This window comes from Euphorbia lathyris, chromosome 6 (genome assembly GCF_963576675.1).
Source record: "Euphorbia lathyris chromosome 6, ddEupLath1.1, whole genome shotgun sequence".
NCBI lineage: Eukaryota > Viridiplantae > Streptophyta > Magnoliopsida > Malpighiales > Euphorbiaceae > Euphorbia > Euphorbia lathyris.
The window spans coordinates 36,966,020-37,038,108 of NC_088915.1; the positions used below are offsets into that span (position 1 = coordinate 36,966,020).

Consider the following 72,089-nt stretch of genomic DNA (forward strand, 5'->3'; position numbering starts at 1 on the left):
TTCTTTGACTCAGTTTGAACCTCCGTGACAAACTTATGCAAGATTTGCATGTTGGTATGTAAATCTGAGTTGTCCTGGAGGAGATATCGGAGGTCACTCAGCTTGACCTCTTCAATCTCGTCACATCGCCTGTTGAGTGATTTTATTTTGTTATTGCATTTTTTAGTTAGCTTATATAAATCACTCAGGGCATTTACCATCTCATTTCTAAACAAAAGTAAGGGTGTTACCTCATTAGTGTGTACTTCCTGGTCAGTTTCATCAGAGAGGTCATTATGCTCAGATTGAGAATGGTCAGCATCGTCAGCCATGAAGCATATGTTGGCTGTTTCATTTACATCAGCTTCAGATGAGGTTGACTCATCACTATCGCTCCATGTTGCTACCATAGCCTTTTTGCTTCCCTTCTTCTCCTTCTTAAGGTTAGGACAGCTTGACTTGATGTGCCCAGTTTGATGGCACTCAAAACATGTGACAGACTTGGAGCTATCCTTCTTGTATTTGTCACTCAACTCGGCTTTGTATTTGTCACTTCTTCTGAATGACCTTTTGCCATTTCTGTCATTTCTTCTGAACAGCTTCTTCATTTTTCTAGTAAACATGGCCATTTCTTCATTATCAGTTGACTCAACTTCAGCGGAGTCAGCTTTCATCACTAATGATTTCTGCTTCTTATCTTCGGTTTTCTCCTTAGCTTCAAAATTTTTCATGGAGATTTCATGGGTCAGCAAGGAACCGATCAGCTCATCATATTTGTATGTGGTCAGGTCCTGAGCTTCCTCTACAGCTGTCTTCTTAGCTTGCCAGCTTTTGGGAAGACTTCGTAAGATCTTCTTCACTTGTTCTTCTTCAGTGAAATTCTTACCGAGTCTTTTAAGCTCATTTATTATGTTGGTGAACCTGGCATTCATTGCTGAGATGTCCTCATTGTCAGTCATCTCGAACAGCTCATACAATCGCATGTGTTGGTTCACTTTGGATTCCTTGACCTTGTTGGTGCCTTCATAAGTCACTTCCAGCTTTTTCCAGATCTCCTATGCTGACTCACAACCTGAAATCTTATTGTATTCTGCAGCATCTAGAGCACAGTGAAGCATATTGATAGCCGAAGCATTATTTTGTAATTTTCTGAGGTCATCCTCTGTCCACTCAGGTTCACTTTTAACAATTTTCTCATTGTTAACAGTTTTGTATGGCACATGTGGACCTTGAACAATTGCAAGCCATGCACTCATGTTAGTGGCTTGAATAAAGTTCTTCATCCTATTCTTCCAGAATGTATAATTGGATCCAAAGAATAGGGGAGGCCTAGTTATTGATAGTCCCTCAGGGAGTATCTGTGTTGTTTGGTTCCCGGGAAGGAAACGAGTGCTATTCTCACCCATTTTCGGGATCAGCTCAAGATTGTTAGATCTTTGAGTAGTGAGCTTAGGCTTTGATACCACTTGTTGGTCCCTAGTAATTAGTTCCAAGGGGGGGATAGGAACTAATGTAACTTTTTCGCTTTTAATTATGCTGACTTAATGTTATTTTAAGAGTTTGTTAACTCAGCGTGTTGGTCAGCACGGCCGATTGATTAGTCAGACAGTTTTAGTACTATGCTGACTAAGACTGCTTGACTTGAGAGTTGGGAATTGACGCTTGGGAGGTCAGCTTCCAACTTAGCACTCAGATTTGCTCAATTTCAGTTTTAACAATTTATAAGCTGAGTAAATATCACAAGCAACACATGCACATATATATATATATATATATTGAGAGAAAGAGTTTAGAGGTTACTCAGCACGACTTATCCTGGTTCGGCCTCTCTGCCTACGTCCAGTCCCCAGTTCCTCCTGGGATTTTCAATCCAATACTGAGCTCTTTCAAGGTAGAGCACAAACCCTTTACAAGGCAGTGAGTATGCAAGAGTACGTCCTCTATTCGTCTACTCAGCTCCTACTAAGTACTACAACCCAGCACTTAGATTTTTCTACCACTGAATGCTTACAACCAAGCACTCAGCATACACTCTCAATATAACAATTGATAAAACACTTGTTCTCTTTTCAGTAAAGAACACTTTAGAAGATTACACAAAATCACTCTAGCATTTACACAGAGAATAGAAGATTTGGTGTAAGATCTTTGTATTTGAGTGCTTTGAAGATTTCTCTCTTGGATTTTTCTTTTTGTGATTCGGTAATGATCCAAGGTTCTTGATTGTCCTTTTATAGATGGAAATCTTCATATGGATCATTTGAATTGTTTTAGCCGTTAACACCAAAACGACTCTTTTAGGGAACATCTTCTGGTCAACTTCAGTTTTGCAGGCCAATCCTGTCATCTATTTTCTTCAGGTGTCAGCCTTGTCTTCTTCCTACAGACTTGTCTTTTTGTGGCAGTTGTCTTTTACCAATAATCCATTGACCCATGTTTCTTGGAATTAGTCTTCTGTGTATTTTCGAGACTTCAATTATTGGTGCAGAAGATTGGCAGACTTTGTCCTTTAGTGAACGGATCCTGCATGCTGTCCTAACTGTCACTCAGCTTCATTCGTTATCTTCGAATGTTCAACTTTCATGTTGAGTTCCTTCTTAGTCAGCTCCGCTCTGTCTATATAATTCTGAAGGAGTCTTCTAATTTAGTCAGCTTCGTTCTGGCAAATTTGTAGAAGACTTCTGATACTCCACTCAGCTTCTATTCTTTTATGCTGAGTTCCGTTCCACTCAGGTTGGCTTATGCTGACTTTTGTCCTGTCTAACTTTATATATATATTTTTGCACTCAATATTGAACAAACACATTAGTACAATTAAATCAAAGCATTTAAATTTAATTGCCTCTTAATCATGGATGATTTTGTCAAATCAAAATCTTGTGGAAAGGTGTTTCAACAGTCAATCCTTTCCTTGGGTTTTGTTAGAGTTTGTCAGACTCAGGGGCGGATTCTCTACTCAATCTTCTCGTTGAATCTTCGGAATAGAGACTGGTCTATCTACTACCAAAATGTAAACTAATATGAACAAATCTAAATGCTACTGTGTTTGTTATTATTGAATAAACAATGTGTGTACATCATATTGCTTTTTACAGAAATGAAATCTAAATTCTGAATCACTTGACTTGGAATTTCTGCATAAATTCTATACTAATCTCTTTCTTCTATATCTTTCCAACTCTCCATCAACTCTTTATTTATAGATGTTGAAGAGTCGTGGTTGAAGTGTCGTGTTCGTTGTGAAGGATCGTATCCGTTGTGAAGGGACGTCTTTATCCACCCGAACGAACGCGTTTTTTTGAATTAAACATGTGTTCATTGTACTTGGAGGAATTTCTGCACTTACCGAGAATGGCAATTCTCGGACGAGAATGGGGGAGCATTTATTTGGTCTTCGAACAAAGGGAAGGAGCTGTTGAAAAACGCGTGTCGCGACCGAGAATTTGAGATTCTCGGTCGCGGCATTTGTAAATTCTCTACCGAGAATCTTGTTTCCTCAACCGAGAATGTGACATTTTCTTCTGTTTCTGACTTCGTCTTTATCCTCGTTTAGGTGTAATTGATCTTCGTTGTTTTTACCTCCTTTTGTAAGGTTTTTATTCTGTTTTTAAGCTCTTTTCGTTCCTATTTGGATTTTACCAAATATTTACGTACCTTGTAAGAAAGAAACATATTCGAGAGTAAAAGCATTCTAAACAGGTATAAATAGCACAAATTCGTAGCAATATTGATGTAATTATTGATGATATATTAGGTATATTTAGGGCTTAACACTTGCCTTTCAACTTTTCTTTCTGCAATGCTTTTTCCACCCAGCCTCGGTAATGTGTACCTTCATACAAACTCAGTTCATTCTGATAAAATGCACTCAGACCATCTTTGAACCTTTCACATTTAACTTCCTCAGTGGGAAACCACTGACTTGCATAACGGTATAAATCATCGAACTTATCCACATACTCCCTCACAGTCATAGTTCCCTGTTTCAAATTAAAGAACTCATTCCTCTTCGCTTTCTGAAATGATTCAGTCAGATATTCTTTCATGAATTCGCATTTGAAAACATCCCAGTTTAAACCTTCAGGATACAAACCCCTAACTCTAGTTAACCATGTATCTGCTGGCCCATGTAATAAACCAAACACGGTCTTTACTTTATCTTCAGTACTTAACTGCATAGTACTAAAGGCTTTTTCTGTAGCTTTTAGCCAATTATCAGCTTCCTCGGGTTCAATTGTACCCCTGAAATCAAATGCCCCACAGTTTTTGGCATCTTCAATTAACTCACTAGGCCTTCGACGTGCCTCACGTGTTTCCATCATAGTTACTAAAGCTTCAACTAATGTTCAGGGTTCAAGCTGCAGGATTTGTGCAACTTATGGCATTGCAGCTTGTGGAGTCAGAGGTGGTACACGATGTTCAGGTTCGGGTGGTATTGGTGGAGGATTAACAGGTTGATTTTCTGGTGGTTGTCTTTGAGGTTGGGAAACAGATGGAACTCTAGCATCAGAGGCTACACTATTCTCTGTGCTCACGGGACCCCGTCCCAATTCTCTTCTTTGTACATTTCTACCTCTACGCCTATTTAGAGGTGGTCGGCCACGTTGTCGTCTTGGATGCATCTATATGATGAACAAACTATTACAATTTATATATGTGATATACATGAATAATATTTATTCAACTTCTCAATACACTTTAGTAAGTTATATACTTGACACGGATATACCTATATATATATACTTATGGACCAACCTATTGCTCTGATACCAAAATGTCAAACCCGATCCAAAATAGAATGGGATATGACAGTGAGACGTTACCACAGACGTCAACGAGTCGGAAGTAACATCTCACAATCAAATGTTAAGAATTACAAATCATGTTTGAACTTAAAAACATTTTCTACATATACTTTTATATTTGTAAAAGGTCGAAATCATTTATAATTTCCAATTACGAATCCTTTTCTCGTGTGTTTTACCAAAACGAGTTCGAAACATAGAAAATTACTCCAATTCTAACTTGTTAACTTTTAATTTACCTAATCTCACAAATTAACACCATACTTGGACATTCAAACCAAAATCCGGCATACCACAACTTTATATTCAATTCAAAATGGGCGACGTAAGTTCCTACATATTCACAAGCACAAAAAAAACGCCTATATATACATGTACAAAATGGTATGCAATACCCTATAAGACGACTTGGACAATCGTGGTTGTATCCAATCCTCGTCCTAGTGTCGAACACTTCCCTCAGTACCTCGTACTTCTTCGCCTAAAAACATTAAAACATTTGAAAATATGAGACAAAAATCTTAGTAAGCAACTATCAACTATAAAAACTAGTTTTTACGTAAAATAGCTATATGTATACATTTGTGAAAACATTTAACCAAACCAAATCTTAAACTTATTAACTTGTAAACAACATCAAATTAAAATAGAATGTTAATCAATAACCTCAAATCAAACTTAATCAAAACACAACGATTCTTATATAAACATTTACTAAAAACCGAAGTTCGAATCAAATTCAATATCGTATCCATCACCGAGTATCCCCTCGTAAATCGATCCACAACACGTAAACATAATCGAGACGTCTCTTTAACCATGCCTAATCCCGTATTGGTCTTACCCAACACTTCGCTGCCAATACCCGACTAGGTCTTTAGACTGTATACACAGGCCATGTTCCTCACTGAACATAGTCTTCAAATATCAAACCACCCGTCCGGACTACTCCTGATGGATACAAACTTTACCCAAAATCCAACCAAACTTCAATTTCATCAAATAGATCCAACTTTACTACAATCATCAATAACTCGAAATCCAACATTTACTGAACCAAAATATCAATTGAACCCTGAAGAAATCCAAAATATCATTAAAACCCTTAAAGAAATCCAATTGAACACTAATTGAACCAAAATAACATTAAAACCCTTAAAGAAATCCAATTGAACACTAATTAAACCAAATTCCAATTTGAACACTAATTGAACCAAAATAACATTAAAACTCTTAAAGAAATTCAAATCAACATCAATTGAACCCAAATAGCACTTAAACCCTTAAGAAACCCAATTCAACATCAATTGAACTAAATATCCCTTAATAAAACCAATTCAATATAAATTGAATTAAATAATAATCAAACTCTTAGGAAGAACCAATTCAACATCAAGGTAAAACCAATTCAACATCAAAATAGTTCAAAATTACCATTGTGAACTCATTTCCTTCAAACTTGAACACAATCTCAAATCAACAACCAATACTCAAATAATGTCTAAGAAAACCCTTAGGAGACAAATTCATGGAGATTTATAGCTTAATATACATATATTTATACATGCAAACCAAAAACTAGTTGATAGTTACTTACCTTAGCCTAAATTTGAGATTAACACCACAAAACCCTAAATCTGTCCCAAACTCTGCCTAGCCCGTATTCTCTTCTCACACCTCCAAATCAAAATCCCTCCGGTCAGAAGTTGCTTCTATGTGTCTAGAGTCTCCATTTAAAATTTCAGGTCATTTGGACGGTTAGATCTCCGGAAACACCCAAAACGGTGGAGCTGCCCTGTTTTTGGTGGTGGTGGAAGGTGGAGGAGAATGGAGAGAGAGAGAGAGTGGAGGAGGAAGAACAATGTAAAAGGATGAATTGATCCAAATGATTTTCAATTCTCAATAAGGCTATATATAGGCCTTAAATTAAGTGGTTAATTAGTCTTTTTGGTCCTCCAAAAATCTAATTTCTTTTAAAACTTACCCTAAACTTATAATTGTTATAAAAATGTGCAATTACCCTCAAAACTATACCCGTAACACCCAATTAATCGACCAATCCTATAACGAATTTAATATAACTTAGGGTTTGGGGTATAATAAATAAAATTTAAGGGCACGGACGTGACACAATATTTCTTAGAATCGTCCATGTATCGTTATTTTACCTCGTAAAATACATCATTTCACTGTAGCCTTAGTTTGCGAAGTACGTCGTCATGTTGAAATTCTATTGTATTTGTTTCAAAAACCATGAGAAACTTGTTTATTTTTTTTATTTTGCAAATAAAATTAAAATGTTTTACTAACATAGTATTTGAGTTGAATTTCATTTAATCCTGGTTTAGCTTATTTTGTGTCAATTTTAGTTAATTTCTTTCATTGTCAGTGACTTTCATTAACCTTCAAGAAATATTACTCTCTCTCATTTATTGCATTTATTTTAGAGCATCTCCAATCGATTATACTACTAACCATTCAATATTCATGACACATCATCAATGTGGGACCAATTTCGTTCTACTAAACTATACCCTCTAATGGATTATACTACAATACAACCACTCAATAATGTAGGACCTACTGTGGTGAAACTCTTAGCCTAGTAGTTGAAAGCTTACCTATACCTTGGGAGGTCATGGGTTCGAATCATATCCGGATCTGGTGGAGATTTTTCTTTCTTATTTAATGTAAGCGCATTGTGCGCAATTTTTTTTTAAAAAATAATAATAATGTAGGACCTACTAATTAATTTAATAATATATTATATAAGTTTTTAATAAAAAAAATAATAATATTAAACTCAAAGGCTGCCAAGGCTGTCTTTGAGACCTTCATACCGTTTGGTACATAACAAACAGTATGAAGGTTGATGAGAGTTATTATATCTCCTCAATGCTATCATTCTCTAAATGGGGGTTATTGAGCCTTTCATTTGTTTACTTTCAATGATTTTTAGCCACTTTAATTCAATTTCTATCAATTTCATTGATTTTCATTCTTTTTTAGTCAATTTAGTCATTTCATGCAATTTCAATATCTTTTAATAACATTATATTGTGTTAAAATTTATGAAATCAATCTTAACGTATAGGTTAGTTATTTAAATGTCTTTACACATAATATGTTTTATTTAAACATTTATTTATTTATTGAGAATAGTTTGTTTTAGTAATACATGACTTTCGTGAAGTTTCAACCAATTTCAATCAGTTTGACATTATTTGAAATTCCACGTAAATCATGTTTAATTACATTTATATTTGTGTTAGATGATTATTTATAAGGATGTGAAGCTTTTTAAATTTTTTTACTGTTTATTTATGCTTTCAATAAGTTGGATATTTGTTTTGGTGTATTTTATTGAAATTTAATCAATTAATTTTCTCCACTTTTAATGGATTTTAGAATAGATGAATTTGTGTGCGATTATGATTTTAATTTTTTGAAATTTCTTTAGAATTGTATTGCACATTGGTTTCCATGTTTCACTAACTGTTTCTTTGCTTTGAAAGTGAATTATAGCACAATTTCATCGACTTCCAGTGAATTTATGAAATTTTCAATGAAAGTGAATGAAATTGATGTTTTAGTTGTTTTAATTTATTTAATTATTGAAGTTATTTAATTATTAATTATTATAAAATATTTTGACTTGGTTTTTAGATAATTGTTATTTATTTTTTAGCTGAAATAAATGTTTATTATTTTTTTTATTAATGATCTTTGTTTTGTTTATCGATTTGCACAATTATATTTGATTGTGTTTAAGAATATTTTGAATTTACACAGTTCCTTTGAATGAGAATTCTGATGATGTTATAGTAGATGTGCAGTTTGTTACATTGTTTCTTTCTGTTTAGGAGCTTTTTGAACTAGATTTTTTTGTTTGAAATTGTGTTGGAGTTCTATATTCGAAATCGAAACATGTTGAAGAAATTGTTATAGAGATCGGGTTTGGAATGGAAGATCAGGTTTCAATTGCTTCTTTTTCACTTTTCTATCGAGAGTTTATATAGAAATAAAATTCTGTTATGGAAGAAAAATGAGATTGAATACCTTTATAGCATTTACAGAGTGTTTTGTATTTTAGAAATGTTAGAAAAATAACATTTTAAGAATATTAATTTTGATTTTTTCGTTATTTAAGAAATTAATGTTAAGTTATATATTGATAATTATTTATAACTATCCAATATTCTAAAAAAATTTCTTAAAATATCAAATATACAAAAATTAAAAATGGTTTGATCATTTCTTAAAAAGAAAAAAAAAAACTTTTTTAACCCAATAAAATAACTGTATATTTAATAAAAGTAGAAAAGAAAAAGAGTTATATAAATGTAAAATAAAAATAATTATTAATCGAGTAGGCGGTGAATGGGGTTTGAAAGGCCATGTTATGGATCATAAACAGCTCCATTTCCGTGGCAAGAAGCAAGGCAGTTATTCCGCGCCGCGCGCATAATACTCAGAATTCAAAAGAAAAACAAAAAAATTCATTTCATTTGATGTTTCTCGCAGACTCTTCCCAAATAAACAAATGAGCTTGAGTAATGGATTCCTTTGCCCATTTGACTTTCACAGCCTCGAAATCTGTAACCCTTCTCTATATATTTATGCTACTTGGACGTTGGACGGCATCTCTCCTTCTACTCTGTAATTTACTCAACTCTATCATGCTCTTTATTTCTTTTGATTCCCTAGACTTTGCGTCTTCTTTAAAAAGATCTCACTAACTTCACGTCTTTTTCTTTTCACATTCAGCTTCTTTTCCTTTCATGGATTTATTGTGTTACTTATTCAGGATTTTTCTGTGATTTTATTTTCAGACCAATAACAATAAAATTCCATCCTCAGAAACCAACTTCTTGGTATGATATTCAAAATTCAGCACTTTCCTGTTTTAGGGTTTTATCTACTTGCTTTCAGTGTTCATTCTATACGTATATTTCCTGTACAGGATGTGAAAAAATGCCTCAATTTAAGTTAGAAGTGGTAATTCCCAATGATAGTGAGGAGCCAGAATCTATTTCTGCAAATGAAAAACCGAATTCAAGTGAAAAGGTCAATGGGGTAGACCTGATTATGAATGGTACAAATAAGCAAGGGAAGAGATCAAATGGAAATTTTGCAACAAATGCAGCTCGGAGAGCTATAAGTGACAGGTACCATAAGTTACTCTTTTCTTTTTCCCATTGATTATTCCTTCAATTTTACATTACTAAATGTCAAAGTCTAGTTACATCTATTTGCAAGATTCAAGTAGCTCTAGAGTTCAATTCCCAGTGCGAGAGTGCACTGCTCAAAGTCTTTATCCTATTACATCAAGTCATTACAGCAATTTGAAGAATTGAAGTAGAATATTACTAGGTCTCGAGTGCCGTGGCGCAATGGTAAACGTTGATGTCGTGTGACGGGTTTGAGTCCTGGGAGCGGCCTCTTGCCAAAAAAAATTGGCAGGGGAAGGCTTGCCCCAAGTACACCCTTATGGTGGGACCCCTCCTCGGACCCTCGCTTAAGCGGGGACGCGTAGTGCACCGGGCCGCCCTTTTTTTATTACTAGGTCTCGAGTTTAAGTGCTAGTGTATGCATCAGAATATAACTGGTAGATTTGTAGAGGGATTATCTAAAGGGTGTCTAATCAATCTCAAATCGATTAGTTGGATCGGACCTTAATGGGGGATCTATAGGGGTACTTGATCAACCTCAAACTGATTAATCAAATCCACCTATAAAAAAACTGAATATTTATTTTGCAGTTTTACTTCTTGCACAGATTCTTTAGAGGGAATCAGGAAAAGCATAGTGAGAGTGATCAATTCGATTTCGACGGAAAGCACAAAGATGGATCAGGAAGGATATCTGGACCGCTTTTGTCTGGAATAGCCTATTGCATTTCATCTTGCAGCATGATTTTGTTGAACAAAGTTGTTTTGTCAACTTACAATTTCAATGCAGGGATATCACTCATGTTTTATCAAGTATATTAACTGTTAAATACCTATTTCCTTTTACTTATTCGAATTTTAAGACGATATTTACTCTGACACATAAAATTTCTTTGCCTCATTTTGCTGCAGAATTCAATCTGCTGCCTGATAATTGCTGTATTAAGTTTATGTGGAGTTGTTTCAGTAGAAAAGCTTAATTGGAAACTAATAAGGGTCTGGATCCCTGTCAATATAATTTTCGTTGGCATGCTCGTATCCGGCATGTTTAGGTATGTGAACAAATGCACCTTAATATGTTTTAGACCCATAATAGGAGAAAAGGTTACTAATGTGAATGAAATATATTGGTGAAAAGAAAAACGATAGGAATTTGATTCTGCTGCATTTTTCTTTTCAGTTTGAAATACATAAACATTGCAATGATGACAATTCTGAAGAATGTAACAAATATTTTGACAGCAATTGGGGAGTTATATATTTTCCGGAAACGTCAGAATCAGAAAGTGTGGGCTGCCATGTTTTTGATGGTATACAATACAACATTTTTTTTTTCTTTCTGCAATTTTTGAACTTTACTTTTGTATGTTGGCAAAATGCAAAATTTAGTCCCTTCAGTTTGATAACTGTTAATCATGTAGTCACTCTGTTTATTAGCAATGCTATCTGAACATTAAATATTCTTTTACCAGTCATCAGCAACTATGATATGACTTTGATTAAGTTAAAGTTCAAGGATCAAATGTACCTATTGATCACAGGGACCAATTTTTGCATTTCTCCAGATTGCTGTTTAAGTGTTTTCTTATTCTATTTGATGAATTTTTTATATTCAAGTTCGTTGAGATGGGTATTATTTTGTGTGCAGATAATCTCTGCAATTATAAGTGGTATTACTGATCTCTCATTTGATGCAAGTGGTTATACATGGCAAATCATGAATTGTGTATTAACAGCAAGTTATTCGGTATGCATTTTCGTTTCAATCCTTGCCGTCTTCTGTAGAATTCAGCATTCTTAATTGGTTACCAATTTGAAACTGATAGCAACAATCTCTGCTCGTCACAGCTCACGCTGCGAAGAGTAATGGACAAAGCGAAGCAGGAAACAAGAAACGGATCTCTTAATGAAATTTCAATGGTGTTGCTAAATAATTTGTTGTCTCTACCATTTGCTATCTTCTTGATTCTGCTGTTTGGTGAATGGGAATACGTGATTAACGTGTAAGAAAAGGCTACAGGAACAAATGAAATTATTTGTTGTCTTTATGCCAGAATGAGTTTTGAATCCTACTAATATACTTTGCAGAGATGTGATAAGATTACCAATGTTCTGGGTTGCTGCAACACTAAGTGGAGTACTTGGACTTGCTATAAGCTTCACATCTATGTGGTTCTTACATCAAACTGGCCCTACAACTTACAGGTAATTAACTGTGAACAAGGATCAATACTTATATATTTATGTCACTTTGACATTGTTTTCTTATTCTGCAGTTTGGTGGGTTCATTGAATAAGATTCCCATTTCTGTTGCTGGTCTAGTGCTGTTCAAGGTTCCCCTCAGCTTATCCAACTTGTTCAGTATACTATTCGGTAATTAAAGTCGATAAGCCCGAGGAGGATAATGGTTCTTTTTTCACTTTTTTTTTTATGGGAGCAAATTTAATAGTTTATTTCTTCTATCAGGTCTGTTTGCTGGGATATTCTTTGCCATGGCCAAAATGTCCTGATCCCAAAGGTTTACAGGAAAAGAAACACTAAGTTGTCAATGGCTTCAATTCTCTGAGGGCTGGAAGATAGAAATGTAACATTCTGTAAAATACAATTTTAAAATAAAGCTTTTATATTAATGTTACAGTTTTGCATTTGAAAATAATCTTTCAAAATTTAATTTGTGTTCTTCCCAAAAGGGAGTTTTGTTCAAGAAAATAATAACTTGCTGGTAATGGAAATAAGCAAGCAGTTTTTCATACTTTGTTCAAACTCTGCTGTTTTACATTAATTACTCCATTAAGTTCTTACTAGAGTTTGATAATAATAATGTTGCATATACATAACCAACAACCAATCTAAGAAAAAAATCACTTTTTTAGTTTCAATCCAAATCCAAAGAGAATTTAATGATGCTCAACAAACTCATTTGCTTAGATAAAGGTTTTGAAAGTATCTAACCTTGCTTTCGAGTAGAAGGTTATTAAGAGGGATTTCACAGCTGAATTGGATGTTGAAAAACCTCCAAATTAAAAAAAAAAAAAATCATTTTAAATTCGCTTACACTTGCATAAAATGTTCAGTTAGCTTTATGAACTTGCATAAAATGTAATCAATTAATCACTTTTGCAAAAAAAAAAAAAAAAAAAAGTTAAATGTAGAAGATGTATTCCACGTGTTTTAGAATGTTATTACATAATTCAAAAATAGATTAAAAATAAAGTTATTACTTGCTCAACTATAAACCTTGTATTCTCTAATGTTACAACCGCATACCCTGATTTTGATTGTTTTACTTTTTTTTAAGACGTATGCAATATATTTTCCGCATTTAATTGATTACATTTATGCAAGTTCAGGAGGACCAATCGAGCTTTTTGGACAAATTCAGATGACAAATGATGTATTAAGCCTTTTAAATTCAACCAAATCATGAGATATAACATTTTCAAACTGACCAAATCTTAGAGGAGAAGACTTCAGTCTTCTTATATTAGCTAAACCGTGGCATATACAAATATAGTATAAGAATGACATGTCGTGAGGTATAACCAATTACACGTTATGTAGAACTCCTTATCGCTCCTCCTCAACCTAAACCTAAATAGGTCACCAATAAATTGTTAGCTCGTCTCTTAGCACCCAAAACTGAGATCGTATCAATGTCAATGGCTTTGTAAACACATTTGTTGTTCAGTCAACGATTGTACCATGAGTGCCTTTGACCGAACCTTTTCTTGGACATTGTAAAAATCAATTTCCATGATTATAAAAGAACAGATTGACACAAAAATATATGACACACGGATTACCACACCATAGAATCCATAATGATTCTGAGGAAAAACTGATCTCCTTCATTAACATTTGTACCAACTAATCTCCAATTGAGCATGGATAATTGCACGAATATTCAATTCACTAGATGAGCACGAAACCATTTGTTGTTTCCAAGAGGACAGCAACAACTGAAAATTCCCTAAGACTCGTTTGGTATATTGTAATAATAGGCGTTGTAATGGAATGATTTTTATAATGGAGACTTATTACCATGTTTGGTTAGTTATATTGTATTTGTCGTAATGGAATCACAAATACATCACATAAATTTTCTTTGTAAATTTATGTAATGGCCATTACGAACAAAAAAAATCATGAATCCCAATTACGATTAACCCTTATTTTTATTATTAATGGCAATATACGAAAAAAAACATGCAAACATAAAAACTGAAAAATGTGTGAAAAAGAGAAAATTGTGAAGAAATAAAAAACGAGAAAATCGGAAAACAGGGAAAAGGAGAAAAAATATGAAAACCACGAAAAAAGAAAAAATGAGGAAAAACGGAAAAGAGAAAAAACGAGGAAAACAACAGAGTGAAAAACAGGAAAAAACATGAAAACACGAAAAAGAGGAACATGGAAAAATATGAAAAACACAAAAAAAAACGTGAAAATTGCATTTAACTAAATAAACATACATATTGTAATAATAATCGCGTTTTATTAAAATTTGTCAACCAAACATGGTAATTGAATTATTATTTCATTCCACTCCATTACACGTTTGATACATTACACTGCATTGCAACGTACCAAACGAATGTCTGTTTTGATATGTTGTAATGCAATGTAATGTAATCACAAGTGTTTGAAGCATGGTATGGTTTTAAACCCTCTCTGAAAATCTCAAAGTGTTTGAATGCTAGTGTAAACAAAAGCAGAAGCTGGAATATTTGTGGGTGGTTATAACACTAATTGAGGGACATTCTGACAGAGATTAAGGTGGTTCACCTAATGACATGAAAAGCACTTCTGGTCATTGTTATAATCTTGATTCAGATGTATTTATATGGTAATCTAAGAAGAGATTGTTGCACAATCAACTGCTGAAGCAGATTTTATTGCAGCAACAACATCTGCAAATCAAGCTTTATGGCTTCGAAAAGTGTTGTTTGATCTAATTTTAAGCAATTAGAGTGCACAAAGTGTTTGTGGATAATCAAGCAGCAATTACTATTTCAAACAATCATGCATTTCATAGAAAAACTAAGCATTTCAGCATAAAATAAAATTGTTAACTTGAAGTACTGCAACACAAATCTGTACTTGCCAAATATATTTACTAAAGCTTTGCCAATAATTTTGAGTTTCTCAAGAGAAACATGGAATTTGCAACAACTACAGAAGAGTGTTAAAGTCATTCCTTAGCTGTTGCTCGATTTCTGTCGTGGACGTGCCGTGATCAATATCCAAGCTGGATTTTCTCACATTTTCCATATTTTTACTCATTTTAGCTCCTTTCACAGTTTCTGATGTAACGTTGTTAGTTACTGGTTTTAAGGATTCTTGTTAGTCATGGAAACATGTTCCATATAGTTGCTTAATTTTTTGGATTAAAACGTCATCCTTTCTCGTATTTAAGCACCTTCTCTTTTCAATAGATGAGCAAAAATTTCTCAAGAAATTTTATGTTTAAGTTTTTGATTCATTTTTTCTTTGTTCTTTCCTAAATCTTTTCTAGGACTTCGAATTTTTCCAAAATCCATGCTAGTGACTCTCTCAAAAGAATATGATGAAAAACAAACTGAGGTAACCTTACACATTTAGACAGAGAGTTCCACAACTTCGGATAATTGTTTGAAAAAACAAAAAATCAGCTTTGTCGACATAAAATCATAAATTGCCCATTTTTAGCTTTACACCTACAAAAGGATAAATCCCTGATTCTATATAAGCTCGCAATGACCTAGTTCTTTTGATCAGCTTTCTCTATATCTTTTACAGGTTTATTTACCAACTAGTATCTCCTGCATAAAACATCAAAAACTACTTATAAAAGAGAGCCAAGAATACCGTGTATTCACTTTCAAGGTGCATAAAGAAGGCCAGAAACAGAAAGAAAACCTTTTTTTCTAACCTGATTAGGCTTGTGAGTCATCAGAATCAAATATTTCTTCATCTTTCATGTATTTCTCTTGCACTGCTGCAACTGTGAACTGCTTCGTTAAGAAACATAACTCGTTATAGGTTAGGATAGAGCTGTAAGAGTTGTGATATGCTATGACAAAAGTAGATGAGTTTTTCAAGTCATATATGCATTCAGGAAAACTAAGAGATGAAATGCTAAAAAATAAAAATAAAGGATATCTGTAATAATCCCAATCAGAAGGACGGACAGCAATCTTGCTGAATTCAACTGCACTAACATCTACGCCAGTGAATATGTATCCGTTGCTCTTGTCTATCAATTTCACAAGATTTGCAACACTCTCCTTGTCCTGAAGCAAAACATATAACTCAGAAATCAAGAACTTGATGAAAACTTCTGACTGATAGAATCTAGCAAACCTGGATATCTAAAGTTGTGAAATCAACAATACTGTAATCTTCTATCACCCCACAAAGCTCCTTGGTAAGTTTTCTGCAACAATTGTTGTGAATAGCTTCCATATAAATTTCAAATGAATTGGTAATAGTTTATGCAAACACAAGAAAATTCAAGGTACAATCAGTTTGATTATTTTATGAAAAAGCCAGACAATAGTATTTTCTTGGTAAGATTCACACTTATGCATTCATGAAGGCACAATATTTGAACGCTTCAAAAACTTTCAAGCCGTAATATATAATGATGATCACACAGTTGAGGTACGAAGTCTAAGATTGGAGAACAAGATTTGTATCTCCTATGACTTTGTACTCTGTTCAAGACATGACCACATGTTGATTCATAATTTAGAAACGGATGCATCCATCTAGAGGGGATTCCAAAGGAAACTCCAGGGCTGTGGGTATGAACCTGGTACCTCTCATCCAATTGTATTAAAAATAAAGGATTAAGATAACGTTTGAATTTAACATTATTAACAAAATTACACTGTACAGTATATGCCAAAGTACTATATAGTCCTTGCGGCTTCTCAAGGTTAAACACAAGTATTCATTACATTCTATTCCACTCCATTATAACGTACCAAGCATGTCCCAAACAAATGTAGTTTTCCAGGATGAGTTCTTTCCTCTGAAATTTTTAGCTTCACAATGAAGTATAATTAGCTCAAAACATTAAAATTCAAAGAAAAATTAATAATGAAAACCACCAGCAATTATCCTCTTAATAAATTTACTGTCCTTCCCAACCCATGGGAACCAACAACAAAGCCTTAGTACCGAAATGATTCGGGGTCGGCTAACATGAACCATCGTATAAAACCGTGCAATCAAGTCGTGTCAGCGACACAAATTTTCCCCCTCCACTCTGTCCTATCCACTACCATATTCTCCTCAATCCCTAATAAACTCATATCACTCTCGATCACCCTCCTCCAAGTTTGCTTAGGTCTTAACCATAAAGCAAAATATCTAAAGAACATATGGAACATCTGAATGCACAAGCCTGGTGGAAGAAGAAAAGCCATGCCATACTCTTAGTATCTACTCACACTGGAATTGGCATGGTACAGCACTAAAACACAATGGAGGAAGTGTATCAAAGACTCTTATAATAGTTGGTTCTCTACAAGGTATTTTATAGTGCAAAACAAGTTTTGGATTCATAATCCAAATTTCATGCAATATTTTCCTAAGTACTAACCTTTGCACAGGTATAATTACAATGAAATTAACACTTACCTTTTAAAAATCCTTGAGGACTAAGACACTGAATGCTTTATGCTGATAACTCATATGTCATTACAGGGTAACATGGGTGGCTTTATGTTATACATGTAGATAAAACACTCAATTGTTGGGTCACATTATCCATCATCTCTATGATGGGGTGTGACAATTCACGTCTAACCTCTTTCAACAATGCCAAGCAACTTTCTAGATAAATCAGCTAGCATGCAAATTAGAGGCACAGCATTCAAAGACTGCTCCTCAGAATTCATGTTGTAAATTTATTAATAATGACCTGTACTTAGCAGAACGTGGATCTTGATCAAAGTGATGCTGTAAATAAGATAGGTCTTGCACATCTGTATAGAAATCCAGGTTAAAAGCTGCAAGAGATCATTTAAGCAAAGTTAGAAAAGTTAGGAGCCCTTAAAATATTTTTCCAAAAATCTGATATCTCATGCTAATTGCAAAAGAAAACAAATAAAAAGAAAAAGAGAATGAACCACACCAAGTTTTCCATAGCTCTCAATTAGATCAATCTTAGACAGGACATTGATATGCGGGAGTTCCAAATGAAGCATAGTTGATAATGAGAGAAGCAATGCACTTATATATTTCCCAGGATCACTGCAGAGATGGGCATCAACTAAATGCACAGCAGTCAACTGCATGAAGAATCAAATGATGCTATTAGCAACAAACTGGAATTTGAAGTCACCTTATTTATTGCGGGGCCATCAGAACAAGAGTAGTAAAATATCAACATAAAGCTCTGACCATACCCTGAGATTCAACTCATCAATGAGTTTCATTACAACATTCTTGGCACTTGAGTGAAGGAAAAATAATTCTACCTGGCCAGGAAAATCAAAAAGAAGGTAGTGATCTGCAAAGTAGTATAAAGTGTGGTCAGATAGCTACATAGTGTGTATTAAGTATTAATTACAAGGATGAATAAATATACCAACTAGAGAGGCGGATGGAAATAACAGTTTTGAAAATATTGCAGGTTAATACAAATAATAAGTAAAAACTAACTATAAAACACGAAACAAATCCCTCATTGAACAACAAAATGACTGAAGTTGTATGCTTCTTTCTGGTTCATGTATGCTAAATCATATGTTTTTACAGCACAGTTGTCAATTCTATGCAAACAGCACATTCATACTCCAATAACATACCCTAATTGGCCTTAGCACAAGAAACATTTCTAGAAATGACAGTGAAGTTTCAAAGATTCACAATAAATACATGGTTTGTGTGATGCATGTCAGTTATGTTTCTATGTTGAACGGAAACTTTGATTTTGAAGAGTTTCCATGTTTCGGAAACATTCCAAACACAAACTCTCGGAAACTTTGTATGAAACATTTAGTTAGTTTCTTAAAATAAAATACATTTCCAACAGTAGATCAGCGCATTACCAATCTCTTCATTAGTTCATTATGTAACGATCAGTTTGCATTAGATCCCTAATCTTTTCCATGTCGTTCTCCTCAAACTCTCAAAATGCAAAAACCCTTTCTTTCATTTCTGTTAACTTTCATTTTAACTTTTTTTTTAATTTATATATATATATATATATATATATATATATATAAAATACAAATGCATCCTTGTAATTTTAAATTTTACAAATATACTCTTGCATTTTTATTATACATACATTTTTCCTCACGTTTTCATTTCCTATATTTTTTACAAATGCAGTTTCCTTTTCCGTGCAACACAGGTTGGTTAATCTATTACTATATAATTATTCTTATACTCTCATTATTCTAAATTGTGTTTGATGACATGATGGCTTTGTACCCTTCTAAAGCCATATTCTCATCAGTTGTTGAGACTTAAAATAAAATAAAAAATGCATACAAGAATGGATTGGAAGTCTACAATGCAATTCCCAAATTCATGCAGGCTGTTTCTTTTTTCGTGTGAAAAGAAGAACAAGAGGAAGAAAATAGACAGAAAAATAACTACAGTATACTCCTTCACCCTTCTTTCTGTTGACCAGCAGAAACCATGGTGGTCCAACAAGTTTAGCAAATCTTTAAGATGAATAACAGAATACACCAGCCAAAAAGGGTATGAAATAGCTTTTTCTGACAAAAACTCTGCATAATAATTGCCTTTTCAGAAGACATGAGCAACTAATAATTTTGCACATAGCACATTTGATAGCCTGCAGCAAATTTTGTAGAAAATGAATCGGAAATACTTCAATTTCAATCAAACGAAGGGCTTCAGGAGAAACAGATTCCACAACAAATTTATTTCCACCCACCCCGACGCCCCATCCCTGTACAATATGTAAACCAGAAAGTATGCCCATGACTCTGCAAGAAAGATGGAGGTAATATCCATGATTGGGCCAAATCAACCCCCATGCTCCAATTTTAGGGGCCAAATTTGTCCATAATCCTTCAGATAATATAAACATGGGAACGAATGTGATAAGTATACAGTAGCAGTTACTCAACCAGACAATCCAACAATTACGTAAGTTAATAGTGTCTTCCTTCCACGTGGATGATACAAATCCCTTCAAAAGTCATAATATTTTATTTGTTTCAACAGACAAATATATATAAATATATATACGTATATATATAGAGAGAGAGCGACAGAAAAAATTATATAATTCTATAATTCTTCCAATGCTATGAATGAAATGTCATCCAAGCATGTACAAGCATAAATAACAATGCAAAGAAACAATCATATATAAAATCTGTGTTAAAAAAAGGATGGCGAGGAGAGGCTTAAGTTACTAACCTTTTAATAGAGGTTCCAATTTAGATTGTAGCCAGTCAATGTTCTTCTCTAAATAATCCATGCAATACACAAGACCTAGCAAACAGAAAATTCACTTCAGAAACCAGACAATATAGCTATTCACACAAGAAGCACATCTATTAGACAAGCAGCGTTTGTAAGAATTCTGCAATCAAGGATATAGACTACATAATGAAACTGCTAATTCTGATAATAACAGGAAAGGAAAAACAAGAGAAAGGAGCAAAAACAGAGCGACCTCCATTAGGACCAAGAGAATGCTCCACCATTACATCACTTAGTTTAATAAGATCCTCAATGTTAACAGCACAGTCATACGGCAAAGAATCATTTGCAGGATCCAAATTGATTATTGCAACCTTCCTACAATCACATTAAATAGATTATGTATGTGCAAATTACGGAGAAAGAAGCTTAGTGAAAATTAAATCCACATTACCTTCCAATGAGGCTGAGAAACTGAGACATACCATTGCAGTATGTGGTTTTTCCAGACCCAGGCGGACCTATCACCATTTGCCCAAACACCATCTTTATTTTATCCTATAAGGAACCTTCAAGAAATAAGAGTAGCCTCTACTTAGTTCAACGGCAATTGCAATTTAGTTCGAGTTCCAGTTGAAGTGAACTCGAACTCGAACTCGAACTTTTTTTAGCAGTGAAATTGACGATTTGGGGGGTTCTTGGGTTTCTTTTTTCGACTAAGAAATTTGAGTTAGGGTTTTTATTTTACGGAGGGGTTTTCCAAATTCTTATTTGGGGATTATTGGGTTTAGATTTTTTAGTATAAATAATTTAGGGCTTGGGTCACCAAAAAAAAAAAAACGAAAAATTAATTTAGGGCTTGATTGGATGAAGGGTAAAGAATCTAGGAGTGTCAATATGGGTTCGCGGGTTATAAACATATCGTGTCGACTTACTTACGTGACCCATTTATCCCAACCCTGACCCAACCCATTTAATAAATGGATCGACTCGGCACGATTCGTTTAAGAAGCGGGTTGAACGTGTCAACCTGGTTAACCCATTTAATTTTGCAACTTCATACTAAAAAAAATATTCAACTAAACAAAATAAAAAAGAAAATAAACACATGCATAATTGCGTATGAAAAAATAAAATCCAATACAAACTAGCAAAACAAATTCAACAAGATAACATCAAAAGTCTAAAATCCAAAACAACAACAGAATTAATATTTTGTTCATTAGTCTTGGATTCAATGCATTCCAACTGAGTCATCAATTTTTTTTCAACCCATCCTGAACTATTAAATTTAGAATGTGAGCAGAGCATCTTATATGAAAAAAATCTCCATGGTTTAATAGACCACCCTTGCTATTTAATAAATTTTTCAACAAGTCCACATATGTATCATTTGCACTTTGCATTATCCAAAGTGAGTGAAAAAATCCTACCATCGATTTTCCAACCACACAAGAAATTGTGAATTTTTTCACACGGAGCTACACCATTATGTGGAGGGGGCAAATAACAAAAGTTTAAAATTCTCTTTTGGGCATTCCAATCTTTATCAATAAAATGTCTGGTCAAACAGATATACCCATCTGTTGTAATAGAAGATCAACAATCAGAAGTTAGACATATCCTACTAGAAGTTGACTTAACAAAAGACTTACTTATGGCTAGAGACTGAAGCGTTCACCGGATGTCAATGAAGAGAGGCAGACATCACAAATTGTTAGGGAAAGAAAGTTAGAAACCTAACGTGTTTTGTAATCTACTAATATATATATGTATATAGGTTAAAAATTAAAATTACTTTAATATCCATAAAACTTTTTTATATTTACATGATATATGGGTTAGATGGGTTATATGGGTCGGGTTAGATGGGTTTGCGGGTTGGGTTGACACGACCCACAGACTCTTCTAAATTATATGGGTTATAACGAATTTGCAAGTCAACCCGCGACCGACCCGTTTATTTTACGGGTTAAGCGTGTCGACCCATTTATGACCCAAACTCATTTATCTCAACCCTAATTCGTTTAACTTCCGTGTTACGCGAATCGTGTTATCGTGTTGTGAATGGTTAATAAAGGAAGGGTAGAGAAATGTAGGGAAAGAGAAGGAAAGGGAAGGAAATGTAATTTCTAACCCTTTCAAATCCACCAAATTGGAGGGTTGAAAATTGGATGGAATTTCTTAAAAAGAAACCATTCAAAACCCCTCCAAACCCTTACCCTTCTAAATTTTTTGTGTTCCAAACATGGGTTTGTAGAAACCCTTACTAACTCTTCCCCCTCCCAAACAAGAGCTTCTATCAACCCTTACTAACCCTTCCCTTATTAACCCCTCTAAACCTCCATCCAATCAAGCCCTTAAGGGTTTTGATATATGCAGCTCTCTCTACATAGAGATATTTAATGCACACCTGGGTATGAGTAGGGTTGGGCCGGTCTCCGGTTGATCTGTCGGACTTTTAATAAAACCTGTCGAGTCTAAGTCTAGTCTAGCCCGCAATAAATTAAATTGAGTTCGGACTCGGGCCTAAATATGAATCTCAAGCCCGTCCGTCCAAACGCATCTGTATATTAAAAAAATACAATTAAAATGTTACACCAACTTTTCTTAATAAAAAAAATAGAACACACAACACAATACTCAATAAGTTTGAAAAAATTCTAATAAACTAATTGTCTATTAATGGTAAGGTAAGTATATATCATTTCATAAAAAATATAATTAATTTATATTTATAAATTATATATCACCTGTATATTATAATTAATTTATATTTATAAATTATAATTTATAATAAGTGTATATATATATATATATATATATATATATATATATATATATATATATATATATATATATATATATATATATCGGGCCGAACCGAGCCGGCCCGATAGAAAATTCATATAGCCCAAGTCTGTTCAGTTTCTGACAGGCTTATACGGGTTTGGATTCAGGCCTGACACCAATTTCATATGTCCAAATCCGATTAAATGGACCTAGACCTGAGCCGGCCGGATGGGCTCACAAATCCATGCCCAGATCTAATTTAATGTAAGCATATAATATATTCGTATTTTTCTAATATTTACACATTTATCATATTGAAATTTTTTTAGATTGTATTCAACTTTTAAATACAACAAAATTTAATAATGTAAATATTGGAAATACTATTTAATTTATTCAAAAGTTGGACGCAATTACAAATATAAATATAAATATTAAAAATATATAAAAATATATGTTTACAGTAAATATTTATATGTAGCTCTAAGAGCTGCATATATCAAAACTGATAGTTTATTAGTTAATAAATTTTTCAAATCATTAACTTAATGCAAACAACTTGGACAAATTTAACCAATCATTTTAAAATATATTTTTTTATTTTCCCTCTCATCCATACGACTTTTGATAACTTTGAAAAAAAATGCTCAAATGCTAATCAACTTCAAAATGGTCACACAAATCATTATTTTATGTATAATTTATTTTAATTATAAATATTTTCTTAAAAATGCACTACTAGTGGGTGCTAAAAAGTGGCAACATTGCCATAAAAATTTAAGCAACCAGTGTTACTTCAATAGAAGACACTCTTCCAAGAACGCACACCTCATTAAGCACTCTTCAAACACTCCTCATTCGAGATGCCCTTATAATACTCATTTATTATTTTACTAAATCTTACACAAATGGATTTATCTGTGATTTCTTACTCTACCGCCTATATGCAGAGGCAAAAGGGGATTATCAGTGATCTTCTTCGCCGCTCTTTACCGTTCTCCATTCCATTGTGTCCAGTCTAAATTTTTTCTAAGTGGAATTTCAATTCACTCATACACTCAGGTATGATTTTCTTTCTCTATTTGACTGCTTCACATCATAGAGCTACATTCCTTTTTTTTTTTGGAATTGAATTTTGTTCTAATTATGTAAAAATTGAAAACCTAACTCCTCCATCAAGTTCATATTGTTTTTTTACTGAGTTATTTCATTTTCCAAAGATTCGGTATAAATGTATGCTAACATCAATGCCTTATTATTGTTATAATCTTGTGTCAAATATGTGGTTATGGTTGTGGTTTGCTGCATTCCAACTTATTATGTTTTTTTTATTATGGTGTAAAAAAAACTGAACTGAAATGAATGCTATTGAACTGAACTGAATTCTACTGAAACTGAAATAATAATATAATCCTTTAAAAATAGCAATAATTAAAATAAAAAACTTATAAAAAATAATAATGGTTCTAATAATAATAATAATGAAAAAATATAATTACAATTATAATAAGTAATGATAAATTACTGAACTAAAATGATTATTGAACTGAACTGAACTGAACTGAATACTACTGAACTGAATTGGTGGATACTGAAATTGAGCAATAAAGAACATGATCTAATTGAAACTGTCTAGTGAACACGTCTCTTAATAAGATAACATTTTGCGCTGGAGAAGAATTGCATTGTTAATGGCAACTACCTCAATAATTGATGTTAATGACACTACGCCAAAACTTTCTTCAGACAACGGTTAAAAACCGTCGTCCCGAAAGATATAAATCTGTCACGGGGCTCGCTGCCGTCTATTGCACCTTCAGACGACGGTCAGGTTCTATCATGTTTTGTCATCACACATGACATTAGCCTATTTTCTTACTGTCATCTTACCCTTGTTACGATGCAGCTTATTTATTACTGTCGTCACCTTTAATGTCATCACATGACTTTCTAACAATTAAAACCGTCAGGTTAGCATGTGGGAAATTGGCATATTTAATTTGAGATGACAGTTCGTATAATAATTTCTACCGTTATAGCCTGTTTAGATGGCACAGGTCTTAATCAATCATGTCAAATGATTTTTTTCATATGACAGAAACATTTATTTTAATGTCTTTTTATTGCTGTTTAGATGACATTTTTAAAAATTAAAATGTCAATTTATGCCTTCTTCTTCGTTTGAATTTCTGGTTTTTATACCTGAATATAGAAACATTCTAAAATATGAAGATGAAATTTTGTATATCAATGGTTTTAATTTTATTGGAGACCAATACTCATAATATGTTTACATTTGTGCCTATAACATCAATCCATATCTTGAATAACCAATACATTTCTGAATTAAAACACAAAAAAATAACCAATCTTCCATAAGTCAATCCATATCTTGGAGTAATAATTAGGCCTATAATCCCAAAGGTCTTGGTATCTGCAAAAGCCAAATAAGTCATTAATATTACACACATCCCTAAACTCAGTAGTAATTACGTGACAGCCTTTCACTTACCACAATCATATCACTATAAATATATGCATCATAATTCAGAATCATACCTTCAACAACCAGAAAACTTACCAACAATGAATCCCCTTGTTGAAACTCCATGAGACACTGTTTGTGCTGAATGCATCATAAACCTATCACCATGTTTAATGTTGTTGTTACGATATCAAACCGAGTGGAAAGGAACATAGTAAGAGTATGACCAATGCACATACATAACCCTTTATGTAGAGCTTGTTATTCAGTTCGTATGTATATGTATATTCTATCTAATCAAAATATATCTTATCATTTGCAAGCCATATAAGTACATGCAATTAGCCTAAATTTACCCTTTAATACATGCTTCATACATGCTTCATAAACGAATTGCATTCAGAATCCTTACTTATCATCATAGGTCATGTTCAAATAAAAATGAGTCAGTTGAGTTCATAACATTTTCAGCTTTAAGAGTATGCCTAACATGCTATAACAAGTAGACAACTTATTGAAGTAGACATGTATATTCAAGTGAACATGCTATAACAAGTAGACAACTTATTCGTGCATGTCTATTCCTTACTTATTCAAGACAACTTATTCCTTACTTATCATCATAGGTCATGTACAAATAAAAAAGAGTATGGTGATATCTTATCATTTTCAAGCCATATTACATGCAATTAACCTACATTTACCCTTTAATACATGCTTCATACATGCTCAATGACCCTTTTACAATGTTCCTCTAATACTTGATGCATGATTAATAAACTACATGCCCAAATGAACAATCGTACACATACTCATATAGAACCTCAGACATAAACATCAACAGAACATCAAACATAAATATGTTTCATACACATACACATACTCAATCACTTTTAGCAGTATAACTCATAGGTGTAAGAGTAGTGCCAATCACAATTAACATTCAAAGCTTTAGAGTATGCCTAATCATCCACATGCTCAATGACCCTTTTACAATGTTCCTCTAATACTTGATGCATGATTAATAAGCTACATGCCCAAATGAACAATCGTACACATACTCATACAAAACCTCAAACATAAACATCAACAGAACATCAAACATAAACATGTTTCATACACATACACATACTCAATCACTTCTAACAGTATAACTCATAGGTGTAAGAGTAGTGCCAATCATAATGAACATTCAAAGCTTTAGAGTATGCCTAATCAGCCACATGCTTAATGATCATTCATACATAAACTCTATGAGTCCTAGCTTCCTTAACAGTTATATCTAACCAATCAGTTCACACCAATCATTTCATCATCACCCACAACATCATACATATATGTAATCGTTCAGTTCAAACCCACATAACAATATATACACTAAATCAATGAGTTCTAGGTTCCAAAACAATACATAAAACATACACAATCACTTCTAAAGGCATGACCTATCAGTTCAAACCAACATAACATTAATATATATTCAATAAGTTAAAGAAATCTTCCCATATGCTAAAGGTATGAATCGATTGACAATCTCTTCAGTTAGCCTTCCCATGTACTGAAGCATTCTTACTATCCCTGCAAATATTGTGTTCAAATAAAAAGGAATCAGATGAGTTCATACCATCTACTGTATCAGGCACTGTCTTGCCCTAGATTAAAAAAGATAAAGACCCAAGCTTTACAGCAGTGAATCTAAATACAATAAAATCAGTGTAGCTAAGCGAGAGATCTAAACCTTTCAACGATAGGTCTGAAAATCATAAGATCCTTATACCAGCTGCTGAAATCGACATACACAAAAGTAAATCGGATGAGGAAAAGATAGAGTAAGGAACAATGATACTCTAATACATCTAGGAACGAAGAAAATATGGCTTACCAATACCGTGTTTCGAGCTCACCCAGTGATTACATGTTCAAATCAACCATGGAGATAGAGAGGGATGAGATGATGAAGATTGCGTAACCTAAACTGGGGTTTGGGATTGAGAGAGGGTTTATATATCAGCTAAAATTTCAGTCAAATGATATAGAGCGCCTAAAATTTGGTATGGCCGCGTAAGTGAAATTTCATTTGCCGCTTTTTTGTTTTCGGCATACAATGACATTCATTTATTAGAAGTGTCATCTGTTGAGCGCATCAAATTTAACGAAAACGCACATTTTCTTTGGATGATAGGATTCTGTAATCGTAATGTCATCTGAGAATCAAGAGCATTTTTTATTTCGCCTTCAGATGACATACAATTAAAATACTGTCACGAAAAATATCCAGACATCACGAAAACAAATGTCTGTCATGTATCTTGTGTCATGTGAAAGGGAAAATGGCATAGTGTGAGGAAATACAATAATGCAACTAAAAAATGCTTCATATTAATTGAAATTTTTATATTTTGCTATGCGTTAATTATTGCTTTGAACTTTTTGCTTGATGACATATGAATTATATACATATATAGGTTAGCTATAATTAGAGAGAAATCATTTTCAGGCATGTTTTGAAGCTAGATTTGAGAATTATGATATGCAAAGTGAAAAAAGTGATGTTATTAACCCGACCGGGTGGTTTGAATGGGATGGAGATTTTGCACTTGATTCTTCGGTTTATAGAGAGTACCAGAATATAGGACCAGGGTCTAGTATTTCAAAATGCACACAGCTTACAATGCATGATATAGCGTGAGAAAATGTAGACATTGGATTCATATCCTTATAATGAAAATCTTTGAAAGATTTTTGGAAAATATGATCGAAAATAGATCACTCGCTAAGAAGCTAAAGTCAATCATTTCTCATTCAAAACCAAATTTGTAGAGAACTAAATTGAATTTTGGGATATCTTAGTGAGTTGTATCTCCCGAGAGTGTCATAACGCACTTTTCCACACTCAAATTGGAGGTTTAACGAAGAAGTTGACTATGTGAAATTTTAGATGAAATTCAAGATGAAATTGGACAATAACCTTAGATGGGATCATTTTTAGCCATAGTACAAGATTGTCCGTCTCGTGAAAATGAGTCCAATGGAAAAATAATCGTCAAAATCGGAGTTCAAATTTAAATCTGTTGAAAGGGGGTTAGATAGGAAAGGACACGTGTCGGCGCGTGCACACGTATGGACACATGCATTTCACATGCCCGAACACATATGGGATTCGCTCTGGCGCGTGTCAACTGCTACTAGCGCGTGTTGTGCATGTGCTTGCAGTGTTGCAGCTGGCGACTTCTTTTCTCAACTTTATGCGCAAATCATCTAGGGGTAGTAATGGGGAGGGATATTCGAAAACCGTAGGCATCCAAACCAATAATGATAACTTGGGAAAAAATCCTTGATCGGAGCACTTCCCTGTGAGGCGCCGTTGGGATCGGCCGGGGACACTCCGATGCCAAAGTCAGTAATATTTCTGAGAATAAACTGTAAGCACAAAAGTAGAGAATCATTAAGTGTACCTTAATAGCTTGGGATGCAAGCTATTTATACTCATATAGTTGTAACTCTTGGTAACTAGAAAGTCTCCATTAATGCCTCATTAATGGCGGTTACTGATCTTATTCAAGTATGACCGTTAGCTCATTAATGAGTTATTAGCTGCCTTTATTGGGAATCGGCTCTGCCGTTCCTTGGGCGTATCGATGTTTGACGGCGGGTCTCCCAAGGCGTTTGACCCTTTGAGGCGTGTTGAGGAATCCATAGACCTGCCACCTATGAGTCTTGCTTTATACGCCATCTGGAGATTCATTGGTGGATCCTTATCCATAAGAGTATTGATGGCGGATCCTTCATTCTTTGTCTAATTATCCTTTTTCCCCATGTATGATATTTGGATGTTATGGAGATGTAGATGAACAGTCATGTCATTACTTATCTTTAATTGCTATCAATTCTCCATTAATCCCATCATTTATCCTTGAAACCCTCAGAGTTGGAGTATTCGAACAGTCAAGTCTTTATTCCCCTTTAATGGCTATTAATTGCCATTTAATTGTATTTATTCCCATTCATGGATGGTAATAATGGTGCCTTTTGGTATCCTTAGATCCGCCAAGGCGTATGTATGCTCTCCTTGAGAGCTATGGCGGGTCTCCACTACTCGCTCTCATCGGGCATATCTCGTTATGGCGTATCTCGCCATGGTCCACGTGGTGTGGCATAATGCTAGAGACTCCTTCATTTTCCTCATTATTTGCATATTCACCCTGATAGGGGCGTTTCGTCCCTATCTTTTAGCGTGGTTTACGGTTTAATTTTGGACTAAATAAATAAGTTTAATTGCAAAAATAGAGTGTTTTTAATAAAATAACGAAACAAAAATAAATTCTGCACTTTCGGTTAATTGTCTTTATTTTTGATTAAATTTAGAAACTAAAACGTCAAGCTAACTCGGCTCTCGAGAATTGTATTTCAGATACGAGTAAGGAGCAAAATCCCACCAACATACGCGGGGCGTATCAACCTCCACGCGGGGCGTGTGACACCTAGTCAGAATGATTGCTCAGTCCACAGGCACCACGTGGGACTTACCCACTGATACGCGGGGCATATGAACCACCATACGGGGCGTAGAAGCAATGATAAGCTCAATCATGAAGGTCAGACTGCATGGTCTCCCAAGTCAACAGGCTTAACGCGCGGCGTCCCACCTTACACGCGAGGCGTATTTGGGAATTCTTCAATCCAAAGAATCAGGAGCTCAAATACGCGGAGCGTATATCAGTCTACGCGGGGCGTGTTTGAGACAACTGTTCTGAATCCGGTCCACACACAGGAAATTATTAACGGAATGGGCCAATATACGGGGCGTTCTCAACCCTACGCGGGGCGTGTCATGGGAAAACTGCAGAAATAATGTATCTCCATGCTTGTACCTTGTAGATTTACAATTCTACCCCTAGCTTGATGTGTATAAATAAGAGTGATTAGCACTCATTTAGGCATTCAGATTTTACATAGCAAAACTCTATCACATTGAGAGCTTGTTCGTGTATTCCGTTACTACGTAAAGGTTCCGTTCCATCCTCGTTCACCAAGCTCGAGAGTTCCACCTCCAAGTCCTAAGAGACGGCCTTGAGTCCGGTTAGCTAGTTCCGAGGGCGGATTCTTCCCTTCTCACTTGCTAATTAGCTTGTACTCTTTCTATGTACTAGGCTTGGTTGTATTCCGTATTTACGCTTTCCATATTTATAATTTATGATTTACAATTTCTGTTTCTCTATACATGTTGATGTTTGCTACTTGTTTTGATATTCGTAATTGATCATTGTGTAGGGGAGCGCGATTTCCGATGCCATTCGGGCTATGTTTAGGGATTCACATAGGTGTTGCCTTACCGGAAGTGACGCACCGGAAACCGTAGGAATCGACAAGCCACAGAACTTACGGGCCCTAGTTTCTAATCCCCAGTATTAGACACGCCTTGACTAGGAACCACGTAGTCTAAGTACTTCACGGGTCGGTCCAACTACATATAGTCGTCATTGCTAGGGGTGCACTCGAGCCGAACCGAGACCGAATAGGGATCGGCTCGGCTCGAAAAGTTTTGAGATCGGGCTCGACTCGAGCTCGAAGCTCACCGAACCTGAAATTTTGGAGCTCAACTCGAGTTCAATATAGGTTCAGCTCGAGTTCAAAGCTCGCCGAGCAGCTCGTCTTGATTTTTTTTAAACAATTTTAAATAAACTTAATTATACTTAATTAACATTTTATTATTTAAAATCAGCCTTCTAACCAAAGAGGTTAAATTTAAACTTCAAAAAACAAATATAAAATTTAAAAACAAAATTTAAATTCAACTGATTGAATAAAAAACCAGCCAAATCTACAGTCCGAGTTAGACTGGTTTGATCAATTGCACCAACCCAAACTAAACCGTACTCCGGCTTTAATAAAAAAAATGGTTGGGAAGCAGCTGTACCACTCACTCACGTGCTTCTGCTTCAGTATTGTAACTTCATTTATAGAGTTGCCCTTACATCACTTGTGCCTCCGCTTTCGATGTGGGATAAAATATAGTTTGAAAAATCTCAAACATCACGCAGCTACTGATTTGAACTATTTGTTTTTTTAATTAGGCTCCACTTTAATATTTTGATTAAGAATTGCTTTAGTATGATGTACATACACTTAGCTTTGTTACAATATATTATTTATTTATTTTTAAATCAATATATTATTATTATTATATCCATATTATATATAATTTATGCCATGTTAATGTATTGGATTCCATATAATTTAATGTTATCGGATCTGACCAATTCGAGCCATCCGATCCAACCAAGTGACCCATAACCTAAATTGAATATCCGGTTTTGATAGTATTATTTTTTTAGCCTAATACAAATTGAATGTCTTTATATTTTTTTAGGGTCAATTTAAGATAATTATTTTTATCATTATTTGTTACATTATAAATTAAATATTAATATATATAGTAATTAAAAAATCAATCGAGCCCGCTCACGAGCTTTCGAGCCGAACCTAAGGAAGCTCGGCTTGGCTCATGAATGTCTCGAGCCGATCCCGAACTCGAATCGAGCTCTATCGAGTCGAGCTTTAACCGAGCTTTGACCGAGCCGAGCTCGGACAGTTTGCGAACCACCCAGGCTCGCTTGCACCCCTATGGCAAGAGTAAATCATCAACCGTATATATTCGGAGTCATTGTTTAACATACTTATAGCTTATCACCATTCGTATCACTTCGTAGAGTTTTCGTTATATAAATCTGTCTCACCCAAAGTTAGGAGTAGTTTGTAGTTGTTTCCCAAATCAACCCAAAGTATTCACCGCTTAGATAACATATAAAACCGAGTCGTTTAATACTTGTGGTTATAAATCCCGTGGATTCGATACCCGGTCTTAACCGGATTATTACTTGATACGACGGGGTACACTTGTCCCTAAGTAGTAGCTTCTAGTAGAGATAGAGCATTTAGGAAGATCACATCCATAGTCGTAACGTCCTTATCATAATATATATTTAGAGCTCTACCGGACACTCATCACACCCCTGCATTAATCTTGCATTAATCATCATTAATTCCACATTAATCATGCATAAATATCTCTTTTAGAATGAATAATGGTTTGCCATTATTTCTATTAATTTTCTCTTATTCCTTATTCAATAATAATTTGGTTGTTATCAGAAGCCCCCCCTAAAGGTATAAAAAGCTCTTCAGGGCTGTCTAAATGGTGTTTTATTTTTCTATCTTGGAGGAAAGTGGACCCGCCCTAGATGTGGGATCATATATGGAAATGATGCGCCTTTAGGGGCTTCCTTATGCGGGATCTTATGAACAAGATCTGCCCTATGTGGGATCATATATGGATATGATGCACTTTTAGGGGCTTTTGCTTCCTTGTGGATAGGTGGCCAACCGTATCCATTGTTAGCGTTTACTCATTTTCCAAAGTGTTTTTACTTTGCATTTGTGAAGGCGAGACTTCCTTATTTCTATGATGAAGACGAGGATTCATTACTTTGATGAAGACGAGGCTTCATTGTTTGGACGAAGACGAGGCTTCATTATTTTGGATGAAGACGAGGCTTCATTGTTAATTAGCTTGTACTCTTCCTATGTACTAGGCTTGGTTGTATTCCGTATTTATGCTTTCCATATTTATAATTTATGATTTACAATTTCTGTTTCTCTATACATGTTGATGTTTGCTACTTGTTTTGATATTCGTAATTGATCATTGTGTAGGGGAGCGCGATTTCCAACGCCATTCGGGCTATCTTTAGGGATTCACATAGGTGTTGCCTTACCGGAAGTGACGCATCGGAAACCGTAGGAATTGACAAGCCACGGAACTTACGGGCCCTAGTTTCTAATCCCCAGTATTAGACACGCCTTGACTAGGAACCACGTAGTCTAAGTACTTCACGGGTCGGTCCAACTACATGTAGTCGTCATTGCAAGAGTAAATCATCAACCGTATATATTCGGAGTCATTGTTTATCATACTTATAACTTATCACCATCTGTATCACTTCGTAGAGTTTTCGTTATATAAATCTGTCTCACCTATAGTTAGGAGTAGTTTGTAGTTGTTTCCCAAATCAACCCAAAGTATTCACCGTTTAGATAACATATAAAACCGAGTCGTTTAATACTTGTGGTTATAAATCCTGTGGATTCGATACCCGGTCTTAACCAGATTATTACTTGATACGACGGGGTACACTTGCCCCTAGGTAGTAGCGTCTAGTAGAGATAGAGCATTTAGGAAGATCACATCCATAGTCGTAACATCCTTATCATAATATATATTTAGAGCTCTACCAGACACTCATCAAGTTTTTGGCGCCGTTGCCGGGGATTTAGAATTTCTTGCAATATTGGACAAAAACATTTTATAGTTAGTTTAAGCATTCTTTTTGTATAAATTGTTTATACTACCTTTTACTAACAACATTCTTTGTGTACTTAAAATTTCATTATCTATTTCTTTAGTTTATGCACACCCGATCTCGAAGTGGTACTCTCGTTCCTATTGATCTTGAAATTGAACGTACTCTTTTCAGGATTCGTAGAGAAAAGATGGCCAACATGAACAACAAAACCGAAGCCAACCAGCCCGAGGCCAATCAAAGATAATCCGTGAACAACATCCGGAATGGAGGAGGCAATGATACTCGAATGATGATGGAGATCCTTGCTCCGCATAGGCCCCAAAATCGTAACGGAATCGTCGCCCCCGCCATACCCGCTAACACATATGAAATAAAGACTAGCATGATCCAGTTGATCCAACAACTCGGTCAATTCGGAGGGGAACTCCATGAAAACCCTAATGAACACCTTGACAAATTTCTTATGTGTGCCGATACCTCTCGGCAAAATGGTGTTCCGATTGAGGCTGTACGTCTGAAACTTTTCCCTTTCTCTTTGACATGCCAAGCATTGGAGTGGTTGCATTCTTTGGAAGCCGGAGCTATCACGTCATGGGACGAGCTCGAAAAGGAGTTCCTCTCTTATTACTTTCCACCTTCCAAGACGGTGAAGTTGCGCAATGATATCACTTTCTTTCGGCAACTCGAGCACGAAGCCCTTCATGCGGCTTGGGCGAGATTTCGAAAATTGCTTCGAAGTTGCCCACACCACGATATCCCCAAGCACGATCTTGTAAGTACTTTTTATCACGGATTAACGCCTACTAATCGTGCTACCGTGGTGTAGACACCGAGTCGGAGGACCTGTGATGAAAACCTGAAAACAAGACGGTCGAAGCGATTGATTCCGGAAGTTTTGAAAAATATATAAAGAATAATAAGCGGAGGAAAATTAACGGCACGGCGCGGGCACGCAACGGCATCCCGCACGCGGACGACGATGGTCGAACGCCCGCTTGACGGCTCGAGACGTGCGCTCGGCGTCCGTTGGACGCACCGCGAGTGGCACGCTCTCGACGTCCAAGCAATGCCTGGGACCGCTGGCGGTGCCCGCCCTCGTGGGCCGTTGAGCGCACGCGCCTGGCAGCGTGAGGCGCGCGTTCGGCGGCCGTGACGTGCGAGCGTCTGGCTGCGCGGAACGCGCGCTCGGCGGCCACGGAGTGCACGCGTCCGACGACGCGGGGCACGCCCCGAGGGTCGCCGGGCGGGCGCCCAACCACGTCGGGCGAACGCCCAACGCGTCGGGCGGACGCCCGACGAGGGTTGGGCGCTCGCCCAACATTGTTGGGCGGCCGCCCAACAAGGTTGGGCGGTAGCCCAACACTAGGTTGGGCGGCCGCCCAACCACAATGGGCGACGCCCAAATTTTTTTGGGCGTCGCCCATTGTTCCGGGATCCGTTTCCCTATATAAGGGCACGGATCCCAAGGTGAAAGGAGGCTTTTGGGGGAGGGGATTTTTGGATAAACTTTCTCACTCTAAACATTTTTAGAGAGAGAGAGTGAATTTTTTGAGAAAAATATTTTTTCCTCAAAAATTCCAAATTTCCTAAGTTCAATTTTTTACTAAATTTTCATTAAAAACGGGAGCTCGCGGTTCGTGGAATCAATCGGCTTCGACTGTCAGATACCGAATTAAAGGTATTATCCGAGGACTAGACTCTTTATTTTATTTAATTTATTCTCTCCTTCTATTTTTTTTTATGCTATAGTTCTTATTCCTTTAGTTATTTATTTATTTTGTCACGTTTTATTTAGTTAGCGTATTTATTTAATTTTCGTTTCGTGTTAAATAAAATTCGGTTTTGTTTTAAAATAAAAACCTCGTTTTGGATATCCCAATACGAACCGTGATCCGATAAAAAGGTAGTTCGGGTATCGAAAATGTTGTAATTATAAGTTTTTTTTTTAAAAGAGGTTTCCAAATAACGTCTTAAAATAAAAACATCGTTTTAGGAACTTCCGTTTTCGACTATGATCCATCTTTGGTAGTTCGGAAGTCCAAAACGATTGAATTAGATTTAATTTAAAGCTTTTGAATAAATCTGGAAAATATTGGAGTGCTGCTGTAATTTGTCAATTCTGTCACTAAATGCTGTTTACCGACGGATTTTCCGTCGGTAAATCTGCCAAAATGTAAAAAATGTCATTTCGGTCCCTTTTTCTTAACTTTTAGACTTTTAATCCTTAGTATATATATATATAATTATGTAATACATGTTTTTCAAATTATTTTAGAATTTTAGTATATACATTTATTTTAGAATATTGGTATATCATTTTTATTTTATTTTATAATATAAGTATAAATATATATATAAGTATTTCCTTTTTATTAACTTAGGCTATGTTTAAATATTAGTTATTTGATATTTTGTGAAATAATGGATGGATATTAGTATATGTCATTTTTGGTATTTAAACTATATTAATTATGTATATATATGTATAGTTTTGGGAACATTTGAGTTATTTTGTTGATTATTGAAGGAAGTTATTTTTGGGTAAATATTATTTTCTTATCCATAAGATTTACTTATTGCTTTAGCATTTTTAAAGTATAAGTATATAGTACCTATTATTTCCATATACATAAAGTTCCTCTTATATTAATTTTTGGGTTTTCATATCCTCCTTTTTGATTTACTTGTATATATATATATATGTCTAAATTATTTTCTCTATTCTTTTGGGCCCATTCATGGGTCCATGTCTCAAATGGGCCTTGTTTGATTATAAGTCTTGCTTTAAATAAGTGTCTTATTGTAATTATAATAGTTAGAGAGTCCATTAAATAAGTGGGGAAAATAAATCACAAAAAGAGAGTTTTCAATTAAATTATTTAAGCTAATGAGCTTTCTTAGATCTCTAATGTAGATAAATAGAGTCATTTTTGTTGATATTTCAAATCGTCTTCAAAACACCACGCTTTAAAACCTTAGTCCGTTCCAACGACGGATTAAGCGAACATTGTAATCAAAATCGTTTTCTTTATTAATAATGGAGATTTTGAATCGCTTTCTTAATGAATTTGTACAAAATAAAATTGACTTGTATGTTTAACCACGTTTTCTTATTAAAAGGCTTTTACTTTAAAGTTTTCAATTACTCGAGTCGTTCCAACGGCGATTCGGGTAAGCTTCATCAAACGGGGTTTTAAAACGCACCTAAATCGTTCCAACGGCGATTAAGGTGCGAACCATGTAAATAAACTCGTTTTGGGGAAATAAGTTAGCGTAGAATAAACACACAACATAACATTTAAATACGGTTGTAAATAAATCACTTCTTTTTCCCCCCCTCTCTGTGTATGTATAAACATAAATGGGTGATTCTTTACTGATATGGCTTTTCAACAATATATGCTCAAAATGGTTTCTAAAAAGAGAAAGAAAAGGGTTTCAAATGAATTTTAAACTTAAAGAAGTATACGATTAGTCCGTTATCGCCTAACATGCTGAGTAGGAGGCCGGTGGTTCATAACCGGGCGATGTCGGGGTGCCTAGTAGCCTTTCTCTGGAAAGGAGCTAGCCTTCTCGGCTCGTACCTAAGTTTCCCGAACCCACACCGGTCTCCCGTAAGGGATCGGTGTTCATTTTCCCATTCGTGGGTGGCGACTCTTCCATATCTCCGAGCTCCGGTCCTGCCGAGCAGCTTGATTCCACGATTGGTTGCTTTCGGCGCCAATCACCGCTTACGTCGCCATGAGGTTGTCCACCCCCCGGTCCGCCCGGGAGATTAGGCCGCGGCACCTCGTCTAACAAGTGGCGACTCTGCTGGGGAAGCGAGAAATTTGATTCTAGAAGGCGTGTATTAAGCCCTTAACGGGGACGGATCGTTTTACTTCTTTTCGTATGCACTCATATGCATTATTGCAAACCCTTTGGGTAATTTCCGTGAAACCTCTAGCGAGAGTCCATTCGTCGCTCGAAAGAGGCTAGCGTAAGTTCCCCCTTACAGTAAGGCGCCAGAGGGTCCCCATCCATTCGTTAGGGGCGAATCTGTGCGGTCCTGTGAGGTCCCGCGGTCAGCCGTGTCAGCATATAGTAGCCTTAGAAGTTTCCATAGGATTACCCGTTACTATTTTTGATGTGATAAATGAATCAGTTCGTGTTTTCAAACCGCCATGATACGTGTCTAATCCTAAATTATGTAAAGAAAATGAGACGATGCGTTAATATATACTCATGAATCGACATACTAATTACCCTAAAAACATCGAAACGATTTGAACTAAAGACGACTTAGTCATCTCATATGAATGAACATGTGCGACCCGCCTTGTCCCTTTCGGTGTCCCGACGAAGGCACGTGTTCAGGAAATACGTTATGACGTAAGCACGTATTAGTATGAATCGGTTCGGTGTTAAGGATAGTTATATTTCGATACAAAAGACTATATTAACGGTAGCTGTTATTCACATTCTTTAGATAAATTGGGATAAAACGAGATCACGACGAAACGAAAACGAAGAACATTTCTGTTTCGAACGACCTTGTTGTAACGTGAAAAGTTTCGCACAAGTAGCCCGTCCCTTCCGAATAAAAGACGAGCTTTTACGTTATGCCTTGTGTCATTCTTAAGAGAAATGGACGTGTCCGCAAAAGGTGACTAAGAAAATAAAAAGACAAAAATGAACTAAACGACCAAAATCATTCCAAATCTACGATATATGTTAATCCCGCGAGTAGTTAAAGAAAATAAACCAATGCCGTTGAATACGTGCCTCGAACGAGAGTATACCCCGTTTAAAATCTCGAAGCCGAGTTAAGCCAAACCATATAATTGCGCCATATGGACGAGACTGCGGGTTTTGACTAACGACTCGATCATTTCGACCGTTACCAAAACTGCAAGAAATATGGCCCGATGTACGTGTTTGCTTAAATCGTGCCTAAAGGAAAGAGAACGGTGATGTCCTCGCTTTAAATGAGCATGCGATTCAACGAAACATTAATTTTCTATAACCACACTAAGATGATATATCCCATGGATTGGGAAGAACAACGAACTGTTGCTAGCCGAAAGGTTACCATGCGCTCAAAATAAGACTCGCCGTCTTTTTTCACGTAGCTAAAATGAGCAAACGGATCCTCGACGCTAAGAACAAACGCGTTACGCGATGAGTCCATTCCCTAAAATAAAATCCAAAAGTGATTCCATCACTAAATAAACACGTGGTTACGTCTCTCGATAGACCCAAAAGATCCCGTTGTAATCCAAAAGTCGAGACACGAACCCACGCGAACAAAAGGGAACGAATCATAGACGATAACGAACGATTGGGCTAGAAGAATAACTCGTACCACGTCTAAAAACTGAGATGCGCTCAAAGGGAATCAAAACCCGAATTAATGCGTCTCGCGAAAGGACGAAAGACGAGTTATTCTGAAAGAACAATCCAACTTGGTCGATTTCTTAGTCACTGAACGTTGATACGTCAAAACGAACTGTATTGTCTGATGAATGATTTACTTTCCCGCAATAATCGACGGCATCACGCGTCCCCTGGACCGCAATGTGAGCCCCAAACCAAAATCCTAGGAAAGAGACCTGGACCAACGAGTGTGTGGAGGAATAAGGGTGGAAGAGAGATGTTGTGATACGTGTAATTAGAACTAACGTTTGTTCTTCTTATCTTATAATCGTAAATAAATAAACGCACACACCACGAATCATGCATATAAAACCATGCATACATACTAATGGATATCGTTCGCGCAGACGTCATCATTAAGCGGTTGTGGTTTCGCGAGAGTGATCGGCTTGTCAGAAAGTTTGATCAGTTGCAAGTAGACAGTCCCGAATCCGTAGTTGTGGCTTCTGAATCGTCTTCATCCGAGTATACTCAGTCTTCCGTCAGTATGTCTGCAACCGACGAGAAGGTGGCTGAATTGGAGAATTCTGTGAATAATATCAACGACCAGCTGGCCGCGATCTTGGCCCAGCTAGCTGAATTAGCGCTAAAGGACAACAAGAGTGGTAGTAAGCGTGCTGAGAATGAGGTGAACGAGGGCCCTCACTTTGGGAATGAGGAGGATTATCAGGATTATGTCCAAAAACAGTTAGAGAAAGAGAAAGCTAAGGAAGAGGAATGGAAGCAACACATCACACAGGAAGTGCAGGACTTGCACGGAGGAAGTTCCGGGAGTCAGGACTTTTATAACTTGAAGAATTGTTTGGCGGCAACAGCTCTGCCTCTGAAATTTCGTCTCCCCGACATGAAAAAGTTCGATGGAACTGGAGATCCCACCGCTCACATGAATCAGTATGTTGCAGTAATGAAGCACACGATCCTGACTGAGGATCAAGTCCTGGGGCTGTTTAACACCTACCTAGAGGGGGCTGCCCTCACATGGTTTCATGCATTGCCGATGGTAACAAAGAGGGATTGGAAGGAATTAGCAAAGTCGTTCATCGCTCAGTATAGCTTTAACACCATGCTGGAGGTCACTTTGAAAGAATTAGAGAGCACTAAGCAGCAGGCTGGGGAATCCTTTTCCGATTTTGTGAAAAGATGGAGGGCTAAGGCCGCAGTGATGAAACAAAAGCCGCTCGAGCAGGATCAGATTCGAATGGTGGTTGGCAACACGTTGCCGTCTATCAAAAATGAGTTGCGTTATATGCCATTTACGGATTTTAATCAGATGTATAGTTGTGCCTTGACTGACGAAGGAGATGGGGAGCCAAAGAAAGCTTATACTAAGTGGACGAAGTCTGGATATAGTGCCGGAGGGCCTAGCGTGAGTACAGAATCCGCAGCAGTGAAAGTGGTTGATCTTAATGCCATCGAAAAGAGGCGGTTCGCCAAGTTCGATCAGACCTATGTGAAAGTTTTTGAACGTCTGCAGAAGAAGGGATTGTTAAAAGCCCTTACCCCGTATAACAAAGCTCAACCTACTCCGCAGATTCAGGCTAGAGGGTATTGTGAGTTCCACAGCAGTTATGGACATACGATTGAGAATTGTGAGAGGCTGAAACACGAAATCCAAGATTTGATTGAGGAGAAGAAGATAGCTGATCCTTCGTCAGCAAACCCTTCCACTAGGCGTAATCCATTGCCTAATCATAGGGTGAGCATGATCGGAGTTGGTTTGACAGAATGTGTAGTGATGGAATCCTTCGAGGAGAACGTAGAGGAGTTGTTGGACTCCGATGAGAAGAATAATGTGGGAAATGGTTTGTATGTGTCGGCTTTGGAAGAGGAGCCAACGGAAGAAGTGATGGATGATAGAACTGAAACTGAGGAGACCGAGGAAGTCTCATCTCGGAGGATCATGCCTGTGTTGAAATTGTTTAGTGGGGTAGAAGACCCCGAAGCTCATTTGTATGGATACGTGTGTGCTATGTTTGGAGAGCCATACAAAGTGGAAGAAGTCGCTCCATGGTTCCATCTTTCGCTGGTGGGCGAACCTTTGAAGTGGTTTCAATCGCTACCCGACGCGACTAAGCATGATTGGTCACTGGTGTCAAGCTTGTTTTTGATGAAGTATCGAAGAGACAAAATACGGGCAGGGGAATATAGCGCGATGCAAATTGGGCCTATCAAACGTCCGTTTTCGACTGTCAACAAGTATAATGAAGGGAAGGACCCCATGGAGCACTTGCATTTTTATCTATCGGCTATGGGTCCTCTAGGTTTCAAAGAGGAGGAGATCACGAGCTTGTTTTGCAACTCATTGGCAGGAGATTCACTAGTATGGTATATGTCTCTTCCAATGCACGTTAAAGCAGATTGGGCAAAAATGACTAAGAGATTCATCAAGAAATACGCCGCACGGGAATGTCCAGAGGAAATGCCTGCATTACCCGAAGAGGAGACACCTGAAGCAGTAACAGCCATGTCTAAGTATAAGGGAGATGAGAACCCCATTGATCACATAAACCGTTTCCGTGCCTACATGTTTGACGCGGGACTCTACCGAAGTGAGTTAGTCCAGCATTTTCCAAAGACACTCATAGGAGAAGCTTTAATGTGGCACCGAATGCTCGCGGCAAAGACAAAAGGGGACTGGGGATCCCTCATGGAGGCCTTTGTGCAGAGGTATGAGAGGTACATTCCGTGGATAGGGTCGTTGGAAGATTTAGAAAGGATCAGGCAATTCCCTGAGGAACCATTTGTGGATTATGCTAGAAGATGGAGGTTCAAGTATGCCTCGTGTCGGGTCACCTTGAGTGATCAGGAGCAACTCATGTGCATCCGGAAGGGTGCTATTCCACTCGTGGCTAGAAGAATGAATGGAGTGTTCCTCAAGGACTATGAAGAACTGATAGGCTGGGCTCGGTATGGATCGTCGGACCCTTCCTACATAAATCCGAATGTCCCTCACATAATGGATCTAATGGTTGTGGACGTTTGGGGAAGTTCCTCCGACGAGGAAGGTATCAATCAGAGGGTTCCGATCAACATCTGGGATGAGTCTGATGATGAGTCGGAAGTGGCTGTTAGCGCCGAAGGAAAGATTCTGTCAGGATTTGAGATCTTTGATGATGTTGCCGACTGGGGCAAAGGAAAGGCGAGCTGCTTTGTCGAGGAGATCATGATGCTGGATTTAAATGCCGAGGAGCAGGTCATCACCCTCGAAGCGACTGCGGGAGCGGTGGACGAGCCTAGTACCTCCAAAATTCATGAGAAGTCCGAAGACCCTGATGATGAAAGTTGTATTACTGCTTTGTTTGAATCAGATGATGTAATCACCCATGCTATCAATGAAATGAATTCTTATTTTGCTTACTTGCTTGATGTCGATCATGATCATTCCATGCATTCTCATTCATATAATATGCCTACATTTGAAATCAATACGATAGAAATGTCAACTTTTAATCTTGGTACGGATGAAAATCCTAAACTTATACAAATTGCTCAAGAACTAACTATTGAAGAGAGAAAAGAATTTGAGAGAATAATTAAAAAATACGAAATTGTATTCGCTTGGACATACGAAGACATGCCTGGAATCGATCAATCAATCGTAACTCACCGTATTCCAACATATCCCGAGGCGAGGCCCGTAAAGCAGAAGCTCCGACGTATGAGACCCGAATGGGAAGATAAGATCAGAGAGGAGGTGAAGAAGCAGTTAGAAGCAGGATTCATCGAAGTGATCGACTATCCCCCTTGGGTCGCAAATGTAGTGCCCATCGCAAAGAAGGACGGCAAAGTGAGGATGTGCGTGGATTACAGAGATCTTAACAAGGCATGCCCCAAGGATGAGTTCGCATTGCCTCATATCGATGTATTGATCGACAGTGCAGCGTCAAGCGTCTTACACACGAATGTGGACGGTTTCATGGGCTACATGCAAGTTCAGATGGCCGAAAAGCACAAAGCGAAAACCTCGTTCACAACTGAGTGGGGGACATACTGCTACAGGGTAATGCCGTTTGGTTTGAAGAATACCGGGGCAACTTACCAGCGAATGGCTACAGCACTGTTCCATGATATGATACACAAGGAGGTGGAAGTTTATGTGGATGACATGATGGTCAAATCAGAGACAAGAGAAGGGCATTTTGCCGCGCTCGAGAAGTTTTTGGCCCGAATTGCAGAATTCAAGCTGAGGTTAAACCCGAAGAAGTGCTTTTTCGGCGTTTCGTCGGGAAAAATCTTAGGCTATGTAATCGGAAATAAGGGAATCGAGGTAGATCCTGATAAAGTAAAGGCTATACAAGAGATGCCGGCGCCGAGAAATGAGAAGGAAGTGAGAGGGTTTCTGGGGCAGGTTCAGTATATCAGTCGGTTCATAGCAAGACTCACCGCAATCTGCGATCCAATCTTTAAGTTGCTAAGGAAAGACCAACCCGCTGTTTGGAATGATAAGTGTCAGCAAGCTTTGGAGAGCGTCCAGAGCTATTTGTCTAATCCGCCAGTGCTGAGACCGCCTAAACTAGGAAAGCCGCTTCTCCTCTACGTAGCAATTGAGGAGCGATCTATTGGGGCAATGTTGGCTCAAGAGGGAGACACCGGTGTGGAGCACGCGGTGTATTATTTGAGTAAGAAGTTCCTGGAGTACGAGCTCAAGTACAACATGATCGAAAAGACATGTGTGGCAGTGGTGTGGTTGATAAAGAAACTGCGGCACTATTTCCAATCGTATAAAGTGATCATTATTTCTCGGATGGACCCCGTGAAGTATCTATACCGAACTCCATCCTTGACGGGGAAGTTAGCCAAATGGTTGTTGCTTTTATCCGAGTTTGACATTGAATATGTGACGAAGAAGGTTATCAAAGGAAGGGCCGTGGCAGAGTTTCTAGCTAACCAACCCCTGAATGCAGAAGAGGAAGAAGTAAGCTATGATTTCCCTGATGAGCACTTGATCGCAATCGAAGTTATACCGTGGAAAATGTTCTTCGACGGAGCAGTTAATTCGAATGGAGCCGGAGTAGGAGTACTACTTACCTCGCCGGAAGGAGAAAGGATCCCGATGGCCAAGAAGTTATCCTTCCATCTCACTAATAATATGGCCGAATATGAAGCGTGCATTTATGGTTTAGAGTCATTAGCGGCACTGGGAGCATCATATGTCGAAATTTGGGGTGACTCCAAGTTGATCATCGAACAGGCACAAGGAAACTGGGAAGTGAGAGAAGAAAGGCTACGTCCATATCTAGATCAATTAGAAGGGTTGGCACAAAGATTCAAGGAATGTCGTTTCTATCATATTCCTCGAGCACAGAACCAGGCGGCGGATGCCTTGGCTACTTTGGTGTCAGTTTGGGACAACCCCCGAAACCTTGCTTCGAAGCCGTTGGTATTGAGAAGATCTCACAAACCATGTTACGAGGACGTAATGCTGTTAGGGACAGATGAAAAACCATGGTATGTCGATATCGTGAATTTCATGAAAGATGGGACATATCCGGCAGAGTCAGAACCTAGGGATCAAGCTGTGATTAGAAGGCTAGCTCGTCAGTTCGTCATCCACAACGACTTGCTTTACAAAAGGCACGTTGATGGATTACAACTCAGATGCTTGGATGCGGGAGAAGCCCGCGAGGCAATGGAATCAGTACATTCGGGAATTTGTGGAGCCCATATGGGAGGAGCAGTACTAGCTAAGAAAATTATCAGACAAGGCTTCTATTGGCTCACCATGGAAAAAGATTGTAACGAGTATGCAAAGAGATGTCACGATTGTCAAATCCACGGCGATTGCAGTCATCTTCCGCCCATGGAACTACATGTGCTAGCACCTATTTGGCCATTCGCTGCCTGGGGCATTGACATTATCGGCGAAGTAAGGCCTAATGCTTCAAATGGACATAAGTTTATTGCAGTCGCCATCGATTATTTCACCAAATGGGTAGAAGCAGAGTCGTTTAGCAAACTGGGATCCAAGCAGATGAGAAAGTTCATTGAAAAACACTTGATCACCAGGTTCGGAGTGCCTCATCACATGATCACGGATAACGGGGTCCAGTTTCAGGGGGAAGTAAGGAATCTTTTCCGAGAATATGGCATTGAACATCACAGGTCTTCTCCGTACCGTCCACATGCTAATGGGGCAGTAGAAGCAGCTAATAAGAACCTTAAAAGGATCCTCGTAAAGACGGTGGAATCACATCGGAACTAGCATGAGCACCTCCCACTCGCGTTGTGGGCTTATCGCACGACAGTCAGAACCTTGACTGGGGCAACGCCATTCTCCTTGGTATACGGAACAGAAGCAGTCCTGCCGATTGAGATCGAAAAGCGATCGTTGAGAATCGCAGTGGAAGCAGAAATTCCTGAAACGGAATGGGTGAAGAGGCGATGTGAGCAGTTGGCTTTAGTTGATGAGAAAAGGATGGAAGCCCTTTACCATGTACAGTTATATCAAAGAAGGATGGCTCGGGCTTTCAATAAAAAAGTCAAGACCAGTCCTATCAAAGAAGGAGATTTGGTGCTGAAACAGATTCGTGTGACGCACACCGACCCTAGGGGCAAGTTTAGGCCTAACTGGGAAGGACCATTTGTCGTGAAGAAGATACTAAGCAAAGGAGCGGTGAAGTTAACCACAATGGACGGCATGGAATTCTCCGAACCTACCAATCTGGATAGGCTTAAGAAATACTTTTCGTAAAAAAAAAAGAAAAAAAAAGAAAAATTCCCGATAGGTTGAAAACCCGCAAAGGGCGACCTATGCAACAATAAGGGAAATCCCAATGGGTGAAAACCCGAAAGGGCACTCATTTAAAAATTCCGGGATAGTAAAAGGAGAGGAGAAAAATCATCGGGATCCGAAAACCGAAAGGCGGGTCCTGGTAACAATAGTTATAACTTGAGCAATTACAAAAACAATGTATAAGAGACTAAGTATTTCTGTTGTTTGTAAATAAATAAAGGCATGAATATATTTGACGAGAATGATTGGAATCATTATAATCTACCGAATGCATGGTAATATGAATCACGGGTTATACATTTCCTATCCTACTTTTCACAAAAAGCCTACCTACTATCCACCCCACTCCCTATACATCAGCTATACATCGGAGAAACCCTAATAAAAGCTACAAAGCAATAATGAAAGCTACAAAGCAACAATGAAAGCTACAAAGCAATACATAACGAGCCTAATACGGAGGGAAGTCCCAATAGTTCTCAAAATCTCTCAGGTGAGATGCCCGCTCCGCAGATAGTGCCTCCTCGGCAGCACGCGCTCTCTCATCAGAAACTCGCGCTCTCTCATCAGAAACCCGTGCTCTCTCATCAGCAGCTCGTGCTCTCTCCTCTGCAGCAAGGCGTCTGATCGACTCATCACGCGCCCTCTCCTCGACGGCAAGGTGACCCTCAGTCTCCCGTCGCATCATCCCCGACCAGTGGTCGTTCCTCTCTTGATACACATGACCAACTCGGGCATCAGCTTCCCGCACTAGCTCGCTCTGTCTCCGCTCATGGGCATGCAGATCACTCTACAGAAAAAGAAAAAAAAAACACAGATAAAAGGCAGCATAGGCAAAAACATAAATCATACATACATGCATACATTTCACTACACTAAAGTACAGTAATGATACATACCAAGTGATCGGTGCAGCGCAAGCTGAGGCGGTCTCGGAAATAACCAGACAGCCCCACGTAATCCATACAGGTCCCTCTCGTGGTCAGAGAAGCGTCCGAGGGATCAAACGGGATCCTCGAGGAGAAGATAGGAGGGACCGCCTCAAATCCCGCGTAAGGTGCCCCGGACTCGTCATAGCAAATCGTAGCATAATCTCTCCCATAGTCTGGTATAGGCACGCCTATGGATGACCTCTCCGGTCGAGCTGCACTGGAGGACTCACCGACAAAATAGGGCTGCTCGCACACCGGTGTTGGAGCCCGAGTACCGTCGAAAAAATCAGATAGGTGGGCACTCCGCCAGGATCCCTCCTGCAAAAAAGCAAAAAAAAACACACAATAAAACCTCCGAACATATCATGAATAAAATGAAAAGAGGGCGGAATCACTTACCGGAACCTCCGCCTGACCTAAGACGGCCTCGACCGCCTCTCTCGAAAACACGTCCGCCACCAGATCTACCTCCATCGCTGCCGCCGGGGCATCCCTAGCGCTCAGTAAAGTGGACAAATAAGGCTCGCGGCCCCCAGCGTGAATCCAGACCACTCTACCGACAAAATGACGGGTCAGATCTCGACGAATGGTCGATAAGGGCAGAGTCCGCACAGCAAACATGGAAACGGGAATCTCCCCCGGCGTCCAGTGAACATCACTCACTCCGGTGATGCCTCGATCTCCCAAATACCACGCCCGCACACAAGGGCCGGTGAGCACGCACTGCTGCTCCTGGATCATCGATGTGTATGAATACTTGGGACCAAAGTCAAGATCGTCCCACCTGAACTTAATCTAAAAAATATGCACAAAGAAAAGGGTCAGAAAGACTCAAGCCAAAGTCTAGCGAGACTAAGCGAAATCTACCTGTGTGAGGACTAATGAGTCAATCCGATCTAGGAGCCATGGCACTGTCCGCCTCCTCTCAGCGCTCAGATCAACATCTCTCCATCGAACCATAAAAGGCGGCCTCTGTGCTCTCAATCGAGGTCGAGATCGACTGGGAAGGATGCGTCTCTCGTACGCCCACACCTGCGGTATAAACAAGGACTAGGAGTGTGAGAAAGAAAAAAAACAAAGATGGGCGAATCGAGAAGGCGTCACGTACCAGCAGAGCAAAGGTGTAACCACCGAAATCCTTGCGCTTCCGGCAAGTCAGGTCCAGAAACTTGTGGAGAAAAGCTAAGCCTGCCCCCGCCCAATCATAGGAAGCTGCGGCATCTAAATCACTAAGGGCCTGGATGAGACCCGCATGTACCTTTCCGCCCTTCGTGCGGAAAATCGTCTCACTCAGAGCATATACAAGGAAGCTACGAACCGCCAGATCAGTAGCATCAGTCTCACAGAAGTCCCGTCTACTCAAGAGGCTAGCAGTCGAAATAAACTTCGCCGGGGTATATTTGGCGCATAGAGGAACTCCTGGTCCTATCAAGGCGGCAAGCCTAGCAGGGTCGACCCGCGGTCGCATCATGCCATAATGGAAAGGGACGGGAGTGTTGCTCCCTCGTAATCCGGTCAATAATGAAAAATCTCGGGGCGAGATGGTCATCTCCCCGAAGGAAAGGTGGAAGGTGTGGGTCGAGTCAACCCACCGCTCACACAGGGCCCGTAGGCCAAAGGGATCACACACCCCGTTGGTGCGTGGCAGCGCTGCAATGAAGGGTCCGAAACCCAACTCCTGCACGTGGGCTCTCGCCGCGGCGCTCAGCCTATCATACCATGAAAGAACCTCGGCAGTGGTCCCGGAAATCTCGATGAGCTAAAGAGGAACAAGATAAGAAAATTTAAATACAACTCCTAAGGCAAGCAAGTGATAAGAACGCGTTAAAACTAGGTATTCATTCATCCGGTCAATTAGGGCCAATTTTCTGTAAAAATCTCTCCCGTAGGATCATTTATGTAAGGTTTAGTCAATTCTTTTATCCACACTCGTCTACAGGTGACGAGGAACATAGATTAGGCTTTACTATTCACGTGCATTAGTTAAGTTTTTACTATTCACGTTTTCACTATTCACGTGCACTATTCACGTTTTTACTATTCACGTGCACTATTCACGTTTTTACTATTCACGTGCATTAGTTAAGTTTTCACTATTCATGTTTTTACTATTCACGTTTTTACTATTCACGTGCACTATTCACGTTTTTACTATTCGCATCGTTTTTACTGTTAGCATGCATAAATTCGTAGTGTCACTATTCACATGCATATAACGCGCATTCTCACAAAAATAAACAGGTGTTACGTGTAAATAAAGGAATTCACGTTTTATAGCTAAAGTCCTCTAAGGCAGCCTAAGAGTTAGCATGCAAATCATGTTCGTATAGGAGTGCTAAAGCCTAGAGTTCAAATCAAATAAAAGTGAGAAACCACTTACCTCGTTGCAGCGTGTCCTGCTCAAGTGTGTCGTAGGGTCGTGGAAGGTATCCACTCTATCCAGGTTTACGTAAACCTCGTCCATGCCTCTGGTGCCATCCCATTCATCTAACTCCATCCCGAGAATAATCCAAATTGAAATCTAGTGAGAGAAAGAGGAGAGAGAAGGTGTGGGGTTGAAACGAAACCCCACCACCTTATATAGGAAAAGGGAATGGCATTCCGGTAAATAGTGAAAAAAGTACGATTTGACATAAAGGTAAAAAGTAAATAATTAATTACCAGGTACACAGACCTCCGATTTGCAGTCCGTTTCAGCCTGCGTTTCTCCCAGACAGTGACCAACATTGTCAAAACATCAACTCCAAACAACAGTCAATTTTTACAGAACAGTGACACCAGTCAAAATACAGACGACAGTCAACAGAAAAACAATCATTAGTCTATATCATTTCCGACTAAGACATGTGCCCATCGAATCTTCGAGATAATAACTCCAGTGAGAAAATACAGACGACAGTGTGATAAGAAAATCCAGAAGCAGCCCCCGCTTTTTAGCCATTTGACTCACGGTTGCAGACTGGAGTTGCTTTTTAGCCATTTGACTCACGGCTGCAGACCGAAGTTGCTTTTTAGCCATTTGACTCACGGTCGCAGACCGGAGTTGCTCTTTAGCCATTTGACTCACGGTTGCAGACCGGAGTTGCTTTTTAGCCATTTGACTCACGGTCGCAGACCGGAGTTGCTCTTTAGCCATTTGACTCTCGGTCGCGGACCGAAGTTGCTTTTGAGCCATTTGACTCTCGGTCGCAGACCGAAGTTGCTTTTTAGCCATTTGACTCTCGGTCGCAGACCGAAGTTGCTTTTGAGCCATTTGACTCTTGGTCGCAGACCGGAGTTGCTTTTTAGCCATCTGACTCGTGGTCGCTGACCGGAGTTGCTTTTTAGCCATCTTCCCCGCAATCTTGAAATAGGGTAGCTGTTTAGCCATTATCCCCGCAATCTTGAAATGGGGTAGCTGTTTAGCCATTATCCCCACAATCTTGAAATAGGGTAGCTATTTAGCCATTATCCCAGCAGTCGTAAATCAGGGTAGCTATTTAGCCATTATCCCCGCAATCTTGACCGGAGTTGCTTTTTAGCCATCTTCACCACAGTCGCAAATCAGGGTAGCTATTTAGCCATTATCCCCGTGATCTTGAAATAGGGTAGCTGTTTAGCCATTATCCCCGCAATCTTGAAATAGGGTAGCTGTTTAGCCATTATCCCCGTAATCTTGAAATAGGGTAGCTGTTTAGCCATTATCCCCGCAATCTTGAAATGGGGTAGCTGTTTAGCCATTATCCCCGCAATCTTGAAATGGGGTAGCTGTTTAGCCATTATCCCCACAATCTTGAAATAGGGTAGCTGTTTAGCCATTATCCCCGTAATCTTGAAATAGGGTAGCTGTTTAGCCATTATCCCCGCAATCTTGAAATGGGGTAGCTGTTTAGCCATTATCCCCGCAATCTTGAAATAGGGTAGCTGTTTAGCCATTATCCCCGCAATCTTGAAATAGGGTAGCTGTTTAGCCATTCTCCCCGCAGTCACAAATAGGGTAGCTATTTAGCCATTATCCCCGCAATCTTGAAATAGGGTAGCTGTTTAGCCATTATCCCCGCAGTCGTGAATTAGGGTGCAGCCCGAAGCGGAGTCTGAAGAGGTCAGAGAACAACGCTGGAGCGCGCAGCGCAAAGGTCAGGTATGTTCCCTCCTACTCGTTACGTGTCTTTTACTTTTATATGTTTTACATTGCATGTGTACGTTAGCAAAAAAACGTTTTCGAAACACACACATCACTGTCAAAATAGAAAAGTAGTGGCAACTGTAGACACCGAGTCGGAGGACCTGTGACGAAAACCTGAAAACAAGACGGTCGAAGCGATTGATTCCGGAAGTTTTGAAAAATATATAAAGAATAATAAGCGGAGGAAAATTGACGGCACGGCGCGGGCACGCAACGGCATCCCGCACGCGGACGACGATGGTCGAACGCCCGCTTGACGGCTCGAGACGTGCGCGCGGTGTCCGTCGGACGCACCGCGAGTGGCACGCTCTCGACGTCCGAGCAATGCCTGGGACCGCTGGCGGTGCGCGCCCTCATGGGCCGTTGAGCGCACGCGCCTGGCAGCGTGAGGCGCGCGTTCGGCGGCCGTGACGTGCGAGCGTCTGGCTGCGCGGAACGCGCGCTCGACGGCCACGGAGTGCACGCGTCCGACGACACGGGGCACGCCCCGAGGGTCGCCGAGCGGGCGCCCAACCACGTCGGGCGAACGCCCAACGCGTCGGGCGGACGCCCGACGAGGGTTGGGCGCTCGCCCAACGCCGTTGGGCGATCGCCCAACGAAAGTTGGGCGATCGCCCAACATTGTTGGGCGGCCGCCCAACCACAATGGGCGACGCCCAAATTTTTTTGGGTGTCGCCCATTGTTCCGGGATCCGTTTCCCTATATAAGGGCACGGATCCCAAGGTGCAAGAAGGCTTTTGGGGGAGGGGATTTTTGGATAAACTTTCTCACTCTAAACATTTTTAGAGAGAGAGTGAATTTTTTGAGAAAAATATTTTTTCCTCAAAAATTCCAAATTTCCTAAGTTCAATTTTTTACTAAATTTTCATTAAAAACGGGAGCTCGCGGTTCGTGGAATCAATCGGCTTCGACTGTCAGATACCGAATTAAAGGTATTATCCGAGGACTAGACTCTTTATTTTATTTAATTTATTCTCTCCTTCTATTTTTTTTTTATGCTATAGTTCTTATTCCTTTAGTTATTTATTTATTTTGTCACGTTTTATTTAGTTAGCGTATTTATTTAATTTTCGTTTCGTGTTAAATAAAATTCGGTTTTGTTTTAAAATAAAAACCTCGTTTTGGATATCCCAATACGAACCATGATCCGATAAAAAGGTAGTTCGGGTATCGAAAATGTTGTAATTATAAGTTTTTTTTTAAAAGAGGTTTCCAAATAACGTCTTAAAATAAAAACATCGTTTTAGGAACTTCCGTTTTCGACTATGATCCATCTTTGGTAGTTCGGAAGTCCAAAACGATTGAATTAGATTTAATTTAAAGCTTTTGAATAAATCTGGAAAATATTGGAGTGATGCTGTAATTTGTCAATTCTGTTACTAAATGCTGTTTACCGACGGATTTTCCGTCGGTAAATCTGCCAAAATGTAAAAAATGTCATTTCGGTCCCTTTTTCTTAACTTTTAGACTTTTAATCCTTAGTATATATATATATAATTATGTAATACATGTTTTTCAAATTATTTTAGAATTTTAGTATATACATTTATTTTAGAATATTGGTATATCATTTTTATTTTATTTTATAATATAAGTATATATATATATATATATATATATAAGTATTTCCTTTTTATTAACTTAGGCTATGTTTAAATATTAGTTATTTGATATTCTGTGAAATAATGGATGGATATTAGTATATGTCATTTTTGGTATTTAAACTATATTAATTATGTATATATATGTATATTTTTGGGAACATTTGGGTTATTTTGTTGATTATTGAAGGAAGTTATTTTTGGGTAAATATTATTTTCTTATCCATAAGATTTACTTATTGCTTTATCATTTTTAAAGTATAAGTATATAGTACCTATTATTTCCATATACATAAAGTTCTGCTTATATTAATTTTTGGGTTTTCATATCCTCCTTTTTGATTTACTTGTATATATATATATGTCTAAATTATTTTCTCTATTCTTTTGGGTCCATTCATGGGTCCATGTCTCAAATGGGCCTTGTTTGATTATAAGTCTTGCTTTAAATAAGTGTCTTATTGTAATTATAATAGTTAGAGAGTCCATTAAATAAGTGGGGAAAATAAATCACAAAAAGAGAGTTTTCAATTAAATTATTTAAGCTAATGAGCTTTCTTAGATCTCTAATGTAGATAAATAGAGTCATTTTTGTTGATATTTCAAATCGTCTTCAAAACACCACGCTTTAAAACCTTAGTCCGTTCCAACGACGGATTAAGCGAACATTGTAATCAAAATCGTTTTCTTTATTAATAATGGAGATTTTGAATCGCTTTCTTAATGAATTTGTACAAAATAAAATTGACTTGTATGTTTAACCACGTTTTCTTATTAAAAGGCTTTTACTTTAACGTTTTCAATTACTCGAGTCGTTCCAACGGCGATTCGGGTAAGCTTCATCAAACGGGGTTTTAAAACGCACCTAAATCGTTCCAACGGCGATTAAGGTGCGAACCATGTAAATAAATTAGCGTAGAATAAACACACAACATAACATTTAAATACGGTTGTAAATAAATCACTTCTTCCCCCCCCCCCCCCTCTCTGTGTATGTATAAACATAAATGGGTGATTCTTTACTAATATGGCTTTTCAACAATATATGCTCAAAATGGTTTCTAAAAAGAGAAAGAAAAGGGTTTCAAATGAATTTTAAACTTAAAGAAGTATACGATTAGTCCGTTATCGCCTAACATGCTGAGTAGGAGGCCGGTGGTTCATAACCGGGCGATGTCGGGGTGCCTAGTAGCCTTTCTCCAGAAAGGAGCTAGCCTTCTCGGCTCGTACCTAAGTTTCCCGAACCCACACCGGTCTCCCGCAAGGGATCGGTGTTCATTTTCCCATTCGTGGGTGGCGACTCTTCCATATCTCCGAGCGCCGGTCCTGCCGAGCTGCTTGATTCCACGATTGGTTGCTTTCGGCGCCAATCACCGCTTACGTCGCCATGAGGTTGTCCACCCCCCGGTCCGCCCGGGAGATTAGGCCGCGGCACCTCGTCTAACACGTGGATTCCGCAGCAGGTGGGGACTGGTTTAGGAAATCGGCCAGTGAAGCATATGAGCTCATCCACGAGCTCGCAAGGAAAAGTGTACAGTGGCAAGAAGATCGGCTTGCCGGACCCCCACGACATCAAGCGTTCGCCGTGGAGAAAGAGGCTCCAAAAAGTTCCCTGCTGGAAATGAATAAGAAACTAGACGCTTTGATAGCACAGTTGAGCCTCAACAAAGATGCACAGGTCCTGATGTGCAATCATTGTGGTGGAGATCATGACGGACTTAATTGCCATGTCGGTAGCCCTTTCGCCGGTGACACAAAAAATGTAAGTTACGTAGGAGGTAATCAAAGGTACAACCCTAACACGAACTCCTATTCACACCACCACAATAATAATGATAGCGGGTGGAGACCTCGATACCAACACCCTAACTTGTCGTACGGTAACAACAATAATGTATTGAGGCCCCCACCCGACTTTCATCAAGAATATAGGGAAAATGGGCTAGGGCAATCACAAACCATGCCCGGAGGTCGGAACACTCAACCTCCCAACAATGTGCATGGCCAATCGATAACTTCCTTGTTAAAGGACATCCTAACTCGTCTTGCCGATAGTGAGGTATTTTGCAGGGACCTAAGCCACCAGGTAGCCCATTTGAATCGTCAGCAACAGGAAAGGCAGTTAGGAACTCTCCCGACAAACACCGAGCAAAACCCGCGGGCCAAAAATAAAGAGTCCGGACAAGAGATAACTCTCCTTAACAGTAGAAGTTCGGACCCATCGAGTTCTAACTCGGACAGCCTGCAATAAGCTGTCGCAAGAGAAAGTCGAGCTACTCTGACTATAAACGTAGCACCGGTTTGTGTTCCCCAAACCTTTTTGTTTATATGTATCATATACGCTTGTCAACGTATTTTCATTTTATTCGTGTATATTTTCATCCTTTTCGTATCTTTCATTTTTAGTTTTTGACCAAGTTCGTTTCGTCGAGTCTTTAAAATAAATCTTAAAAACATAAAAAAAAATTCACAAAACCCATAAAATGAAAAACAAATCCCATTTTAAATCCAAAATATCCACGCGGAGAGTACACACCAATACGCCCCGCGTAGATGAATGTCTGTTCCCATTTTTTGTAATAAAAGGCACATTACGCGGGGCGTACACCCTACCACGCCCCGCGTAACCTTCGACCGTTAGGTCTTTCCCCTAATAAATGCCACGTGTAAGGACACGCGGGGCGTCCCCTAGGGCACGTCCCGCGTATCCTAGGGGAGTTGCGAATTGCAACTCCCCATGGCAGCCTTTTCCCTTCCACCTCTCCCATCACTCTTTCTTCTTCCCCAAATATCTTTCCCACTTCTCCACTCCACCTCTTTTAACTTCCAATCAATCACTCCCTTTCAAATTCCAATCACCTTAATTCTCCTCCTCTGGGAATCCGAACCCAGTATGGATTCCCACCCACCTCCTATTTAAACACCCCTATTTTTTCCTTCTTTTTCCTCACAACTCACTCCATATCCTCCTTCTCACTCCCTTCATCAACCTACCCCCCCTCCTCATCACCATGACCCGAAGCAAGAGAACTGCCGCCAACACCGCTATGGATGAGTGGCTCCAAGCACGGTGGGCCCGCGCTTCCCGCTCCCGCTCCAATCGTACCCCCTCCCTACCACCACCCCTCACCACCCAATATCGGGCTCCCTTTCATCTCCTCACCGAAGCGGAGGCCCTATCCTACCAAACCCTCTCCGCTGCCCATGTCATGGACCTCCCGTACATCAACCTCAACACTCTTGATCATTACAACGTTGGAAGTGCTTTCGCGGATCGCCTCCGTACCCTCAATTGGCACGATCACTTTTGTGCACGCCAACACGTTTACCCCTCGTTGGTCTTGGAGTTCTACACTACCCTCACTTCTAATGGAGTTCCCGGTGCCACCCTCTTCAACTTCTGCCTTCACAACTGCCCCTTTTCCATCGACACACAGTGGCTCCACAACCATTTCACCATGCAAGCGGATGTCGGCATAGCACATTGGCCCGAGGGTGTCTCCCCTCGTGACTTTTGGACCTTCATCACCGGGTCCGACGATTATGACATCTCTAATCTCCACCCGGGTTGCATCCGCGATCCCATCCTCCAACTTCTCCACCGCTTCATCAATTATTACTTCTCGGGGAAGTCCTAGGCCACCAAGGTCAATAAGCACGAGCTTCTGGCCCTCTATTGCTGCGAAAACGGTCTCACTTTCGACCTTTCCTACCTCGTGGCCCTCAACATCCGCTCCATGCCCACCCAGAAGCGTGCCAAACTCGGGTTAGGCCATCTTATCATAATCTTTGCCACCTCCGCTCTCGGCTCCGCCGCCCTTGATCACCTTCCCAGCCTTGAGCCACGACCCTTAGACAAAAACGCCTTCAAATTACTCCAGCGCCCTGCCTCCGTCCCGGGTGAAAGTTTGGGGGTGGCCCAACCCCAAGAGGACGAGGGATCGGACTCGGACATGGGCCTAAACTTTAGCCCACCACCCAACCACGATTTCAACTCCATATATGCCCGGTTGGACGCCTTGGAAGGCCACCAATGTCAAGATCGCGCCCACTTTGATTCTCAATTTTCCAACCTCAACGCCACTCTCACCACCCGCTTCGATACCCTTGAGGCTAATCGCCTCATGGACCATTCCACCTTCACCACCCGCTTCGATTCCATCGAGGCCCAACGGCGTGAGGATCGGGCCAATTTTGACGCCTTCACCAACGCGTTCTTCACGCACTTTAACATCCGCGGGCATCCTCCTCCACCACCATCCTAGTCCTTTTTAGTTCCTTGTTGTATTTTGTTTTTGTTATGTTCTTATTTTTTCCGTCTTTATGTTTTCCGTTTTATGTTGTATTTTGCTTATTCTTAATCTACAATGTTTTTCGTTTCCTTATCGTCTCAATTTCTCACACGTTCCGTTTTAATAAGGATCACGCGGAGCGCCCCTTTCGGCAAGCCCCGCGTAATCCAGTCTCTGATTCAAAAAACGGCCTAAAACCTGGATCACGCAGAGCTCCCCATTCGGCACGCCCCGCGTATCCAAGCTTCTGCCCCAAAACCACAGAATCCAAGGCGTTTCACGCCGTGTGTGCCCCGTCTGTACGCCCCACGTGAAACTAGACCTGTTAGGCCCCTTTCCATGATTCCTTTCCCCTTAATTTTTCCTTTTCCTTTTGTTTTTCCTTTCTTTTCCGACGTCTTTGGCATTAACGTCATTTTTAATCACGCGGAGGGTCGTGCAACCCCGCACTCACCGTTTTTTTTGCACTAACAAAAACAAAAATAAAAATCAAATAAACAACAAAATAATTAAACTCGTTTATTGATTCTTAAGATTTTTCCGACACACTACCTCCCTCGGAAATTAATTGAAGTTCCGTTATTTGTTCATAAATGTAAAAATGTTAAAACAAAGGATCGGTCTACTTAAGAAATTTAAGTCGTGACTCCGAAACTAGGGAATTTATGCATAGTCAAAATTTGTACTTAACGGAAGCAATGAGTTCCCTAACCCACACGTCATCTCTATAATAAAACTTAACAAGGCAATAAAAATGGGATTTTTGAAAATCTCACGAGAACTTGAAAGTACGCAGTTTAACCCGAAATTTTGTGAGGTATATTTTTTTGAGCCAAAAAGAGTTCGCACGAGAACTCTACTTTTTCACAAACATTGTCGAGAACTTTGACTTCACTCAACTCATAGAGTTTGCACCTAATGCCGGGTTAAGTACACTTGTTTTGGTAAAAAGAGCAATAGACGATGAAACGGACCCATATTAGACTAATTCTTTCTTATTTATTTTTCTTCGTTTTTATGACCCCTAGGAAACCCCCTCGAGCCTATTAACCGACTTCTTTGCTAACACCTTTTCAAACATTTAACCCTTTTTCCTCTTGATCGAATACCAATAAAATCAATGGCATCGGAAATAACTAAAATCTCTAGCGAATAAACACCATAAAATCTTGAAATCGTTTTTGTGCCACTCTCAACAAAAAGAATAAAACAAAAAGCAAAAAGGCATTTTCAAGCTCCACTCGAGCAATTTCAAGATATACCCTTCACGCTTGCTAGAGCAAAACAAATGAAAAAACGATGCAACCAACAAAGAGGTATTCGAACTCGAGTTTCTAAAAATTAACCACTAAAAAGCCACCCACATTACAACCCCCTCCGGGTCCATTTTTAATATTGCCTAAACCATATTATAGGTGGAAAAACCCGGATGAACATGCAAACTCGAAATGACTTTGAGTAAGTTCAAAGAGGAGCGTATAAACACCAACCCACCAAGATCGAGCGTTAAGAGTGAAATCTCGTGGTGAGGTACAATCGGGGTCTCGAGAGAAAATCAATCCCCGTTAATATTGCCTATTAATTTTGATCATGGAGGTTTCGAATAAGTTTGGTCACTCATTTCCCTACGTAAGTAAATTTCAAAAACTTTTCGTAAAACCTTAGTTTTGAAGTCACACACTTGGCAAAACCAACCGAGGGTTTGTTTCTTACTTGTCTCAATCCTTTGTCTTTCAACTTCTTTTACTCGAGGACAAGTAAAACTTTAAAGTCCGAGGAGGTTGATAGGGGCGTTTCGTCCCTATCTTTTAGCGTGGTTTATGGTTTAATTTTGGACTAAATAAATAAGTTTAATTGCAAAAAATAGAGTGTTTTTAATAAAAATAACGAAACAGAAATAAATTCCGCACTTTCGGTTAATTATCTTTATTTTTGATTAAATTTAGAAACTAAAACATCAAGCTAACTCGGCTCTCGAGAATTGTATTTCAGGTATGAGTAAGGAGCAAAATCCCACCGACATACGCAGGGCGTATCAAACTCCACGCGGGGCGTGTGACACCTAGTCAGAATGATTGCTCAGTCCACAGGCACCACGTGGGACTTACATGTTGGAAATTAGGCTAAGGTATAGCAGCGGAAATATAAAAATTCTAACCTATTTCCATAAACCACAAGATCCGTTAACCGTTATTTCATATAAAGAAGGATAAGAAGAAATACCTTTTAGAAGTTCTATCTACCATTGCAAACGAAGTGCCCACAACTTCAAAAGAGATAGAAACTGTCTACCAATCTGCCCCTATCCGAAACAGAACTTCCAGACCTCCGAATGACAATCCCTTCGGTGGAAACGTGGAAGAATATGTCTAGAAGCTCCTGTCCAAAAATCGCGACGATCCGACGGTTCAATCTCCGGGAATCCGCGAAATCGTGAACTGACCTGATGTAGGAGTAGTAAAACGAATTTCTTCCTTTTGTTTGTTTTTCTTCTTCGAGTTCCCAAACACGAAATAAAACACGGGAAGATTAATTTAGAATCAACCGTTGAATAGCAACCAAAGTAGATTGCCTCTAATTAATCAATACAAGATCAAAGATAAAAGAAATAGATGAAATCAATTGATCAAACGAAGCCGTGGAGAAATCTCGTCCTCGAACTAGGGGTGTCGAATTTTCTCTCTCTTGGACTAGGTGAATTTCGAAAATCACAAGTAGGGTATAGCTTGCTTGGATTTCGAAAATCTCAAGGGAAAGGGTATTTATAATCTCTTGTATCTAATCCCTAGTTAGATAGAATTAGGTTACTGAATAGGAATTCCATTCGGAATAGAATTCCTAATTATTATCTCACTATATATCTAATATATTAAGGATAATAATAATAACCTTATTGGATAATAATAGGAGTATATTAATCTAATTAAAACTCCTAACTTAATTATCTCTTAATTAATTTAATTCATATTCCTAATCTAATTAGGATTAACAAAATCAAATTAATTATTCATGTATATCACTACATGAATTTCGACCCCCTTATGTCCATGGGCCTTATTGGGCTCAATTGGGCTTCTATCAATTAATTAACATCTATCTCTCTTTTACGTTCCAAGTCTTATGTGTGATCCATTAGGTTCTTATTGCTTCTAGACGTATGCAACGTTATTAAATTAATTTTCAAAGAATTATATTTAATCTTTGCATAACAGAATGATGTACAGAGTATGTGATTAGTAAGTCCGTAATCATTCCCCCAGAGCTATAAGAAGACAGGTTGATTCTGTCGTTAACCTTTCCGTATTAGTTACAGTATAATTCGATCCTTTATCAACTACATCCTTGAACTGAATCTTATGACTATGGGTGATGTCCAGTCACATATAGCGAGACGTTCGTTTTACTTGTACAGGCCGAGTCAACTCAAAAAGATAGGTTAAGTGAAATCTGTATTTCTTACTCTTAAGTTATCACCTTGCAAGGATTTAGAGTCGAGTCTTCCACAAGCGATCCATGGATGTATCTCCCATTTATCGGGAGTGATAAATGCTCAATCCAATATATAACGAATCCGCAATTACTTCCTGTGATACCCAACGTCTACTGTTCACACCCCATAGTCATCTCTGTTAAGGATCGTGTTACACCAGAGTCAAAGCATCACATTCCGTAATCCAGAATACCAATTAGTATTCCTTTGAGTCTGAGGATTAGTTATACCTATTAATACCAATGAGATGAACATGTGACAATGATGAATCTACCCATCCTGTTATCTCAAATCGGATCCCCAATCCTAATGAACAACGTTTCATCGGATCTATGTAACTGTCCAGATATCTGTATATATGAGAGATCAGCTTTCTGTCGGACAGAAGACATTGTTACATACAAGTCTCAACAGTGATATGTCAATCCCAAACATATCACTTGACTTGGGGTGGTTTTAAGTTTATCAGTTTACTATAAAGTTTTGTCTCACTTCATGCTTGTATGAACACTTTATAATCACTTTAAATAAACTTACGGATTTCCTTTTATTAGACTTTATTTAGTGCTTAAAAGGGATTGCCTTTATATAGTTATAAAACATATATCTCATTAAACCCCAACATACTCCCACTTGGACTAAAGCCAATTGTTTCTAAAACTTATCCCAGTAGAAGTTAAATGACGATCATGTATTCTCTGGGTTAAAGGCTTTGTCAACGGATCTGCAACGTTGTCCTCTGTAGGTACTCTTTCTATTCTCACATCTCCTCTAGCCACAATCTCTCTAATGATGTGGTATCGCTTAAGGTAATGCTTGGATGCATTATGAGACCGTGGTTCCTTTGCTTGCGCAATGGCTCCATTGTTATCACAGTACAGTGTAATGGGATTGACAATGTCAGGCACCACTCCTAGTTCTGTAATGAACTTTCTAATCCAAACCACTTCCTTTGCTGCTTCCGCAGCTGCGATATACTCTGACTCGGTCGTAGAGAAAGCTACGCTTCCCTGCTTGGAAATCTTCCAACTGACCGCGCCCCCATTCAAGATAAACAGGTATCCTGATTGGGATTTATAATCATTCTCATCTGTGAGATGACTTGCGTCTGAAAATCCTTCTATTTTCAGATCACCTTCTCCGTACACTAGGAACATATCTTTAGTTCTTCTCAAGTACTTAAGAATGTTCTTGACGGCAATCCAATGCTCGTCTCCCGGATTCCCTTGGTAACGACTCGTTACAGATAACGCAAACGCTACGTCAGGTCTAGTGCATAGCATAACATACATAATCGAACCGATTGCGCTGGCGTACGGGACTACATCCATGCGTCGTTTATCATCATCGGTTTTAGGATATTGATGATTGTTTAACTTTACTCCATGTAGCATGGGTAAGTTACCTCGTTTCGATTCAAGCATGCTAAACCGATTTAGCACCTTTTCAATGTATGTAGCCTGTGAAAGACCAAGCAGTCTTCTCGATCTATCTCTATAGATCTTTATACCAAGTATATAAGCTGCTTCACCAAGGTCTTTCATTGAGAAGTTACCAGATAACCATACTTTCACTGACTGTAAGAGAGCAATGTCATTTCCCATTAATAATATATCGTCCACATATAGTATGAGAAATGCTATAGAGCTCCCACTTGCTTTCTTGTAAATGCAAGCTTCTTCGCAATTTTGTTCAAAACCAAATTGTTTTATGGTTTCGTCAAAACGCTTATTCCAGCTTCTAGATGCTTGCTTGAGTCCATAAATGGATCTCTGAAGTTTGCAAACTTTATTTGCATCCTTCGATATGAAACCTTTAGGCTGCATCATATATACATCCTCAAGCAGGTTTCCGTTTAGGAAAGCTGTTTTCACATCCATTTGCCAAATCTTATAATCGTAGTGAGCGGCAATTGCAAGCATGATTCTAATTGATTTGGACATAGCCACAGGAGAGAAAGTTTCGTCATAATCAATTCCTTGCTTCTGACGATATCCTTTCGCTACTAACCTAGCTTTGTAGGTGCTAACCTTTCCATCTATGTCTGTCTTCTTTTTGAAGATCCACCTGCACCCAATGGGTATTATCCCTTCGGGTGGATCAACCAAAGTCCACACTTGGTTAGTATACATGGAATCCATTTCAGAATCCATGGCCTCAAGCCATGCTTTAGAATCTGGACTAGTAAGAGCCTCTTCGTAGTTTTCGGGTTCGTCGTCTAACACGGGAACCTCATTATCATCTCGCACTAGAAAACCATATCTAACTGGGAGTTCACGAACTCTTTGTGATCTACGAATAGGTGGCACTGGAGTCTCATCTAATGGGACTCCTTCGGGTACCTCAACCGCCTCTGTTGTTTCAGTCGGTGTTTCTTCTTCTTGAACTTCGTCAAGTTCAATCATGCTTCCCTTTTGTGTTTCTTCGAGAAACTCTTTCTCTAAGAAGGTTGCGTGCTTGGATACGATTACTTTCTGATCATCTGGATGATAGAAGTAATATCCTATAGTTTCCTTAGGGTATCCAATGAAGAAACATTTATCAGATTTCGAATCCAGTTTGTCGGACGCAATGCGTTTGACAAAGGCTGAACAACCCCATACTCTCATAAATGAAAACATGGGTTTCCTACCAACGAATAATTCATATGGTGTGGAACTAGCGGATTTAGTTGGTACTCGATTTAGGGTGAAGAGGGCAGTTTCTAAGGCATAGCCCTAGAATGTCTTTGGAAGCAAGGCCATACTCATCATGGATCGTACCATATCTAATAGGGTACGGTTTCTCCTCTCGGACACACCATTGTGTTGTGGTGTATAGGGAGGTGTCCATTGTGAGCATATCCCACATTCAGTTAGATAATTCAGAAAATCATCTGAAAGATATTCGCCACCTCGATCAGATCGAATCGTCTTTATTTTCTTTCCTAATTGATTTTCTACTTCATTCTTGAAGAATTTGAATTTCTCAAAAGCTTCTGATTTGTGCTTCATCAAGTAGATGTAACCATATCGGGTATGGTCATCTATGAAGCTTATGAAGAATCTGAATCCTCCTCTTTCTTGGACTGACATAGGACCGCATACATCTGAATGAATGAGTCCTAGAGTGTCTGATACACGCTCACCTTTATTGCTAAAGGGTGTCTTTGTCATTTTACCTTTTAAACATGATTCGCATGTTTCCAATGATTCGGGATCGATTGGATCTATAAGCCCATCTGAATGTAGCTTTAGCATGCGTCTCTTGTTTATATGGCCTAAAAGACAATGCCATAAGTAAGTTGAATTATCTAGCTTATGTCTTTTAGTATCAATTACAAAAACAGGAATTTTGACATCTAACACATAAATCCCATTTTGTGATGTTCCTGAAAAATAAAAGATCGAATCTTTATAAAAATTGTAACTCTTGTCTTTTATTGAAATATGAAAAAGCGTCGTCAACAAGACGGCTAATAGAAATAAAATTTCTAGATATTCCTGGAATATCCTCAGGCTGCATCCGGTATCAAGTACCAAAAGATTCAGACTGTGAAATTTCAATATAAAACATACCAGATGTTGAAGTCCCAGCTTCTTCCCCTTTTGAGGAAGGCTAGGTACACCAACAGTTTCTTTTCCAATGCCCGTCTTTACCACAGAAGTGGCACTCTCCTTTGGGCTTCTTCACTTCCTTTCCCTTAGCTTTGTAGGGCACGGCTTTCTTACCTTTCTTGGGATAATTAGGATTGGGATAACTCCCTTTCCTTTTCTTTGATCCCTCAATGACAAGAGCCGGTATGGCTTTGTCTTTCTTCATATTGGGCTCAACTGACTTGAGCATATTTGCAAGCTCTTCAAGAGAGGTTTGCAAGTCATTCATCTGATAGTTCATAATGAACTGTGAATAACTTTCTGGGAGGGATTGAAGAATTAAGTCTATACTTAATTCATTATCCATCACAAATCCAGTACTAGAAAGTTTGGTAATGTAGCCAATCATCTTGACACAATGTGTCATGACAGATGTGCCCTCTTGCATCCTACTACGATATAGCAACTTGGATATCTCGTAGCGTTCGCACCTGGTTTGTTTCCCAAACAATTCCTTTAGGTGCATGATGATGGAATAGGCATCCATTTCCTCATGTTGCCTTTGTAATTCCGGTGTCATCGATACAAGTATGATGCATCCGGCATGATCATCATCAGCCTTATGCTTCTGGTAAGCATCAATTTCCTCAATGGGAGCATCATTAGCAGGGAGAGGGGGTATCGATGTATCAAGTACATACCCTATTTTATCGAACTTCAAAACAATTTTGAGGTTACGAAACCAGTCGGTGAAGTTTGAACCATTCAATTTGTTATCGGTAATAATGTTTCGCAGATCGGTGTTAGTCATGATTATAAGAGTGGGTTTAATTTAAACCTGAGAGTGAGAAAGAGTAAACGTATGTCATTCATTTGCTTAAAGTATATCAATCTAAAATTATAGGCCTTTTAGTTTATTTTAGATTGCTCCCACTATTTTGCCAAATTAATAGCCCCTCCATATTAATTCGAAGAATTTCACAAATCCTTTAGTGAACTAGGATCCTAACTCCTGAGATTTCGCCTTGAGTTTACTCAACAAGCTAGTCTCATTCATTAGGTAGATTCATGTAATCAATCACATCTTTAATGTGATTCCTAGGTTATTGGGTTACTAACAACATTAGTAACTAATATGCTATTCATATTAATCCCAACCGTCTTGCCCATTAGTTTATGACAATATGAGTTTACTCATCCAATTATCATAATCTAATTTAAGTATTACCCCATATTCATGAAAATGATTTTCGATAATTCAGGTGTTACCGAAAGGACCCCGAGCTTGAGTTTACTCAACAACCCAAAGGCCCTCAGCACTGCCGGCTGAATTATAATATTAGGGAGGGGCAACCGATTTTAATAACTTGTTTATTTACTTAACTTTTTAATGAGGGATTTTATTTTAGGTCTCATGATCTAACTTAGTCTTGATTTGCTTTAGCATACATCAGACACATACATTCACATACATTGGCGTTATGGACATATCATCTAAATTATTCCGTCGAGCCAGAGACGGAATAAAAGGGCAAACCTAAGGAAATACTAACTATTACATATTTCTCTTTAGGTCCTCCGTCTTCTCCATGACGCCTTGAAATTACATATTAATTTCTATACTACTAAAGAAAGCTTCAATTGAATTGGAGGGAATCAGATGAGAGGAGAAATTACAATAGATAGTAGAAAGGCAGGACTCGCAGGCCCTATTTCAAAAATACCAAAAGACTAAAGAGGGTCCAAATATGTCCATAACTCCAAACATGCATAACTCAATTAAATAAATTTAATTGGTTGATTACATAACTATCTTATGTAATATTTATGTTAATCACATTAACATATTAAATTAACTTTCATCCAATTTTACTTCTAATAGTTTCGTATCTTTTATATTAATCTTTAGATTAATATAACTATACAAAACTTTAATTATGCACGTCCCAATTATTTTGATTTTAATTCATTTAACATTTTGATTTACAAATTGGTGAAACAAACTTTTAAACAAATTTTCATTCGATAATCAAAACAGAAAACTATCAATTTCTGAAACATATATATTTAAATATAAAAACGATTTTAAATATATATATATATATATCAGTTCTAAAACGGTTTTAAAACGATTTTCAGAAAATAGGAAAAACTACTATAGATTTCCGTTTTATCTTTAGAATTAATAAAACTGATTTTATCAATCTAACTATAAAACTAATAGATTTCGTTATCATGATTATCAACCAAAATAATTAGGAACATACGCATAATCTATTTTAATTAACAATTAATTAAAACTTATTTATCCTTAGAATTAATTAATCAAAACAATTTGTTAATTAATCCTAACTATAAATATTTATTCAATCCTATTGAAAAACTTCTAAATTTTCATATATGAAATAACGGATTTAACGATGGCTCTGATACCACTGTTGGAAATTAGGCTAAGGTATAGCAGCGAAAATATAAATTTTTTAACCTATTTCCATAAACCACAAGATCCGTTAACCGTTATTTCATATAAAGAAGGATAAGAAGAAATGCCTTTTAGAAGTTCTATCTACCGTTGCAAACGAAGTGCTCACAACTTCAAAAGAGATAGAAACTATCTACCAATCTGCCCCTATCCGAAACAGACCTTCCAGACCTCCGAACGACAATCCCTTTGGTGGAAACGTGGAAGAATATGTCTAGAAGCTCCTGTCCAAAAATCGCGACGATCCGACGGTTCAATCTCCGGGAATCCGTGAAATTGTGAACTGACCTGATGTAGGAGTAGTAAAACGAATTTCTCCCTTTTGTTTGTTTTTCTTCTTCGAGTTCCCAAACACGAAATAAAACACGGGAAGATTAATTTAGAATTAACCGTTGAATAGCAACCAAAGTAGATTGCCTCTAATTAATCAACACAAGATCAAGGATAAAAGAAATAGATGAAATCAATTGATCAAACGAAGCCGTAGAGAAATCTCGTCCTCGAACTAGGGGTGCCGAATTTTCTCTCTCTTGGACTAGGTGAATTTCGAAAATCACAAGTAGGGTATGGCTTGCTTGGATTTCAAAAATCTCAAGGGAAAGGATATTTATAATCTCTTGTATCTAATCCCTAGTTAGATAGAATTAGGTTACTGAATAGGAATTCCATTCGGAATAGAATTCCTAATTATTATCTCACTATATATCTAATATATTAAGGATAATAATAATAACCTTATTGGATAATAATAGGAGTATATTAATCTAATTAAAACTCCTAACTTAATTATCTCTTAATTAATTTAATTCATATTCCTAATCTAATTAGGATTAACAAAATCAAATTAATTATTCATGTATATCACTACATGAATTTCGACCCCCTTATGTCCATGGGCCTTATTGGGCTCAATTGGACTTCTATCAATTAATTAACATATATCTCTCTTTTAGGTTCCAAGTCTTATGTGTGATCCATTAGGTTCTTATTGCTTCTAGCCGTATGCAACGTTATTAAATTAATTTTCAAAGAATTATATTTAATCTTTGCATAACGGAATGATGTACAGAGTATGTAATTAGCAAGTCCGTAATCATTCCCCCAGAGCTATAAGAAGACAGGTTGATTCTGTCGTTAACCTTTTCGTATTAGTTACAGTATAATTCGATCCTTTATCAACTACATCCTCGAACTGAATCTTATGACTATGGTTGATGTCAAGTCACATATAGCGAGACGTTCATTTTACTTATACAGGCCGAGTCAACTCAAAAAGATAGGTTAAGTGAAATCTGTATTTCTTACTCTTAAGCTATCACCTTGCAAGGATTTAGAGTTGAGTCTTCCACAAGAGATCCATGGATGTATCTCCCATTTATCGGGAGTGATAAATGCTCAATCCAATATATAACGACTCCGCAATTACTTCCTGTGAGACGTCTACTGTTCACACCCTAGAGTCATCTCTGTTAAGGATCGTGTTACACCAGAGTCAAAGCATCACATTCCGTAATCCAGAATACCAATTAATATTCCTTTGAGTCTGAGGATTAGTTATACCTATTAATACCAATGAGATGAACAGGTGACAAGGATGAATCTACCCATCCTGTTATCTCAAATCGGATCCCCAATCCTAATGAACAACGTTTCATCGGATCTATGTAACTGTCCAGATATCTGTATATATGAAGCTTGTGAGATCAGCTTTCTGTCGGACAGAAGACATTGTTACATACAAGTCTCAACAGTGATATGTCAATCCCAAACATATCACTTGACTTGGGGTGGTTTTAAGTTTATCAGTTTACTATAAAGTTTTGTCTCACTTCATTCTTGTATGAACACTTTATAATCACTTTAAATAAACTTACGGATTTCCTTTTATTAGACTTTATTTAGTGCTTAAAAGGGATTGCCTTTATATAGTTATAAAACATATATCTCATTAAACAAATGATATAAAGAACAATTCATTTACATTAAGTTTGTATCCTAGAACAATTGTCTATAGGACACTAAACCCCAACATTACCCACTGATATGCGGGGCGTATGAACCACCACGCGGGGGCGTAGAAGCAATGATAAGCTCAATCATGAAGGTCAGACTGCATGGTCTCCCAAGTCAAAAGGCTTAACGCGCAGCGTCCCACCTTACATGCGAGGCATATTTGGGAATTCTTAAATCCAAAGAATCAGGAGCTCAAATATGCGGAGTGTATATCAGTCTACGCGGGGCGTGTTTGAGACAACTGTTCTGAATCCGGTCCACACATAGGAAATTATTAACGGAATGGGGCAATACGCGGGGCGTTCTCAACCCTACGCGGGGCGTGTCATGGGAAAGTGCAAGAATAATGTATCTCCATGCTTGTACCTTGTAAATTTACAATTCTACCCCTAGCTTGATGTGTATAAATAAGAGTGATTAGCACTCATTTAGGCATTCAGATTTTATATAGCAAAACTCTATCACCTTGAGAGCTTGTTCGTGTATTCCGTTACTACGTAAAGGTTCCGTTCCATCCTCGTTCACCAAGCTCGAGAGTTCCATCTCTAAGTCCTAAGAGACGGCCTTGAGTCTGGTTAGCTAGTTCCGATGGCGGATTCTTCCCTTCTCACTTGCTAATTAGCTTATACTCTTCCTATATACTAGGCTTGGTTGTATTCTGTATTTACGCTTTCCATATTTATAATTTATGATTTACAATTTATGTTTCTCTATACATGTTGATGTTTGCTACTTGTTTTGATATTCATAATTGATCATTGTGTAGGGGAGCACGATTTCCGACGCCATTCGGGCTATCTTTAGGGATTCACATAGGTGTTGCCTTATCGGAAGTGACGCACCGGAAACCGTAGGAATTGACAAGCCACGGAACTTACGGGCCCTAGTTTCTAATCCCCAGTATTAGACACACCTTGACTAGGAACCACGTAGTCTAAGTACTTCACGGGTCGGTCCAACTACACGTAGTCGTCATGGCAAGAGTAAATCATCAACCGTATATATTCGGAGTCATTGTTTATCATACTTATAACTTATCACCATCCGTATCACTTCGTAGAGTTTTCGTTATATAAATCTGTCTCACCCATAGTTAGGAGTAGTTTGTAGTTGTTTCCCAAATCAACCCAAAGTATTCACCGCTTAGATAACATATAAAACCGAGTCATTTAATACTTGTGGTTATAAATCCCGTGGATTCGATACCCGGTCTTAACCGGATTATTACTTGATACGACGGGGTACACTTGCCCCGAAGTAGTAGCTTCTAGTAGAGATAGAGCATTTAGGAAGATCACATCCATAGTCGTAACGTCCTTATCATAATATATATTTAGAGCTCTACCGGACACTCATCACACCCCTGCATTAATCCTGCATTAATCATCATTAATTCCACATTAATCATGCATAAATATCTCTTTTAGAAGGAATAATGGTTTGCCATTATTTCTATTAATTTTCCCTTATTCCTTATTCAAGAATAATTTGGTTGTTATTAGAAGCCCCCCCTAAAGGTATAAAAAGCTCTTTAGGGCTGTCTAAATGGTGTTTTATTTTTCTATCTTGGAGGAAAGTGGACCCGCCCTAGATGGGGGATCATATATGGAAATGATGCGCCTTTAGGGGCTTCCTTATGCGGGATCTTATGAACAAGATCTGCCCCTATGTGGGGATCATATATGGATATGATGCACTTTTAGGGGCTTTTGCTTCCTTGTGGATAGGTGGCCAACCGTATCCATTGTTAGCCTCTAGGGGCTTCTTGAGGGTTATATTTCCTTTAGAAATGGAATAACCCGCCCTTTATGGGACCATTTGTTCCTATCGCATAGGATTATGATTCGGCTTAGGGACTTTTCTTCTTTAGTGGTTGACTTTTCTGTCATATTAAGGAAAATGACCCGCCCTTAGGGATCAGTAAGAATGATCAGCCATTTAGGGACTTCTACGCATTTTGTAGGGGTTTTTGACACTCTAGGCATTTGCCTTTTTAGCCTTTACTCATTTTCCAAAGTGTTTTTACTTTGCATTTGTGAAGGAGAGACTTCCTTATTTCTATGATGAAAATGAGGATTCATTACTTTGATGAAGACGAGGCTTCATTGTTTGGATGAAGACGAGGCTTCATTATTTTGGATGAAGACGAGGCTTCATTGTTTTGCATGAAGACGTGGCTTCATTATTTTGGATGAAGACGATGCTTCATTGCTTGGATGAAGACGAGGCTTCATTATTTTGGATGAAGACGAGGCTTCATTATTTTGATGAAGATGAGGCTTCATTGTTTGGATGAAGACGAGGCTTCATTATTTGGATGAATACGAGGCTTCATTATTTTGGATGAAGATGAGGCTTCATTATTTTGGATGAAGACGAGGCTTCATTGTTTTGCATGAAGACATGGCTTCATTATTTTGTATGAAGATGAGGCTTCATTATTTTGCATGAAGACATGGCTTCATTATTTTGTATGAAGATGAGGCTTCATTATTTGGATGAACCCTTTTCTTTCCAGAACTATTTTTACTTATGCATTATATCTTTTAACAAGTAATTTTCTAGAATCTGGTTTAGGATTTGTTTGATTGTTTAGGGCAGGTGGCCAGCCGTACCCCAATGTGTAAACCTTTTTTAAAGGTTTAAAGCTTTATTCCGTTTGAGGAAATTAAGCTGCCCTTGGCGGCGATCGACTTTTTCCTATCTTTGAGGTAAGTCGATCCGCCGGCGGGTCTTTTGATTCTCTTGTGAGGAGAAAGTTGAGGGTATAATGATCTCATGTTTGAGACGATTTTAACCCGCTTTTGATGGTGGTAGATTATGGTAGATTGATCCTTTTCCTATCTTTAAGGTAGATTGATCCGCCATTGGAGCTTTTTGTTCTCCTATCTTTGAGGAGAGAGTTTAGGGTGTAATTTTCTCATGTTTGAGATAATTTTAACCCGCCCTTGGTGGCGACCAATCATTTTCCTATCTTTGAGGTAAATTGATCCGCCGGTGGGACTTTTCATTTGCCAGCCACTGGGTGTATATCACCTCTTTGATTACATCCGCCTTCTTCAGCTTTGCTATTTCTTATTCTATAGAATTTGGAAAGAAATAGAACAAAACTAGGCAAATGAATATAAGAAATATGGCGAGAAAGAATAAATTATAAAATATAGGATACTATAACAGTTTAATGCACATATAAGAATAAAAAATACTGATTTTTAGGCCCATGGTTCCATCGTTTCTGAGCCACTAGAACCGCATCCTCCATGATGTTTAACTTATGAATAGTCACATCTGGGCTTACTCCTGTGAGGATCTCATTCTTCCATGCAAACATGCTTTCAGACTCCATGAGAACTTTTGTAACATCCTCCTTGATCTTAGGTTTTAATCCTTTGGCG

The 72,089-nt window shown here is 38.3% G+C and overlaps 2 protein-coding genes across 6 annotated transcripts; one reads left to right on the forward strand and one right to left on the reverse strand.

The window, feature by feature from the left end:
• The first annotated feature begins 9,196 nt into the window (after positions 1 to 9,196).
• On the forward strand, positions 9,197 to 12,946 carry LOC136233075 (GDP-mannose transporter GONST2-like). Of its 4 annotated transcripts, XM_066022621.1 has the most exons (11): positions 9,197 to 9,443; positions 9,617 to 9,658; positions 9,748 to 9,952; positions 10,564 to 10,768; positions 10,868 to 11,007; positions 11,136 to 11,265; positions 11,604 to 11,702; positions 11,804 to 11,958; positions 12,044 to 12,160; positions 12,232 to 12,329; positions 12,423 to 12,617. In XM_066022621.1, exons 3-11 carry the CDS (start codon positions 9,759 to 9,761, stop codon positions 12,464 to 12,466), a joined length of 1,182 nt encoding a protein of 393 aa, XP_065878693.1. In that variant the 5' UTR covers positions 9,197 to 9,443; positions 9,617 to 9,658; positions 9,748 to 9,758; the 3' UTR covers positions 12,467 to 12,617. The 4 variants fall into 4 exon arrangements, with proteins under 4 accessions (XP_065878693.1, XP_065878695.1, XP_065878696.1 ...); XM_066022623.1 differs by lacking the exon at positions 12,232 to 12,329 and having other exon boundaries at positions 12,423 to 12,946; XM_066022624.1 differs by lacking the exons at positions 9,197 to 9,443; positions 9,617 to 9,658 and having other exon boundaries at positions 9,816 to 9,952; positions 10,547 to 10,768; positions 12,423 to 12,615.
• Positions 12,947 to 15,501: 2,555 nt separating this feature from the next.
• LOC136233259 (GPN-loop GTPase QQT1) lies at positions 15,502 to 21,114 on the reverse strand. 2 transcript variants are annotated; one of them, XM_066022872.1, is made up of 10 exons: positions 20,809 to 21,114; positions 20,608 to 20,732; positions 20,349 to 20,423; positions 18,425 to 18,456; positions 18,079 to 18,235; positions 17,866 to 17,953; positions 16,299 to 16,371; positions 16,097 to 16,228; positions 15,868 to 15,940; positions 15,502 to 15,757 (listed from the first exon to the last, which is right to left on the reverse strand). In XM_066022872.1, the coding sequence occupies exons 1-9, from the start codon at positions 20,898 to 20,900 to the stop codon at positions 15,872 to 15,874; spliced, it is 843 nt and encodes a 280-aa protein (XP_065878944.1). In that variant the 5' UTR covers positions 20,901 to 21,114; the 3' UTR covers positions 15,502 to 15,757; positions 15,868 to 15,871. The 2 variants fall into 2 exon arrangements, with proteins under 2 accessions (XP_065878944.1, XP_065878943.1); XM_066022871.1 differs by having other exon boundaries at positions 18,353 to 18,456.
• Between the last annotated feature and the right edge of the window lie 50,975 nt (positions 21,115 to 72,089).

Coding starts and splice junctions, on each gene's coding strand:
- LOC136233075 (XM_066022621.1), top strand. CDS start 9,759: ATGCCTCAATTTAAGTTAGAAGTGGTAATTCCCAATGATAGTGAGGAG. Junction 9,953..10,563: donor CGGAGAGCTATAAGTGACAG/GTACCATAAGTT, acceptor CTTCTTGCACAG/ATTCTTTAGAGGGAATCAGG. Junction 11,703..11,803: donor TATTAACAGCAAGTTATTCG/GTATGCATTTTC, acceptor TGCTCGTCACAG/CTCACGCTGCGAAGAGTAAT.
- LOC136233259 (XM_066022871.1), bottom strand. CDS start 20,900: ATGGTGTTTGGGCAAATGGTGATAGGTCCGCCTGGGTCTGGAAAAACC. Junction 17,954..18,078: donor TGAGAGCTATGGAAAACTTG/GTGTGGTTCATT, acceptor GATCTCTTGCAG/CTTTTAACCTGGATTTCTAT. Junction 16,372..17,865: donor CCACGTTCTGCTAAGTACAG/GTCATTATTAAT, acceptor CAATTGTTGCAG/AAAACTTACCAAGGAGCTTT.